At 40.0% G+C, this 60,948-nt stretch overlaps 2 protein-coding genes across 6 annotated transcripts; one reads left to right on the top strand and one right to left on the bottom strand.

Annotated features, from left to right (window-relative positions):
* The first annotated feature begins 938 nt into the window (after window positions 1-938).
* Window positions 939-38,129, top strand: ino80 (INO80 complex ATPase subunit). 5 transcript variants are annotated; one of them, XM_039693279.2, is made up of 37 exons: window positions 939-1,093; window positions 4,266-4,327; window positions 4,442-4,618; window positions 4,819-4,979; window positions 5,258-5,325; window positions 6,143-6,289; window positions 6,378-6,492; window positions 6,580-6,782; window positions 6,872-6,925; window positions 7,279-7,482; window positions 7,573-7,768; window positions 7,854-7,945; window positions 8,034-8,246; window positions 8,619-8,699; window positions 9,666-9,761; window positions 10,761-10,820; window positions 10,912-11,054; window positions 12,104-12,188; window positions 12,292-12,409; window positions 12,931-13,016; window positions 13,107-13,274; window positions 13,547-13,680; window positions 14,154-14,221; window positions 14,322-14,415; window positions 15,547-15,742; window positions 20,239-20,379; window positions 22,416-22,641; window positions 29,549-29,676; window positions 31,312-31,406; window positions 31,802-31,874; window positions 32,935-33,093; window positions 33,533-33,635; window positions 33,758-33,846; window positions 34,244-34,405; window positions 34,766-34,925; window positions 36,488-36,709; window positions 36,798-38,129. In XM_039693279.2, the coding sequence occupies exons 3-37, from the start codon at window positions 4,476-4,478 to the stop codon at window positions 36,998-37,000; spliced, it is 4,686 nt and encodes a 1,561-aa protein (XP_039549213.2). In that variant the 5' UTR covers window positions 939-1,093; window positions 4,266-4,327; window positions 4,442-4,475; the 3' UTR covers window positions 37,001-38,129. The 5 variants fall into 5 exon arrangements, with proteins under 5 accessions (XP_039549213.2, XP_039549217.2, XP_039549216.2 ...); XM_039693283.2 differs by having other exon boundaries at window positions 6,378-6,498; window positions 7,854-7,921; window positions 34,247-34,405; XM_039693282.2 differs by having other exon boundaries at window positions 6,378-6,498; window positions 7,854-7,921.
* A 2,890-nt stretch (window positions 38,130-41,019) lies between these two features.
* Window positions 41,020-43,019, bottom strand: chac1 (ChaC glutathione specific gamma-glutamylcyclotransferase 1). The gene is made up of 3 exons (XM_039693109.2): window positions 42,361-43,019; window positions 42,215-42,250; window positions 41,020-41,846 (listed from the first exon to the last, which is right to left on the bottom strand). Exons 1-3 carry the CDS (start codon window positions 42,529-42,531, stop codon window positions 41,436-41,438), a joined length of 618 nt encoding a protein of 205 aa, XP_039549043.1. The 5' UTR covers window positions 42,532-43,019; the 3' UTR covers window positions 41,020-41,435.
* Between the last annotated feature and the right edge of the window lie 17,929 nt (window positions 43,020-60,948).

Genomic DNA, 60,948 nt, shown 5'->3' with positions numbered 1-60,948 from the left:
ATTCCTAATAATCCTTTAGGTGTGTGTGTGTGTCTGTGTGTGTGTGTGTGTGTATATATATATATATATATATATATGAAGAGTTCAGATGCAAAAGCCTCTAAATGCCATTTGAAATTTTCTTCTAGAATGATGATTTTTATCAAGCTTGTATATTTAAGTTCAGTAATTTCACTTAAATGGCAATGATAATTACCTATTAATTGTTATTTAAGTGAAATTACTGAACTTAAATATACAAATTTGATAAAAATCATCATTAAAGAAGAAAATTTCAAATGGCATTTAGAGGCTTTTGCATCTGAACTCTTCATATGTTAAAGTGCATATCTATGAATCTATATTTTTATATAGACCACTTATATACAACACATCTCCCCTCTTAAAAATTAAAAAAAAATATTCCACACTCCAAAAATGACACTTTTGTGTGCTTTTTTACATGACATGGATAAAGATATTAGATCCTAACATTACTTTCACTTTAAAAGTTAGAAATTAGGGGGTTAATTTTTAATACCTTACATTTATGGATATAATATTTGTCAAGCAAAATGACTAAGTTGCATAGACATTACACATTCTATATTGCATTAGTGTTATGTATAACAAGACAGTGACAAATTCTACTTCAAGTCCCAATCACGCGATATTTTGAGACTACATTCGGAAAGTGTTACGTCATGAGACCTTCGGCAACGTTCGGTTTTTCTAGGCACAATCAGTAGAACTCCGATAGCCAATATACTCTCCTCCAATTACCTGCTTAATTTACAATGAGTCAGTTTCTCACATCTATGCTCTCTTAATCGAAACTACTCCTTTCTTTTTGCTACTACTACTTTATTATGATACCCTCCCTAAATGCTTATAAGATTGCAGCCGTCAGTCTATAATCGATTGGTTTGCCTGTTCCCCACTCTGTCCTCGCCATGGCGCCGTGTCCCTGTTCTCTCAGTTACTGAAAGTGGCCGCCTCTCTGCTGCTACCGACTCACGGTCTCTCTCCTCGCTCACAACCGCCATTTTGGAGACAGAGAGCTGCGAGTCGGCTGCAACAGAGACAGAGCAAAAACGGCGGACACGGGGACAAGGTGAGCTAGCGTTTATGAGGAACGTGGTGGGGGAGCAATGGGGGAAGATGGCCGGGAGGGAGAAAGAATTAGAATATGGGAATCGCAGATCTGCTGGCCTCCTCGACTCCCGCAGTGCATGTAGACACGAGACGGGGCAGATGGTCCATGACCTCACGTGGAACAAGGCCACAGAATATTACGAATCATTTAAAATCATATCCCTACATTTCATTTGACAAAGAGGTGGTGGCCTTAAAGAGACAGAACCAATTTCAATTATTCAAAATAATCAAGAACTTGCCATGATCCTAAATCGCGTTGCTAAAAAAAAGTCACCTCTACACGGCTATCATTAATTTCAAAGGCAGGCAGCTAAACTCCATAGCCGTCCTTAAAAAAACTCATTAATGCTATTTTTGGTGGTTGTGACTCAAGTTTACCTTCATAACGTTAATTGCAGCGTTGCTAACTAGCAACATGTAGCAGTAACTGATGTAGATTAACAAGCAACACTGGCTGCTGAAACGATTAGCGTTAGCTAAACCTAGCCAGCTTAATGTGCTAGCTAAGCTAAGTCAGATATGAATCATCAGGCTTTCGATTATATTGTGTACACTAACTTAATTTTACCCGTTTTGTATAATGTTTGTTGAGACACCTTGCACCGCTATACATGATTACCTCTTTGTATAAAGGATACGCTCGTATCGTCATCAGTGTGCGTTTGGATAATTGTTTGTCGCAAATGAAGAAACCAAAAATTGACGAGCATTTGGCTGTATTTACACATGAGTGTATTGATGGTGTAACAAATAGTTCCCCGGCCATCAAAGTGATATGAGTTGCCAAACTAAGAGATGAGAATAGTTTCACACATTGTAACTCGTCATGACCATTGCCACATTATATGTGTTATGGCATTCAGGAAATGGTTAAATGGGGGCACTAAAACACTAGTGGTGTCAGTTATTATGGTGCTATAGTTATGTTTACAGAACTCTCAAAATCTGCAAATACACCAGTATTATAAGAGGTTTAATATTGTGTATTGCACAAGATTTCCATTTGGATGAATTACTACTAGAGTTAAATGTGTAAAAATCCATTTCCAGTGGCGCTTTGCCAATAAAACAATGTAACAATTAAAAAAAAAAAAAAAAAAATAGAAATAATATTTGGGGTTTGGAGAAAGAGTTCAGTAGTCCTTAAAGTCAGCATAAAATCGAAATTCAATATATTTTCTAAATGCATGTTATTGATTTGATTAAACATGAACCATTAATCCATGTAAGTTTATTTTTTTTTAGTAACAATGAAATGGAAGAAGTAGAAAATCTTTTCTTTTGTTTTGTGACACATCTGCATGTAATGATTTATTGAAAAGTAAAAGAGGGACTTAGATCTATGCATTGGTTGTTGATTGCATTTTGAGATGTGGGCGTTGCACGTAAAAGTGAAGGCAGAGCTACACTGTCCCTAACAGCTTGTGTGAAAGTGGACTAATTCATTGGAAAAGTCCTGCATATATCACCAATGAGAAGTCTGTAATTTTCCCCAGAAAATCAAATTGACATTTTGATTGATCGCTGCCAAAAAATTAAATAAACACATGCCCGAATGAATTGCTCACAATAAGATCTATCATGCATTTGGAAAATAGGGTGAATTTCCAGATCATGCTGACTTTTTTTTTTTAAAGGGGTCATGAACTGGCTTTTTAAATTTTATTATATTGTTGTCTGAGGCCAACAATTATGATGTTGGCTTGGTTTTTGCATTCAAAAACATCAGAAGGAATAAGTAATAGGCTATTTTGTGCCCTAGTTTTGAGCCTAGCTGAAAAACGCTCAGTTTTATGGGCGTCTCGCACTGAAGACTTGGAAGTAAATGTGAGTGGATTACAGTTTTGCATATTATAATGATGCAGGGCTAAACCGGCCATGTTGTAGGCTTTGGATCTTCTTCTGTGGGGGTGGTGTTTCATCCTCTTTGACGTCGTAGTTCCCCACTTTGAAAAACGAGTCGTATGCTGAGGCTGGTCAAGGAAAATTTGATTTCTCAGTTCATCACACCTTTAACCAAATTGTCAACTTTGTCCTTTGTAATAACAGTTTTATTTTTGTTGATTTATGCTAGATTTTTCTAATCATTTAGTAAGCTTAAACCCTACCCTCTTTCTTACAGTCATCGGCAAATTTGCATTCAGTCAACAACCGATCGATAAAACCCTGCACTACATTTATTTTACAATGATCCATTTCACTCAGATGTGTGTCACAGTGGAGAAAAAAGATCTGTCGCAACATCTGCTACATCTAGGAAAGCAGGATGGGACTTATTGAAGTGCTGGTCCCATTTAAAAATGATTTTAGCTTACACCACAGCCACAAAACATGATGTGCTTGTTTGTCAGTCATTACAGTTGTTTTTTAGTGGACACTCAACATTCTCATTCTAGTGAGCATCTGATTGGAGAACAAACAAGCGAGATCACTCATCAATGTCCTTTGTCTATTTTCCTAAAGGACAAGACTATTTTAAACTGATTAATGTATCTGATAAAAGTTAATTTTGTCTACTTTTAGGAGTATACAAATTACGAATATAGATGGCCTCAAAGCGGATGCACAGGCATTAAAGTCTACATGGGTAGATACACACTACCATTCAAAAGTTTTTTTTGTTTTTTAATGATTTCCGAAGAAGAATGATATGTTAAGGACCATGTGACACTGAAGACAGTAATCGCTGCTGTAAACACATGCACTTCTGAAAAACCCGCAGTAAACAAAGCAGTTCACTAGATTGTGGTTAGCTGAACCTTAGAAGGCTCGTTGTTATCAGATTTGTTTTGGACACCTCTCCTGTCCTATAGAGGGCACGTCCTGCTGTGACAATGGAATGAATTTGCTGTTACATTTCAGTATGCTGTCAACCTATCTACTGTGTTCATCTCAATCCACTTCAGCCACTGCCAGTATCACATTCTGCAAATGCACGGTTTCTAAAATTTGTCAGTTGCTTGCTATGAATTAATGTTTGAATATTAGTATGCAGTCTTATTGTAAATGTGCAATAAATCTTACAGTGATCATGTCTATAGAAGAGCACAGCACATGTAAATGCTGTATATGCTGGTCATGTTAATCAGTAAATGCTGAAGTAAACATTACATACTTTTCTGTTTCAGATTTATCGTTTGTGAGACACTGAATGTTAAAATTGTGAAATATGAAGTCTCGCTTTCCAAAGGTACTGTACTGCTCTTTGCTCACAGTTATGTTTCCACCTTTTGAGCTTTCAAATCATTCAGGTGATCTTCAAAATCTCATTTAGAGTTAACCAACAAACTTTGTGTGTGTGCAGTGATCGCCATTTCAGGCTCTTTTAACCTCTGCCTATGGCCTCAGAGCAGGATGGAGTGGGAGATGCCACTTGCTCAAAGTTGGCCAAACCACTTCACCTGCAGTACCTTGAACGATCCCTCCGCCTAGACACCTTTCTAAGGCAGACTGCTGCTGTTTTTAACCAGAACATTTCCAGGTAATTCAGTCCTCTTTGAACTTCTGTAATGTTGAGTCACAGCATAACCTCTGTGACACTACCAAATCCTTAGAAACTATAATGTCACAATCCTGTTTGTGATTCTTGGCTAGTTTGTTGTCCGTTTTCCATAATTCCTAAAGCTAATAGCTAATAGTAAATTTTTATAGGAAATGCTGCACTGTGCTTCTCTGTTTAAGCGATGACAGCGATGACGGTTTGGGCGAGGGGTCTTCTCTGGCCTCGTCTAACCCACTGCTGGCAGTGAAAGAAGATCACATCAACCTTGAGGACGAGACCAAGGACTCCTGCAGAGATGGAGAGACGGACTGTGGCACTCTCAATGGAGCTGTGCTGCAAGGTACGATACGTAAAATAAATAAGTTATCTGTTGTATAACATAAGAATACATAACCTCCTCTTCAAAGTATTGTTCTGTATATATGGAAGTATTGGAGTGCATTTGATCTCATTATGTTGATGAAGTGAGTAGGATTTAGCTGGTCATGTGATCTCAAAAGGGTGGCTTCCATGAGGCATTCCAGTGTGTGTATGATTTTCAACGTGTTTTTTAAAAGTGCTCTTCACTTCTTTAGGGGTAAAAGTTTTTAATGAGTAACCCCAAACTGTCTTCCTCAGAGCACAAAAGTGACAAGGCGGGTCTGTATAACTTCTCGAAACTGAAGAAGAGCAGGAAATGGCTGAAGGTATGTATAGATCAAATATATAGCAAAGAAATAGAAAATAGTATGTATTTATATCCAAATCCAATCCTTGCTCAATGGAAGCTTGTTTCTGCCTCAGATTAAAAAAAAATAAAACTGGTAATCGTGATATAAAGTTTCAAATAGTAAAGAAAAGGCACTTTGCAAAATCAAATTTATATATATTTTTTTTTACAAAAAAATAGTCACAATTGCAGATTTAAATGTCGAAATTATGAGAAAGTGGCAGTACTAGTGAGATTAATATCACAGTTAAAATAAATAAACTTCTAACTATCTAAGGCTTCTTTACATGGCAGAGTTTAAGCTGCTCAGGTCTTGTGCAAAATTCTGCGTAAAGAAATAATTCTGAATAAAAGCCAGACCAAATTCTGCTTGAAAAACTTGTTCTCGCACAAAAACGTTTCTCTAGAGAAAGAGATTTTGTGAGTGAACAAAAAACTGGTGATTGAAATAATGCGGTAGAATGAACTGTATTTTTTTATGCTTCTGCGAGTGAACAGAACATTTCTCAGGGGAACACTATACTTTTGTGAACACAAAACGTTTGTGAGCAGATACAAAGTTTCTCTGGGGAACGCAAAAGTTGTGAACTTTGAGCATTTTTGTTCTCCAGTTTTTTTTTTCCACCGCAATCTCCATTTAGGGACTCCATAGTTGTTGCAATTCTGAAAAATAAATTTGCAGTAATAAGATATTAAATTATCTTTTTCTTTTTTGTTCAACTCACACGTTCATAATTAATTATGTCTCTTTTTTTATATCCATGTCTAAGCAGTCTGATGTTTGTAAATTGCAGGGCATCTTGCTGAGCGATGACACCACAGATTCAGATACTGATTCGGATGATTCTGACTTTACAATGACACGAGAAGAGCTCCAGGACATGCTGCGCCTGCACAAGTTCACCAAACTCCACCAGAGCAAGTTCCACTCTGACAGAGAGGTAAGCCGTGTTCGCTGAGTCTGGGACAGCTGCCCCCCGCATTGATAGCTTCATGGAAACTGTTGGTAATGCGTGTTTGTGTTCACAGCTGCAGCACTATCAACACTACAGCACAGGCCTCCTGTCCACTCACGATCCTTTCTACGAGCAGCAGCGCCACCTATTGGGCCTCAAGAAAAAGAAAATCAAGGAGGAGAAGAAATGTAAGGGTAAGCCAAGACTACAGGACAAAAGAGGATGACAGTAACTGTTTTCTGGTCATCTGAATACTGATCCATCTTCTTTTGTAGCCAAGCTAAAAAAGATGAAAAAGAAGAAGAAACGGGGAGAGGAATTCTCCATGGATGGACGGACGCACATTACTAAAATTTTTGCTAAGTTTTCACATGATGCACCTCTTCCCATGATCAAAAAGAAGCACCTAACCATCGAGCAGCTCAATGCTCGTAGACGAAAAGTCTGGCTCACGATTGCCAAAAAAGAAATCCCAAAGGTACAAACATTTTTCGTGGTCAATAATTTGCAATCGCCTCGTTTTCTTCTGTTCATGCATTAGTCTAAATTTTTATTGTCTCATTTCAGGCATTTAAACAGAAAGTCTCGGCAAGGAACTTTGTTTCAACCAATGCCAGAAAGGTAAGAGATGCTTCTATTTTACATACACTACCGTTTAGAAGTTTGAGATCTGTAAGTCTCTTATGCTCACCAAAGCTGCATTTATTTGATCCAAATTATTTAAAATGTTTGTTTTTTTTCTTGTGATGGCAAAGCTGAATTTTCTAATATGCTGTTTTGGTGCTCAATTGGTATCATTGGTATGGTCAAAACATCTGAGACCACATTACAAATCTGGAATTCAACATTTTATTTAAACCTGGAAATAAAAGTTTTAAAACTTAGTTAGAATTTTTTTATTGTTGCTAATGGTCTCAGAAGGTCTAATTTTGTGGACGTTTGTTAAGTCTTTATGCATCTACACACTTCTCTAGTTGGCCCACCAGTGTATGCGTGAGGTCCGGAGGGCTGCAATCCAAGCGCAGAAGAACTGCAAAGAGACTTTACCACGGGCCCGTCGGCTAACCAAAGAGATGCTGCTGTACTGGAAGAAGTACGAGAAGGTGGAGAAGGAGCACCGCAAGCGTGCTGAGAAAGAGGCTCTCGAGCAACGCAAACTGGATGAGGAGATGCGGGAGGTATTTATACATATACGCTCAAAATCACATTTCGCTGAGAATCTTTTCCGAAAGCATCATCATTACAGTTCCTCCTGTGTGTCCCATCAGGCCAAGCGTCAGCAGAGGAAGCTGAACTTCCTGATCACCCAGACAGAACTGTACGCTCACTTCATGGGGGGCAAGCAGAACGCTGGGGGAGACGGCACACAGGAGGAGATCCTGTGCAAGCTTGAGGACAACACCTCCCAACGGCAGATCGACATCGGTGGAGGGGTTATGGTCAATGTCGGCCAGGAAGACTATGGTAAGACTCTCTAAAGGACCTTTCTACGTGGAACTTATGGAAATGTATATCAGAATCATATGGTTTCCTTGTTTCCGTCTTGCAGATAGTGAATATTACAAGTCTCAGGCTCTTAAAAATGCAAAAGAGGCATATCAGATCCACCAGGCTAGAGTAAGTGCTAGTCGGAATTATATGGTATATATTTGCATTACATCATACATGTTTCCCTCATGAATTTTGGCTGGAAATGAATTATTACAATGTCACTCTTTTTGTTCTGTAGACCAGATTGTTTGACGAGGAAGCAAAGGACAGTCGCTGCGCCTCTCTGCATGTGGCTAGCTCTGGCTCTGGCTCTGGCTTCGGCGAGAGTTACAGCTTATCAAACCCATCTATTCAAGCAGGGGAAGACATTCCCCAGCCCACCATGTTCAATGGAAAGCTTAAGGGCTACCAACTCAAAGGCATGAACTGGCTGGCCAATCTTTATGAACAGGTGATTTTTTTGATGCTCTCTTATGCTTTTTTTCCATATACTGCTGTTCAAAAGTTATTTTTAATGAATTAAAATTAATACTTTTATTTAGCAAGGACACATTAAATTGGTCAAAAGTGACAGTAAAAACACATTTTAATGTTACATAAAATTTATATTTCAAATAAATGTTGTTCTTTTGGACTTTCTGTTCGTCAAAGAAATATTAAGCAGTATTTACAGTATAAATGTCAATCATTTATATATTTCATAATACTACAGTTGTGGTATTTCTAATCAAATAAATCTAGTCTTGAAAAACTTCTTTTAAAAAGGGTTTACCGACCCCAAATTTTGAGATGATTTATGTCTCTTTCTGTTTGTCTCCCATAGGGCATTAATGGCATTCTGGCTGATGAGATGGGGCTTGGAAAAACGGTCCAGAGCATTGCTTTACTGGCTCATCTGGCAGAGGTAAGGATTGACTTTCCAAGTTTTCTGATGTGATACAATAGCTTTGTGTGAACAGACTGAAAATTTAGTAGTTTCGCACGGGAAATCTTGATATTCGACTTGACTGAAGTCATTTTAAACATTATAGAAGTATTATTAATAAATATGAATTAGTTATTTTAAATAATATATATATTTTAAATACATGATTATATATATATATATATATGTGTGTGTGTGTGTGCGCGCGTAGCGTATTGTTGTATTTGTGATTTATAAATGTATTATGGACTTGATAATGATGTTTTCAAATGATTCTCAAAAGTATAACATTTACAAATCTTAAAAATTATACAAATGACTTTTTCATACCATTTTTGAGCAAATACATAAATATCAAGACCTTATATAATTTAATAGCAAGATATTTTGTTTCACTATATCACCCAGCCCTACCATTAGCACAACATAGCATGATAACAGGGCTTGCTAAACATTCTCCTTCTGTATTCTATCATCTTTTAGTCATCCAATTTCACTCGAAAGACTCTGTATTTCCTAATCGCTAGGCTCTCAGATCAAAAATCTGGAACAGGTTAATTTTTTGGGAATATGACACCAGCGTTATATAAAAAACACAACTCTCTTTTCTGCTTTCCTGTGCTATCATACGCATTTCTACCAAACAAGCCCGGCACCACAAATGAGTTTTTTGGCATCGATGTGAACCCTCCAGCTGTCTCCGCTGCCCTCTATGACCTCCAGGGTTTGCGAAATGAGGAGGATACAGAGTTTTAGGATTTGATATGAAAGCGTAGCGCTGTGGGCCCATAGGAAGCCATGTTAGCTTGTTACCTTGTTCTTCAGTTGTTTCCTGTTTTGACCCCCTCTCTCTTCTCTCATTCTTTCCCACCATCTCCGTCCCAACCCCCCTCTGCCGCCTGCACCTGTTGGGATTATTTTGTGTTGGTGTGCTCTTTCGGACAGAGGGAAAACATCTGGGGACCCTTCTTGATTATCTCCCCTGCCTCAACACTCAACAACTGGCATCAGGAGTTCTCTCGCTTTGTCGCCAAATTCAAGGTGAGTGTGGCAGCTGTGCAGGGAAACACCTGCAGCCGTTGAATCCTTTTTACCGCTCTGTCTCTCTGTCACTGTCACAAACCTTTTATAAACCCATTGAACTACGTCTATTTTCAGAACAATGGAAAATGTGTTTTTTCTTAGCCGTTGCATATTTTGCTGTAAGGAAGGGCATGTCAGATTATTGCATTTCTGGTTTGATTTTTGTAATCCTTAGGGGGCAGTGTTGTATCATTTATAGTGTGTTCTACTAATATCAGCAACCTAAATATTCATTTTCTGCCAGTCAGACCGAATCTCACAAATCATCTGTATCCGAAATCCCAGACAGAATAACTTGAAGAATATGAGAGGGCTGAAAAATAATGATTTCTTTTTGTTGGCCTGGTCAGGCCAGTAGTTCAGTTTTATCCTTGCCCTGCCAATATTTTCACTGACCCTGCCACAATTTTATTTTTAGCAATATATTTGCCAGAAGGAAATATGTTTTTCATTAAACATTAGTTTTTTTTTTTAATAAAAAACATTACAACAAATAATTTATACAATTTTTAATTTGTGTAATATCTGGAAATAATAGAGCTATAATGTAACTTCATGAAAGCTGTTAAAAAATGCCTACACTTTTACTTGCTCATTCTTGCCCGGATCAGTGGGTCCGTACTTATTTTTGAGCTCTGAATAATTTACTTTATACACTTTTTCCCCCCCAATTTAACACATCCTTGCTGTATAAAGGTATTAATTCTTTAAAAAAAAGAAAGAAAAAAATTAGTGACTCCAAACGGTAGTGTATATTGTTCCCAAAGATTTTAATTTTAAATAAAAGCTACTTTTAACTATTTAATCATCAAAGAATCCTGAAAAAAGTATCACAGGATATAAAAAAAACCTGTCTATCAAAAACATTATGAATAGTAATAAAGTTTCCAAACCTTTGACCGGTATTTAAATTAAAACGTAATACAATTTTCAACTTTGTCTCATTCTTTCTTGCAGGTGTTACCGTACTGGGGGAACCCTCATGATCGTAAAGTTATTCGAAAATTTTGGAGCCAGGTAAGAATTTCATAAGAACATTGCTCTACTATATCAGATTAATTTAAATCTACTACTTCAACCCTATTTTATCCATGTTTGCCCCCTGTAGAAAACTCTGTATACCCAGAATGCACCATTTCATGTGGTCATCACCAGTTATCAGCTGGTGGTACAGGATGTGAAGTATTTCCAGAGGGTGAAATGGCAGTATATGGTTCTGGATGAGGCCCAGGCACTGAAAAGCAGCACCAGGTAATTAGCACCCGATTAGCACATACACGCATACATGTACACTGCTGTTCACAAGTTTGGGATCGGTATATATATTTTTTTAATGTTTTTAAAATAAGTCTCTTATACTCACCAAGGCTGCATTTATTTGATAAAAACACAAACTGTAATTATTACAATTTAAAATAAATGTTTTCTATTTGAATATATTTTAAAATGTTTAAATGAATTAAAATGAATTTTCAGCATCATCACATCACCATCATGACAATACATTAAAAATAAATAAATAAAATAAAATCATAACATTAAAGGATAACTAAAAATAATAATAATTTTAATACAGTTCCAATACAGATAGAAGATTAACTAGCTATAAACTTTGTTTTACACAGTATTTATTTCAATGTTTTGGAACTGACACTGGCATTACCACTTCCACAAAGTGGTCAAACAGACTGGTTATCAACTCATGCTGATAATGAATGTATGAATCTTAAGTCTTAAAATGGCCAAATATATGCCAGTTTTCTTGCAAATATGGCTCCAAAATGTACAAAACTGGTTGTCTCAGTGCTACGCATCCTTGATTGTAGCTTTCAACAAGGGAAACTAGCATACAAAAAGCTCCAGATGCTACAGAGGGTCCCCAGTACTGGAGCAGATTTTCATATTCCCATCCTCATAGTCAGTGCGGTGACACTATGTCTGGACTGGAACCCCTCAGAGAAAGAGGGCCTCTCGAGCTCTGAGTGTGAGTTTGTGCCTCTCTGGAGATGACAGCACATGTGCCAGCATGTCCTTCTGTTGTGGTGGAACATGATTTATCACCCAATTGGATTCTTGACAGTGCATCAGAGCAGCTTTCTTGAGCTTTCTAGTCTCTAAAGTCCCCAAAATCAATGAAAGACTCAACCAAGTCTGAGAAGTGAGCTCTGAGGAGAATCCCTGTATTAGTATTCAGAGTTCAGCATTAAGCGTTGTTGTCATGCAGAGTTACATTCTTCATTAACCTCAGCTTGCTGCTTGTTTGGGAGGTCTTAGTTGCTGTGTCTGGTTCTTCTTGACAGCGTCCGATGGAAGATTCTCCTTCAGTTCCAGTGCAGGAACCGCCTCCTGCTAACAGGGACACCAATCCAGAACACAATGGCAGAGGTGAGTGCATTGATTCATGTGGGACGTTGTTTGAGAGTCCACGTGTGCGAGACTGCCTGTGCAGTATCACATAAAAACATGACACTTTTGTTCTTCCGTTTAGTTATGGGCCCTGCTTCACTTCATCATGCCGACTCTGTTCGACTCTCACGAGGAGTTCAACGAGTGGTTTTCCAAGGACATTGAGAGTCATGCTGAGAACAAATCTGCTATTGATGAAAGTCAGTCAACTCAATTATCTCAATTTTGTTCACGGTCCATTATATCTCCAGGGAGCTTCAAATATGTGTCAGGGTTGAAGAATTTAGTCAAAATAATTATGTAAAAAAGCCGATTTGATAAAGCTGGGATAGTAGTAGAAGTAGTTTAAAGGCCTTCCTCATCCAGTCTATTCAGTTTATCATCTGATCTATAGATTGCTTGGATTTTCTGGCTGGTTGCTTGCTTGTTTTAGCACATAGCTAGTATGTTTAGCAATTTGCTCACATGTTTAACATGTTGCTGTCATATTTTATAAGGCTTTGCTAGTATGTTTTATCATTTAGCTACGTTGTCCTAAGCAGCAAGCCAACATAATTGTTTAATTATTCAAAATGATTTGGGATTAAGGTGCAAAATAATAAGGTTTTAACATTTAATACTGCATTAATATTAAAACACTAGCGCTCATGTTAAACAGGCGATGGCTTCATGTGTTGCCCATGCTCCAACAGAGGTAATTTCCCATGGTTTACCCTTTCAGACCAGCTGTCCAGATTGCACATGATCCTAAAACCATTTATGCTGCGCAGAATAAAGAAGGATGTGGAGAATGAGCTCTCTGACAAGGTGATACAGTCCTACAGTATCTCAGAGAGAATTATGGTTTGTGGTTTCATCTCTAGTCTCTATATGTGATATAATTTTTTTTAATCTCAGATTGAAATCCTGACATACTGCCAGCTGACCAGCAGACAGCGGCTGCTCTACCAGGCTCTGAAGAACAAGATCTCCATCGAGGACCTGCTGCAGTCATCGATGGGCACGGCCCAGCAGGCCCACTCCACCACCAGCAGCCTCATGAACCTGGTCATGCAGTTTAGGAAGGTGAGGCTGGGTTTATCAGCTAGATATAGTTCACCCAAAAATGGAATACAAAAGAAGATCTTTTGAAAAATGTTGGTAATAGCTTTGATTCCCAACATTTTTTATGTTCCACCAAAGAAAGGAAGTCATACAGGTTTAAAACAACATTAGGATGAGTTTTCATTTTTGGGTGGACTATTACTTTAATTACCTTTTGTCCTTTCAGACTGTACATATAGTAATGAGCTGCAGTTTTTAAACAGTGGTTTTTTTTTTTTTTACAAATTTAATAGGTTTGTAACCACCCAGACCTGTTTGAGCGTCAGGAAATACGCTCGCCTTTCCACATGTCCCTGAAGCCCTTCATCATGTCCAAGTTCCTGTTCCGACATGCCATCCTCCGCACTTCTGACCTAGGAAAGATGAAGTGAGTTGATCTCCATGTAGCTTCCAAGTTTACTGTTCCTCCCTCAAGGCTTGTTCACACCAAGGACAATAACTATAAAGTAAATTGCCTTAATTCAAAGAGATTAGGGAAGTCCGTACCATAATTATAACAGTAACGACACAGAGGAACATTTATCATTGGAATCTCTTTCAGAGCATTTTTTTTTCCAGCCGATGAAGGATAAAAGCATTATTAGAATTTCGAGCTTGAACAGTTAAAGTGCCAGACACAGATAACTGCATAATGTAATTATAATAAACAAGAACGTTAATGTGGGCTAATATAGTTAACGTTATATTAATTGTTCTTGGTGTGAACGGACCATTAGGATTTGTGCTGCCAACTGTTCGGCATTGTTGATTCCATCTCCGATCAAAAGTTGTTATACATCACGTGTAATAGCTTTGAAAAGTTTTAAGTTGATTGATTTATTCATTCTCTTCACTCCTCAGGCTGAAGCAGACTCTAGTCTCTCCGTTCTCCACACAACACATTCAACAGTCCTTGTTTCACAGAAAAAGTGAGTCTCTTTATTAATTCCACAATTATATTTCAATTTTAATTTTGTCATTACAAAACTTACACACTCTTATTTCTGATCATCTGCATGATTGGTATAGCTGATGATGAAACCAGCAGCTTTTCCTTCCTGCGTTTCATCGATGTGTCTCCCGCTGAGATGTCAAACATCATGCTTCAGGGGACTCTAGTGAGGTCAGTTACAGTTTATTTTTTGCTCTCTACAACGTCTGACGCAAAATGGTAATTAATATGATTAGCCTTTGGCTTTACTGTGTATTAAACAGCTATTAATGTGTTGCTAATGTTACTCAAACCATGTTTCCGTTCCCCATCTCTGAGTCAGATAGCTGCCTTATAAAAAATCAGCATTCTTACAAACTCTTTGAACAACTCAGAACATCAGTGGAAAAAGACATAGTACATCAAAACATCATATACATAATTCACCCTCTTTATTGCTAAATGTACCTGATTTTTCATGTCAAAAGACAAATATACTAGGATAACCTGGCTTCTCTTAAGACTCCCATACTTCGCAGCATAGTAATGATGATATGCTAAAGCCCACCGGCACGTTGACGTGATTAAGTACAACATATTTGTGACGTAGAGAACTGGGACGATTTGTCTGATGAATTTGCACATGGTTTGTCTTAAAGCATATTAAAAACACCACACAGACATATAAATAACATTAAAAACTTGATTTTGAAGTGGTTACTATCTTTTTGAAATGATTTCTCAGAGATCTCTGATGCCAGAATTATTAGACTTTATTCACAAACAAATCCGAGCGCCTTATGCAAAACAGTCACTCCAGTTCAGTGGCTAGCTTCTCAATATATACCTTCATCTTTTCCACAAATGGTAATACATTCTATAGATATTTTAAAAATACCTTGTACCATGTGACATACTTAAATAGTACTCTCTGTTGTATCAGCATTGGGCCTTTTTGGCTTCCAAATGTCAAATCAAAGGACACACACAGGAACTAATAGTGTCCAAATATCTAGCTAAGTTACTTATTTTCTAAATAATAAAATCTTCAACAATTTTCACTACAGGGGGTCTTTCATGTTTGCTTTACTATCCATTTAACCAGTGGATATCTTGAATAAATTGCATTATTCAAGCACGTTCTCATGCGGTAGGATCCATTAGTCTAATAAGAACTGAATAAAGCAATAAGAATCAAATTTATTTCACACTTGGATTAGATCAAATTTAGCTGTGGGATTCAGGCCATTCATCGTTTCCTACGGCATTGATTCCTTAATAGCTGTTTAGATAATAAAATCTCCTCTTTTCCTCTTTTCTCAGGTGGCTAGCCCTATATCTGTCCTTTAAATCAGCATACCGGCTCCACCACAGTCGTCTGTGGGCTGTAGAGGAAGAGCAGGAGAATGAGGCTAAAGGGAGAGCCTGGTTACACAAGTCTCTTTCACGTAGAGATCTCATCCTGTGGATCAACAAGCCAACGTCTTTCCCAAACGTCCACAGCAGTCCTGTTCTACAGGTGAGCTCTGTCGTTCTTTTTTATCGTTCTTGCTTTGTCATATGACAGCACATGTACTAGTGGCCTTCATCACTATATGCCTAGTAGCTATCAACTTTTTTGGGCGATTACACTGTCAATTTTTGGGATTGACAACTGCATTTACTTACAGTTGTGAGTTTTGAAATGTCCTGTTCACATTTTCACTATTTACAGTAGTTTCTCGAATACAGTCTGAATGAACGTGCAACAGGAGTCAAGCCCATATTCTCTTACTGGTAACAATACCGGCATTGACCAAAGTAATATTAAAGTTGGCGACCTCCATAAAAGAGAAAGTCTTTTGACAAGAGTCCAATATTTTTCAACCTACAGCAGCTTTTCTATCTGGGTCGAGAGTTGAGCATTTGAGTCATGCGTAGAACACAAAACTGACTTGAATAACTTTAACTTGAATTTAAACCGTGAGATGCTACAAAGCGCTCGACGTAAACGTATCTCTCAATCATGTCCATTTAGTGCATGTTTACATTAAGCAGAGAAGTTAAATACAAAAGCACGTTGTGTGTGCCTTTTTTTTGGCATACATTCTAGATGTATGTCCAAAAATAATAAGTACTGGTTATTTCTCAGGCATGACTCAAAGACAAAGTGGAACAGTTCTGCTTTTGGATGTTTAGTTAACATGCTTGTACAAAACTGAATATCTTCCAAAGATTTGATTGCACAAACTTTGGCAAATTTCTTTGTTCACTGTTTTGGAGTTCTACGCCTGCCTTGGGTTACCCCACTAAACCAGATTAAATGACCCTCATCTTTCGTTAGTGCCAAGGGTTCGTATTTCGTTGTGGAAACCAATTTCCACTCACCCATGAGTCACTCCTATGTAGCTGTATATCATATGCTGATGGGAATATCAAAAGTCCAAACTGATTCCAGAGGAAAGGAAAGACGATAGAGGAAGTGATGCTGGATGTCCCTGTCCAGAAGTTACAGTGTCGTCCCCTGGAGGCCAAACAGCGGCAAGGGTTAACCTGTAGTTTGGCGCGCTGACGTGCGTTCAGGCTACGGTCAGGGGAAGCTGTGCTCAGAAGGTGCTGACTGAGGTGTAATATAATCCACTTCCCACTACAGCTTTTATACCACACAAGCGTCTCCTAGCTCCACTGGGGCATGGATGGGGAACACGACACCACAACAATCAGCTCCCCATGTGGAAATGTGGACCGGCCCATATCGAGCGCTCTGAAGCTTTACTTTAGACTTGTAATTTGCTGTAGAATCTTAAACCATGCTACTAGTTAGCACCTGTCTTTTTCTAAGGTTTTCTCCTCCAAACTCAATCTGGTTGCAGTTCAGTTTTCTCCAAATATTGCAACATACTGTGATTTTGAGAACTAAGATGCAAACTGCAAATTCAGCAAGACTGATTTCTAGTTTCTAAATGTACAACCCCAATTCCAGAACAGCTGCTGTGATTTTAATTATCTTTAACCTTTATTTTAAAATAAAATGTTTGTACAATATTTTGTGCTGACTAACTTAAATTGTATTTTGTAAATATTAACAAATTTTGTTTTTGATGGCTGCAGCACACTCCCAAAAAGTTGGGACAGAGGCATGTCACTGTACGTTCACACCGCCGCCGACTTGAGCTTCCAAAGCGGCCGGAAGTCATTAATTTTCAGTGGAAGCTGGCTTTTTTCCGCTGCAAGGAGCGTCAAATTCATCGTTTTGGGTGTTTTGAGCGTTAATCAGAAAGTTGAAAGAAGCTCAACTTTATGGTAATGAGCTGTGACGCGGTTCAGCGGCAAGCAGCGGCAAAACGCCAGCAACCAATCGGAATATAGACTTCCTTCACGCTGGCTGATTCCAGAGAAACATACAATGTAAACTTTCGTTCCTACCTGAACATTAGTTACGAGAAAATGGAAGAGAAGCTAATAATCACCGTTGCAGTGTTTCCTACTGGTTTCCTATAATTTATGACATGACGTTGTTTGCTTATAGGGACCGCAAGAGCGCAACTTTTATATGAAATTTTTACGAACGCTCGTTTTAAAGCAAATAATAATAATAATAGGGGGTGGTGATGGCACAGTGGATAAGACACATGCCTTTGGTGTGAGAGCCTCGGGTTCGAATCCACGGTGAGACACCAATGTGTCACTTGGGTTGCTCCAGAGGCGCGAGACCTCTGACATGTATAGCAATTGTAAGTCGCTTTGGATAAAAGTGTCAGCTAAATGAATAAATGTAAATATAATAATAATAATAATAATAGCTAACTATTTTTTTCCTGACCAAATGTGACCAAAAAAATGCTGTCATTATAAAAGGTTTTTTCAATGTATTGCTTGTTTTTTTCCTGTTTATTACATTTCATGTTGTGACGTTCAAAGCATCCAAAGGGTCAACAAGCTTCCCTGTGCTTTTTGACAAGCGTCCTTGACAGGGCGGCAAGTCGGTGGCGGTGTGAACATATCACCTTTCCTTATTACACTTTTTAAATGTTTTAGATTGGAATGAGGATATTGATTGTTGCAGTTTTGCATGTGGAATTTTTGCCCAATCTCACCTGATACAAGACAGCTGCTCAACAGTCCGTGGTCATCGTTTTCTGATTCTTCTTTTCATGATGGGCAATATATTTTCAACGGCAGACAGAAATTTTTGCAGGCCAGTCAAGCACATGGACTCTATGGTGTAAGAAACCACTCTGTTGTAGAATGAGGCCTGGCAAGATGTCATCTTGATGGCAGTATCTCTGTCCTGTATTCTTCAATGGTACCTTCACTCAAATACAAGTCACCCATAATGTTACCCCCATACTGTCACATGACCTGTTGCTGATGAAAGTGTGGATGTCCTTTCGTCTTTGGAACTGAGAACTCAATGCCTGTTTTTCCCAAAAACAAGCTAAAATGTGGATCTGACGACAGCACAGTCTTTATTTAGACCATCTGAGATGAACTCAGGCTCAGAGAATTCGGCGGCTTCTCTGCATTGAACAGATGTACCGGTATAGCTTTTTTCTTTTTCAAGTTGCATTTGTTGATGCAGCGGCAGACTGTGTTAAGTGACAAAGTTTTTCTCAAGAACTTCTGAGTCCAGTGGGATTGATGGTTTCGCATGCAATGTTGTCTGAGGGCTCAAAGATCACGCATATTCAACGAAGGTCTCCTGTCTTGCCCTACACATTTCTTTGGATTCCCTGAATCTTTCCACAGAATGATGTATAGCAGAAGGTGAAAGACCCTAAATACTTGTCAATCTTGCATTGCTAAATGTGATTTTTGAATCGTTTGATAATTATCTCATGAAATTTGGCATAACGTCATGAGCCATGACCCATTTTTTGCTGGCAAAGTTGGTGAATGCTTCTTTTATACCCAAACACAATCCCCTTATCTTTTACCAATTCACCTACTTATTGTGGACTTTTCAACAGTTAATCTTTACACGATTATTTTGCCTCTGTCCCAACTTTTTTGGAGTGTTGCAGCCATCAAAATCAAATTGTCTTTATATTTACTAAATGCAATTAATTTAGCCATTGAAAACATTGGACATTTTAGTCAATTAAAAAAAGTTTTATTTCGATTGTTGACTTTATTATATTATTTCAAAACGTCCCAACTTTTTTAAGCTGGCAGTCTATGGTCTTTGTAAGTAATCACGTATTGTTCAAGCTCAGTATTTAAAGTGAGCCCAGGGAACAACCTCTGTGCAGAAGTTGATGATCTGTGTGTGTTGTTGTATGGTAATTAGTGTCAGTCAGTGAGCAGCCGCAGGCAGCAGTGCTGTGAGAATCTGTGTTCGTACAGTCGCTGTCACTGACGTCTCCAGCCGGTGCTTTATGAAACAAGACACGAGCACTCCTGCTGAGGCTGCCACACAGCACCACTTTCTTTCTTTCTTTCTTTCTTTCTTTCTTTCTTTCTTTCTTTCTTTCTTTCTTTCTTTCTTTCTTTCTTTCTTTCTTTCTTTCTTTCTTTCTTTCTTTCTTTCTTTCTTTCTCTCTCTCTCTCTCATCACATGTCTTTCACACCTCATCCATCATTAGCTCACAGTCTCGTCTAAATGAAGTCTGACTGGTCTGTTTATTCTTGTCACTTTGTGGATGCAGACAGGAAACAGGCAAATATATAGGCTGGTCTTCATGATTCATGTGGGTCATTAGAGCCGTAGTTCTGACTGTGACCCCGTCTGGACATCTGTTAGCACTGTGGGCTCATTTAGGGTATCACTTCTGCTCAGTGTGACCTCTTGACAAATGGGTCTGATGAGATGGGAGTTGGGTTTACATTAGATTAGGAGTAACTCATTGTAGAGAGTAAAGTGATCACTAGGAGGCGCTGCAGGCCCATACACTCCTATTTGACAAATTCAAGCATTGTGCGGGAAAAGCAGCAATTCTCTCACACTCAGTCATTCGTGTTGACATTTTGTCGGTATGTGTTTTAGTAAGGGTGTTCTATGCTATACTGATTTTTTTTTTCTTTCTTTTCCTGTAGGATTTAGTGTTCACGTCCACAGGGTCTTCGCCGATCTGTCACACCGATGTGGTGATCCACAGCAGACGCTCATCAACTAAAACGTTCAGACCGTGCCGGCCTACCCAACCTCCCAAGTTTTTACTCACCGTCACACCCAGGGTGAGAAACACACAACCTTTCTCTCAGAAAACAGCCTCGTGGAGCATATTAACTGCCAGAACTTTCACTCAGTTTAGCGGTTTGAAATAAATCCAGGATTCTATATGCATCTCTCTGTTTTCTTTATCCAGTAACTGTTTGGTAAGAGTCAGAAACTCATCTGCGTGAATTTCTACTGAGGGTGGTCAGCTGCTGACAGGGATCTCCCGCTGTCTCAGAAACAAACTTCTGATCAAAAATGAAAGCCATGTTCTCTGTGTGGCCTTCACAACAGGCCTAGTTTATTTATCCTCTTTGACCCCATGACAGATCTTCTGCTCAGCTGATCATGACCCCGGTGGAGAGTAACCAAACAACACAAGCCCACCAGTGAGAAATTGGAGGTCTTGGTTAAGGGCTGCTTCTCTGGCTGTGAATACAAAGCCCATCAAAAACCACACCGCCATTTGGGATAGGCTCCAAATTTTGGGATTGTCTGAAGATACTGTGAAGTGTCTTTGGTACTGCAGGGAATGTGGTAGTCAAGACCTACAACATTGTTTGCTGGTTCCTATCAACATTCCTATCAAACAATCCTTGCCAAATGTATAATTATTATCAGTTTTAAATCTTGAAATAACCTAACTTTAACCAGTAAATACATTTTATTAATCATAATAATAGTGATCAAATTATTTGGATTAATTAGTCAATCTTAATGGTAATTTATTGTAAGAATTTTATTTTTTATAATAATGTTATTATTCATAGGTGTAATTATTTTATAATTATTATTTTATATAATTAATAATGCAATTTATTTTATAATTGTTTTATTTATAACTTTAATTGATTACTTTAAATTGTTTACTTATTAATTTATTTTATTATTATAATTAATTATTTAATTATTTAATAATTTGTATAATTGATAATGTTATAATTCTTCTATATTCTTATTCTTTTTTCTGTTTAAATTTTTTGTTAATTTGTGTTCATTTTCTTCCATGTTTTCCCAATTGAACCATTGCTCTTGACTTCTCCTATGCCTTACCTTAACCATAATCCACACTTCAAACCAGAGAAGATGATTTTATGATAAGTCAAAAGCATGTTCAAGTACTGAAGCCTAACCCTAAACCTAATCTAATCTGGTAGATAGGAATGCTGTTCCCGAACCAGCAAAAAATGTTGACCCAGTAAAACGCCCTATCTTTTATAAGTGAGCGTGTTGTACTGAAACGTATCTGTGACGTTATTGGTTAAGTCACGTATGAGGGACTGTTTTCTTTTTCCTCCAACATCTGCTGTTAACTTGGCTAATATGAGGCTATCTCTGTGTTATCCCAGCCCTGAGAGTCGGGATTGTGTCTGGCCTCATGGCCGCATTGTGAGAATTGGCACTGCGTTGGCAAAGGCCCCTAGGCACCAGGGGCATATGGGCACTGTGGGAAAGTGATAAGATAGATTAGTTGCCTTTTTTCTCTTTATTCATGAGGGACTCTTGACCCTTTGACTTTTTATGGCCACATCTGCGTGTTCGCGCTCCCATTGGTCAGCTGTTCGCTACAAAACTGGAAGCCTGGCCAAAGCTGAGCTGTTTTTCATCAGAGATAAGGAATGAAAGGAAGATAATATCATCCGCTTGTCAGCACGCCATAAAATTCTCCATAAAGCTGAAAGAGGGATAAAGCGAGAAGGAGAGGGAGAGAAAAGAAATGGCCAGTGGAAGGGATTGTGAGCGGTGTGAATCACTACAGGAAATGGTCATCTGTTACTCAAAGGCCTGTTAGCGCTGTTAGCACCGCTGACCTCTGCCACGCTTTCCTGCCAGAGCGGCGGGGTTCGGACAAAATGTCAGAAAGACAGGGTTATGCGTGCCTGTGTATGTGTGTTCACATTCGACAACTGGAAATGATTCTTCTCCCCCCTTAAGGCCCAATTTGTTTGGTGTTTCTTAGTGATAAAAAGACTGAATGGGGAAATAGATGACAATTATCTGCATTAGTGTAAACAGCCTTGGAGGTGTTGACTAAGGAGTTTTCTTCATTCCCCAGGTGACTTCAGTTCCCATGGAACGCTACTGTGCGGATCGCAGTGCGGAGTATGAATGGAGGTTAATACGCGATGGAGGGAGTCTCATTGCTAAGCAGTGCTTCCTTTACGGATCCCCCGAGCTGGCTTGCGCCTGGGCTCAGCGCTCTCAGGCCTTCCTCCCACAGAGCCCAGGGGGCATCATGGCCCTGCAGCAAAGACATGGCTGGTCCTTCATAAGGATTCCAGGTAGGTGAGATCCTGGGTGGGAGTTAGCATGCTAGTTTGTTTATGTTTGCCCGTGTGTAACAGAGGATGAAAGGCACTTTGCTGTGAGATTTTGCAGGCAAAAAGGTCTAATGTTTATTGGGAATAGTGTAGCAATTTATGAAGCACAGCTCACACAGCAGTCAAACCAAAGCAGCTTTTGTTGGTGAACGTAGAGAATTTGCGTGACCAACATGAGCACAAATAAAATCTGTGAAGGGAATTTTTTTGCACCCGCACAAACCTCCTGATTGCATGGATTCCTTTCGAAATGACTGGATTCGGCCCACAAAATTTTGCAGAGGAACTGTAAATGTGGCCGCAGCTTTAGACTGAACACAAACCAGAGAACTGCATCCCAGCTCCTAATGGCAAGACTTTAGGCCCTGGGGGACCCCATGGTACTGCTGTGCTCTGGGTTCAAAGTGCATTTCAATCAAAGAAAACTCACATTGTGGTTAAAAAACGAGATGGAGGCCCATGGGAGAGGGCTGGGGGTCACGAAAGAGGCCACGTCTCAGGGTCGGTGCACCTCTTTGTCATTGTCACTGTTTTGGCACCAATGCGCGGCCATTTGTCACATGTTTAGCGCCGCAGTGCGATGGGACTAGCGCCAGGCGATGCTTAAGACTTATTTTGCAGATAAGACAAATTTTTGCATGAGCCTGTAGCGTGAATTGTGCGCAGGCCTGTGTTTGTGTGTGCGTTCCAGTGTAATTGCTGGAAACAGACTGGGGAAGAGAAAGAGGTCTGGGAGCGCTTGTGAAGTTGGGAGGGGGGACAAAGCAAGGAAGTTGGACTATTGGACATTGTTTCTGCACAGCGTTAGGTAAGCGCTTTGAATGTGTGTGTGTGTATCACTCTGAATGTTCATTCACAGGCTTAAGGTGTTTCAGAGCGCACTTCTCCCATTTTCTCAGAGTCATACTGTACCCAGGGAAGGAAATGACACAAGACTGGGTAAGAGTCATTGATGTTTACAGGCGCTCCCACCACTGGCTAATGGAACTAAAGGCCTACATCTCCATATAAAGGCTGGTGGAGTGTTTATTAGCAATAATGCGATACTATGTTGATCAATTTCTAATTATAGGACAACTAGTTTGAATAGTCTTGAATAATCTAATCTTTAATATGCAACTCAAAATATAACTGTTTTTGTAAATCTGTAATTTAAGTTGCAAATTAAAAAACTATGTAGAAAGAAGTTAAATAGATCAGGGCAGGGGTTTTTCAACCAGGGGCCTTAGCAAACTGCCAAGTGGACTCAAGATGACTATAGATTCACACATATTCAAGACAAAACAAGTGTTAAAAAAAAAAAAAACGCTGAGAATCAAGATGTTTCTTGTTCTAATTCAACCCCTTGACATAAACTAGCCTTGCTCTATCCTGTGAGGCGCGTTTGTAACGTCACGTAATACGTAATTACGTTCAAAAGGTCACGGGCGACATAGCCAGAAGTACAGAGTCAGAGAACAACCGAGGTGTTTACAAGTTGAACGTTGAAGGTTGAACGTGCAAACTAACTCAAACGCCGTTTACAAAAAAGGAATTAAAAGGTAAAACAACGATGTCGGACGATTTTGATTCTGTACTTCCAGCTACGTCGCCCGTGACCTTTTGAACGTAATTACGTATTGCGTGACGTTGCAAACGCGCCTCACAGAATAGAGCAAGGCTAGCATTTGTCCTTAGAAAAGTTACATTTTTGGAATAAGTTTTGAAATAACCGATCGTTTCGCATGATAAGACCCTTATTCATCGTCTGGTGTCGTTTAAAGACATTTGAAGCTGCATCTGAAACTGTTATTAACTGTCGTTTGGACCTTGGACCGTCTGGTTCCCATGTAAGTCCATTATATGGAGAAAAATCCTGGAATGTTTTCATCAAAAACCGTAATTTCTTTTCGACTGAGGAAAGAAAGACATGGACATCTTGGATGACATGGGGGTGAGTAAATTATCAGCAAAAGTTTTTTCAAAAGTGAACTAATCCTTTAAAATAAATGGGTAACTATCACTATCATAAATGAGTGTTGTTGCTGTACCTTTGGTGTCACAGTAATTGTGGGCAGGCCACAGAAGGAGAGGCTCTCTCTTGCAATAGCTCCGCACATTGTTGTAATGCGACTGCTGCTTTGAGCTGTTGTTTTGAGGGAGCAAGAGTGAGAATGCTGCAGAGCTCAGCTCACAGACAGCCTGTGGGAAACTCTGCCTTCCCTTCCTGTTCTTTCAAAGAATCTCTGCACTCCAGCAAAATGGCCGGAAATATTCCTGGCCTTTTTGATTTGGGGCCCAAACAACAGTGACTGCATAATTGTTTGTGATCTGCTCCCTCGCCCCGCCTTTCTGGCTGAGTGACCAAGGTGTTTGGGAAGCTTATCCTTCAGCTTATCCTATTTTATCATGTTTTCTTGTCAATTATTATTTTTTATTTATTTGTTTTTAACTCCTTAGTTTGTACCCAAAAATAAGAGTATAATCACACTAATATATCACATATCTAAACTCAGAACAGTATGGTGAGGGGGGAACAGTATGGAAACATGGCCAGGGATAGACTCGAACCCTGATTTCCCGTGAGCTCCACTACTCAATGTGTCAGGCCACCATGTATTTTATTTTTACAAGTCAAAGGCTGCAAATGTCATAATGTCTACCTTACATGAAACAAGTTGCTTCACTGATGCAGTTCTCCCTCTGCAGTTCTCCTCTGGCCTACAGAGGGAGCATTTTGCTCGGTTTTAGCCTGCTTTGCCTCTCCATTTTGTGTGAAATTGAAAATGTGGTCACATATTTCATCCCCTGTGCTTTTTTGTTTGGGTTGGTGCATAGATCCCAGGTGGGATCTGGTGTGTACAATCCATATATGACAGCTTAATGACAGTCTCCCTCATTTGCTCGTTTTACCTCCCACCTCAGAAAGATCTGTCATCGCTTAACTACCGGTACTGAAAGACCCCACAAACAAGTGTGTGGCAGCAGATGTGTCGCATTTTATACAATCCTTACCTGTAGACTACAAAAAGACTTTAGATATGAACATTTCTTTACCTGCTGGTCTGTAGGTTTTATGTCTTAAATGTTTTATTCAGCACTTTCTATGAAGTTTCAAGGGATATTTTACCTAATGTTTTTTTTCTGGACCCCATTTCCTTCCATTTTATGGACAAAAAGAGTTGAAACATTGTTCAAAATATCATCTTTTGTGTTCTACAGCATGAAAGTCAAACATGTTTTAAACAACTTGAGGGTGAGTAAATGATGACAGAATGTGAATTATCTCTTAATTTGGAAGTATATGAATACGTCATTTGTTTTTGCAACTCTGCCCTGTTTTTAAGGTGCAGTAATCACTGTCACTTAAGCAAAGTTTCGTGAAGTGTCATAGAGTGGAAAAACAAGTATTGTTTGTGTTGAGCATCAACTTTACCCCTTGGCCCCGTGCCCATGTTTAGGTGTTGGCCAGTGGTTGTACAGGGTGTCAGTAAACACTAAAGATAATCTTATAGCATAGAGGTCATAAGAGTCTAGTGCTTGTGCTTTCACCTACTGTCCCTTTGCCAGAAGAAATGTCCCTAAAGCTCAGATTGCTTTAATGAAATTAGCATTCAGCGGAAGGGCAATTAAGTATGCAGCGGGGTTAATGAGCTCGTCCAGGGCTCTGTGGCAGATTTTTAAACTGGATCACCCTCGGGTCAGACCTGAGTTCTGGACGGGAGGGATTGGATTAGAGCCGAGGCTCCTGGAAGAGCCACTTTTAAGGGGTTGCCACCAGCAGGTGGGTTGGATTGATAGTGGTAACCATGGTAACATCAGATGGTACAATGCTTGGTAACATTGAGTTCCCTTTTGCAGTTGAGTTGGAAATCATCCCGAAAGTACATGAAACGTCCTCTATGAACTTTAATGCCAGTACAATCCGTTATTTTGAAATCTAAATAATGTTGTCTCCCTTGTTAGTTTCCTCTGAAAATATTTTTTTTGTATGAGATTAGCTTTGTTTGATAAGCATGGAGGACTCACCAAATGTTTTCGATGAAGTAGCAGCATGTAAAGTCTAACTGAAAAAAGTGAGTAATTGCAGAGTCGTCAGGCTTGTGAAATAGGACGTGGGGGGATTTGATAAGAAGGGAATGGAAACACCAGAGGAGACTCTGTGGTGCCGGTTTCATTGAGTTGTGGGTACCAACGGCTCACATCATCCCCTTAGATCACCATCTTCATCCCACAGTCATTCAGGGGCTTCATAAAGGGGGATCTGGCAGCTTGTTGCCTTATTCCGCTGACGCCAGACCCATTAGATTAGAGCTTTATGGGGAAGAGCGTATGGGAGTCTCTTCTCTTCATGAAACCGTCCTTTTCTGTCAGGAACCTGAAACCTCTACTTTTTGCTAAAGAAACAATTGCTGCTAGCATTGTGGGGTATGGTTGTTAAACATGTATTTCAGCAGGCAATGAAATATGATCACTCAAGCAGTCTTTAGTGGTCTAAAAGTAGTATAGTATATAATCATTATGTTGTGTAGTGTATAACTATTATAGTGTGTAATAAGTTTTATTAGATCTTTATTAGTTTAAATGTGCATGCTCAGCTGCAAGTCACTGTAAATCTAAATCTAAATTATGTAAATTTGGGGTAAAATAAAAAAAAGAATACTTCAGTATTAAGTACCAATATTCGGCAAGGGTGCCTTATCAAAAATAAAAATCTAATAAATGCTTTTTTCTGTTAACTTTTTCTATTTAGCAAAGAATCATGTTTCAAACTAAAAAACTTTTATAGTGGTTTCCACAAAAATATTTAGCTCAACAATCATTTTCAACTGTGAAAAGAAAAATAAATGCTTTTTGAGCAGCAAATCAGCTGTACAATCACAGGAATAAATTACATTTTAAAATTTGTAATATTTTGGAAATCAGTTGTTTTTAAATTAAATTAATATTTAACCATTTTTTAAATGAAAAGTTACTTCTTTTAAAAATATCTTAGCATCCCCAAACTTTTGAACGTTAGTTATATAGCCCAATTAAATTATTTAAATATTTAACTAATCCATTATAATAAATTAGAATATTGTAGATATTTAGAATATAATTTCTTTACATTAAATAATAATAATTTAATGTTTATTGAATTATATGTAATACAGCAGCAAGTGAAATCCTTTATTTAATTTTCAATTCACATCTTCAGAAAAGCTAATCAAGAAATGAATAAACTTAAGATGACCCATTTTAACCCTTAATGTTTTGAACATTTCCATGAGAATTTTAATGTCTGCTCTTTCTGAAACTGATGAGAATGAGAATGTCATTACTTTTTCTTTATTATTACCGTCCTCTCTGCAAACAAATTGGTTAGATTAAGTTTTGGTATTTGGTTATTATTTGGTTATTATTGGTTACTAGTTTTCTGATCTATGTAGTTCAGTGTAGCTGTATGAAACCCAACTATTTTGATGAATATAAGCATGCAGGCTTGTTAGTTAGTTTTGAGTAGCACTTGAGGGGTCAATTATAAAGTATCTCTCAGGCTGAATGATGTTTGAGACCCCCTGCCTTAAGAGTAAATGTTCATCTTGCTTGGAGTAAATTAGATCCATGTGGTCATTTTCTTGTTAATCATCAGCACGGTGAGTATGAGATTCTTGAGTATATGAGCTAATTTGAGCCATTCTCCTCCACTCATTAGAGGTTACACACGTAACCCTTTCAGGGTCATGGGTGGTGTTTAGTCAGGGTTCAGCTATGGTTCACATTAGCATGGACATGATGTGGTAATAGCAACGTGGTCATGCTGACCGTGTGTTTGACATGCTTTTTGTACTGTCTAAGGCTCAGCCAGCAGGCCTCAAACTCTCTCTGGGGATCTCTAGATTGCTCTGGCAGCCGGCTCACTTTGTGTGTATAATCACTTTCTGAGTGCCCATAACCAGCAGGGTCATTTAACTTACCCCCCATGAGCTGACCTTAGGGTCAAGGGTTGCACCAGTCAACAATGGGAAGCCTGAGCTTCCTCTTTTATAAGCACTGTTGGGGTGAGAGCATTGACATCCCATTGCCACTAGATTTTCTGGTCCGAGAACGTCAGTCACATGTGTAACATAACTGGTGTAAATTTGATTATTTGAAATCTGAAATGTGGATTCATAAATGTAGGATGATGTGAATTACAGACAATCAGTTCAACTTGAATGAGGAAAAAAAGCATTAGACATATAACCAATATTAGCTGACTAGTTGACATCAATAAGCCAATGGTTATTTTCATGTTATGGCCAATATTGAAATTCTGTACAATTTACAACATTATAATGTACGGTATGAAAAATAGAGATTTGCTAAAGATTATATTTAACAGTGTAGTAAATTAGTAGTTTTTTTAAAGATAAAAAAACAACTCTATTGGCCTGTAACCAATGTGGTAACAATATGTCATGCATCACTAATGTTTACTGCAGAATAAGGCAGTATTTTATTTTTTAAATATGAGAAAGTTCATTCTGATAACTTTATCCTGAGCGTAGTTAATATGTTTTGTTCTTGGGTGTCCAAGATATTATTAATCAAACCTATTTAAAGAACTTCACAGTGGATCGGTAACCGGGTACAAATTTTGCTACTGAGAGTAGGATTTCTGTCATCGGTAAGTGAGGAGCAGGAAATGGAAAACCCGGAGTGGAGCTGACGTGGAGTGATTATAGAAGCTTTGAGCGAGGAGGGGAAATTGCTGTCACTCCACAAGCTTATTCATTATATTCCTTTGATTTGTCTAATCAGCTCCATTCCGACAGTGTGGGATACAGTTTGGATCTTGTGAGATGACACATTATTAACCGTTTCTCAGTGTTTTTGAAATGTTATTCTCTGCTTTGTTCTTCAGACAAAGAGTCTCTGATCACAGACAGCGGAAAGCTTCACACTCTAGACCTGCTGCTGACTCGACTGAAGTCTCAGGGCCACAGAGTTCTCATTTACTCTCAGATGACCCGCATGATAGACCTTTTAGAGGTGAGTACTTCCAGGACCTTCTCACAGTCGGTGACTGACTGCTCTGTGGCCTGTGCACACTATTTAACTACGTCATGTCATGGTCTGTCCTTCATGTCCACAGAAATCTGTCTACTGAACCGATTATAGATTTCTGAGGTCATACTGTACTTGCTTTTTGTTTACCTGTTCAATGTTTTTTTAAGTGTTAATCTCACAATAGAAGAGATGACGAATTTTGATCAAGCATTGTGAAAGGAGTGTTTGCTGTTAAATGGTTCCATATTGTTGTAGCTGGACAAAGGCGGTTGAGAGAAGATAACTGGAGGAAACAATCACTTGTTCCAAAGGCACAGTTGTTTGCCACATGTTCAGCAGCAAGCCAAACATGGAGCTAAATGTAGAAGCCTCCAATAGCATTGTCAACACAGGCCGTTTATAGTCCTACACAACAGCTCTCGTAGTCTAGAAACACCTCAAGTCAAAAGGAATATCCTTCCAATTCGGGTTTTGGCTTAAGCATTTTCCATGGCAGTCTCACTAAAGTCCGATTACGTAGACTTCCTTTATTTGTGAATTAGATTGTCTATAGAAAAAGTTAAGCATGGAAAAACATAGGCTCTTATTTGTCTAATAGTTTTGGCATTGCATGCAAAGCTACACTTTATATTTTATCGGTGCTATCGGTGCGCATAATTCGAAAGAAAAAAAATGTTTGGCATCATAAATAATCTTCAATACAAATGGAATAACTAATCCTGCCTCTGAAATAATTTTTTTTAGCTGACGTGAAAAATTCTTCTTGTATTTTAACCATCTCTTTGTGCGGAGAATATTTGTTCCTAACGTTATCATTAAATAATGGGGTAACACTTTACAATAAGATTTTGATAAAATGTTTTAAAACATTACATTAAACATTTAATTTATATCTGGACTTAAAATGTCAACTTTGACAGCCCTAAGTAAGCATTTTGTAAAATCTTTTTTTTTCTGTGGACCACCGAGCACCCCCTTGCAGGTCGCTGAATCCCATTTTGAAATGCCTTATTCTATAGCAATACGTGTCTTACCAAGCAGACCCCTTGAGTGTTTTGGTCAAGTTTCCTCATTTGTTATGTGTTTAACAGCTCGGGTCCCACTTGAGGTCTGTTCAAGTGTATTCCGGGCATTGTTCCTAAGTCTCAAGCTAAATCACGTTATGTTTGACACTGCTAACCTAGAGTTATGTTCTCAGCGGGATAATGCAGTTTAAGATGGTCCCATTTGTTACTTACAGCTGCAGAGAAGCTTAGTGTTTGTGATCTAATGTTACTTCAAGCTGGAACAAAGTCCTAATCAAAGACGTTTAATGTCAAGGAGAGTGCTAATGCTGGCTTCATACAGTCCAGATGTGCTTTTGGGAGGCCGTCCAGTGGAGTCGTAGGCCCGATGGAATTGAGACTTCACTCTGGGTGGCGTAGGAGAGTGGGAGGTCATCTGAGAAAAGTCACTGAAAAGAGTCTGCCCAATGTTAATGAGGGTCTGTGGCAGCGTGTTAAGGGGAACGTTATTAAAAACCAGAGGATTAAAGTGAAATAGACACACCAGTTTCATATCATCGCCCGAATGATTTCTTCATTTTCCTGCTTGAAATGTTTCTCAACTGTCCTGCAGGAGTACATGGTGTACCGCAAGCATACTTACATGAGACTGGATGGTTCATCCAAGATTTCGGAGCGGCGGGACATGGTGGCTGACTTCCAGAGCCGGTGAGTTTTCAGCTAGTTTTCAGATGCCTGACAGCCAGGATTGAAAAGGAGGCGCACACGTCTGTAAGCGCCCCGTCTCTCCTTAAACCTAATTGGGGCTTGTTTTTTCTAAATGTCACCAAGCGTAAATTCCTCACCCATGGCGGTGCTGTCAGACGCAGAGGGTTTTGCACTCTTTTCTCTCTCCCCGCCCTTCCTCACAGGCTCTGGTTTGCATTAGCTCAGCTCTCTGTGGGTGCAGTGGGCTCTGGTTTTCATTTTGCCGAGGAGTGTGCTGTATATTGAAACGTCTCTCTGTGTAAATCCTGGGTGGTTGGGCCGGCCCCTTAAAGAGCACGATCTGCCGCCGCTTTATTTTCTTTCTCTCACTGTTCTGGTCTCCCCTCCCTTTGCAGGACGGATATTTTTGTCTTCCTCCTCAGTACCAGAGCCGGAGGCCTGGGGATCAACCTGACAGCTGCAGACACGGTGAGGCCGTAGCCCATCAGCACATCATGATTACCAGATCACCTTCCCCCACTAGAAGCTATGAGAACGGCCCCTAATAGTATGAACCTGAAGACATTTAGCGCTGCACTCATTGACCTTAATATGAACACTTTGAAGCTTTGACTAAAGAGTCAGCATGGAAAGCGACCAACCACTGTTTGTTTTGTTTAGGGGTGGGAAATTGTGGAAACTGCAATTATAGCAAGGAATTAAAGAAACATAAATAATAATGCAGCAGTTTCTATTTATATTGTCACTTTACTGAAATGAAAGAATATTATTATAACATCAAATGGGAAATATTTACTTTTATTTATTTTTTTTAAAACCCATGCATACATTTTTAATGTTTTGAAAGTTATTGCATGAAACATAATTCGTTTATTAAATTAAATGACAGAATTAATGATAAAAACTCATTAAACTAAAGCTCTTTGATGGTACAAGGTAGTACATTCATGTTTCTGTTAAATGTTGACAATATTTAAATTAATAGATAAAATGTTTTAATATTTGGTCTAATTTTACACTCCTGGTCAACTATTTTTGTTTGCTAAAATCCGATGCCGTTTTAGTCAAGAGTAAAATGAATAGGGTGTGACTATTTTGGAGTCAAAAGCTATTGCTTAAACATAAAACTAAATAAAAAAAAACGTATTTGATGTCCCTATCCTGTCATACTTTGGCAAATCCTGTGATTATTTCATCCTCCCTTGATGAAATAATCACTGGATTTGCCAAACATTTTTTTTTTGAAAAAAGTTTTTCAAGCAGACTGCTGAAAAAAACCCCTGTGTGCTCTTACTCCTGAAGTTGCGTTGGCCAATCAGATTAGAGCTTGCCAGATCCAGAAAGTGCTTTTCAGTTTTTTTTATAATATGCAGCGAGAAAGACAACGAATGAACTGTGAAGATGTGATATCTGAGGCTTTTAAACCAAAATGACTTTTGTGTGCAAGAACAAAAAATGCCATCTGTGGATTAGACATGACAGTTAATATGGGGAGATCATTTAACGTGACGATTTCCTCTCTTTCCAGGTGATCTTCTACGACAGTGACTGGAACCCAACTGTTGACCAGCAGGCCATGGATCGAGCCCACAGACTAGGACAAACCAAGCAAGTCACAGTCTATCGGCTTATTTGCAAAGGGACAATAGAGGAACGCATCCTACAGAGAGCCAAAGAAAAGAGTGAGGTTAGTACACAGTATCAACTCCCTTCCTTGGGCCAGAAGGTTACAGAACATATAATGTAACACATTTTCCTTTTAATTCACCTAATTCCACAATGGATAGACAAATTACCCCCCTTTTCCCCTGACAGCTTACATTTGTCAGTTCAAGTTACAAAAACGATATTTAACTAAATGTCAAACCTCAGAAGAGTCTTTGCAGTGACAAGGGGGTTAAAGTATTATTTAACCCATGGGTTCAACTGCAATTACCACTAATTATACTGTAATTACAAATGTGCTCTAAACAGTCACATGTAGTCCAGGACGTCTGTATCAACACATCATTATCGTCAGTATATGTTTCCAAGAGTCGTGTCTTCTCCCCTTACTGCTCTTAGTTCTTTGATTTATTTATTCTCTGTCTCAATAATTACTTTCTGCTGTGGGATCTCCTCTTCAGATTCAGAGGATGGTAATATCAGGAGGAAATTTTAAACCTGACACTCTGAAGCCCAAAGAGGTGGTCAGTTTGCTGCTGGATGACGAGGAGCTTGAGAAAAAGTGTGAGTTACTGCTCTGTTATGATCATAAAAGAATATGTAGAATCTAAATAATGTAATAATAAATGAATCGATTGGCTATTTGCTCTCCTCTGATTGGATGGTGCGGTTGTGTTTCTGGGCAGTACGCTTTCGGCAGGAAGAGAAACGGCAGCTGGAGGAGTGCAGTAAGGTGAAAGAGCGGAAGAGGAAGAGGGATAAGTATGCAGAAAGGGTAAGTTTCCTTATAGATGCACATTTATAGAATAACATTTTTTGCTAATAAGTTTATATTTCAATAAATTTTCTTGTGATAGAGAATATAGTTGTGCCACATATCAGTGTTATTATTAACTAATTTTTTTAACTATTACAAAACTAAAATGATCAAAATCTTGTTCAGTATTTGAAATAAATGTAAATTTTAGATATTATAATATTAGAAAACTTGCCTTAGCAACTAACTGAAATAAGTTTAAGTTGAAGTTCTAAAAAATAATACAAAGGAAATAATACTATACTATAATAGTATATACTGTAAATAATGGAGAGAAAAAAACACAAGCAAACATCAGAAAATGCCCTAACCACTGTCCAACTGTCCTGTCTCCCTGCATCCCTCTTATTTTAAGAAGAGAAAGGAGGATGACCCTGACACTAAAAGGAAGAAGGAGGGTGTGAATGTGGTCATCCCTTATGTCCCCTCGGCAGACAACTCCAATCTGTCTGCGGATGGAGAAGACTCGTTCATCAGCGTTGACATGGACTCTGCCATGCCCAGCCCCTTCAGTGAGGTAAGAACCAATGAGGCTCGACCCATGTGCACTTCCTGGACTCGATTTAAAATAACTCTGTGATCTTGATAATGCGTGTTGAATTGCAGAGGTTATGATCATGTCAGGAAGAATTATTGTACAAGAATCCTGTAATGACATTCTTTAGGTGATGATGAGTCCACAAAACAATCATGTGAGAACTTTCCCAAAGAATAGATGATTTCTATAGAGCTATTATGCCATTGTCAACACACATCCTCTCATTTACTTGCTGCATTGATCTCTTCCTCCTCCTCATCCATCTTCTGGTCCTGCTGTCTCCTCCGTGGTGCTGTCCCTCTGTCCCTGTCTCACTCCCAGAACTATGTGTCTCTGCAGATCTCATTGAGCAGTGAGCTCCAGCCCAGCTCCATCCCTGCAGACGAGAGTAGCAGCGACATGCTGGTAATTGTGGATGAACCCATGTCTTCTGCTCCTCAGTCCCGTGCCACCAACTCTCCCGTCTCCATCGCCGGCTCTGTGTCCGACACCATGAATGGTGGGTACCCTCGGCTTACTCAATTTTCAATTGGTCTCATGTATATCACAGCAAGCCATGTCATATTATACTTACAATTTCATACATTGTCGGAAGTTGGAAAAGGGCAGGGAATCCACACTGATGTCTAATAGTAACAGGTTAAAAAAATAAACCAGCAGTTGGAGGTCAGTGCGGGATGGATTTTTTTTAGTCCACTCCCCCAAGATTCTGTCCCTTTTCTGTTCCCGTTAGGCCTGCATTCCGTTGTCCTACTTTCACCTGCACAAACCCACAGTCCCGTTCCTGTTAGATTCCGACTCGGTGTTATAGACTACTTTTTTAGATTTCCACATACACAACAGTTCAGACCCACAGCCGTTTTGTATTCGTCTCAGTAGGCAAAAAGAAGGTGCTTTCTCTCTTTGGTTCACTGCATTTTTAAAGTGAAAATACTCAGCAATGGTGTTGACTTGTGGATTTGCACATGGTTTGTCTGAAAGCATATTAAAAACACCACAGACATGAAACAACACTCAAAACATGTTTATAAGGATTTTTGCATAGGCGTGGTTTTAGTTGTTCCTACACATTTTAGAATGACCGTTATTGAGAAAGCATTTTTGTTTGTGAAAATGTTTGAATGCGGATTTCAAGCACAAATTTGTGCGTTGGCAATTTGGCATGCTTAGTAAATGAGAATGAGAAACCAGAATCTATTCTGTTTTAACTACGTTTGTTACAACTTTTCACTTTACTGGTCTCATACATGTTTGTAGGGGCTTGTTGCTTTACTACTCAAATCCCTGGATCTCCTATATTTAGCACACATTTGGCTGCCTTCCTGTCAAACGAGCAGTGCTGCAGTCTAGGCTAAAGGTTTGTGGGATTGAGCTTGCCGGTGAAATGCGAGCAGAACTGTGGCTGTAAAGGAGACAGGGTTTGTGTTAGTCTAGGCTGCAGTGGCTCTGCATTCAACCTCATAATAAACTGAGGATTAGTGGATGATGAAAAACTCCAACAATTCAGAAGAAACATTATGATTTTGTTTGGCTGGCACATAATCCGTTAAATTGTCATGGATCTATGAAATCAAAGTTTGAGCATACTCTACTTTTCAAAAGTTTGGGGTCAATATGATTTTTTATGTTTTTTAAAAAAAGTCACTTATTTGATAAAAAAAAAATACAGCAAAAAAAGTAATATTATTACAATTTGAAACTCCTGTTTTCCATTTTTATTTCTTTTTTTAAAGTTAATTTATGTAATTCATTGAGCTTTCAGCATCATTTCTCCAGTGTTCAGTCAGTGTCACATGATCCTTGCTGCTCAATAAACATTTCTTCTTATTATATCTTCTTATTTACAATGTTGAAAATGCTTAATATTTTTTTGTGAAAACTGATATGTTTATTTCTGGATTATTTGATGATTAGAAAGCTCAAAACAACATTGCTTTATTTGAAATAGTTTTTTTTTTTTGTAACATTATAAAAATGCCTTTACTGCCATCTTACTGACCTCATGCTTTTGAACAGTAGTTCAACAATAAGCTAATTTCTTCATACATGACACTCTCTCAGGTGTCTCCTCGCAAGATATCTCCAGTCCAGGCAGGGGAAGGTCCGGTCGGAGTCGAGGACGACCCAAAGGCTCTGGAGGATCAGGCAAGTGTTCTGTGAGGAAGGGAAGAGGCCGGAAGTCCAGCGCGGGCAGTGCTGCAGCCATGGCAGGAGCGATGGCAGGGGCGGCAGCGGCCTCAGCGGCGGCCTATGCTGCGTACGGCTACAGTGTACAGTCCAAAGGTAGCACATTTGACTTTGACTAACAGAACCGCTGGTGAAAACTAAGGCCTATAATAGTTCATCCATTGTTATTCAACTTCTCTTCCAGGTATTCCAGCAACTGGCTCTGTGCAACCGACTCTCATTCGGTCTTCAACCACACCTGGCTTTGTTCCAGCTGGCACCTCCTCCCCCCAGGCTAAAGGAAGCGCTGTGACCACCAACTCACAGACTTCAGCGCATGGCAGTTCACAAAGCCAACACAACCCCACTAAAAGAAGCAAACTACCAAGCAACCACAGTGGGCGGTAGCTGCTTGTGAACCCTTGCTTTTTGATTGTAGCATGGCCAGTACATTTTCAGTCCCAGGTTGACGATTCTCACGCTTATGATGTTGAGCCGCTATAACACCACAAGCCCTACTGTCACTGTGAAACCCAATCCCATGCCCACACCCAACTGAGCATCTATTTCAGTGGCTGGTGAGCAATATGGGAGGTTGTGCACTAGAAGCAAAAAGAGTCATCGAGAATTGTATCTTCAGTATATGAGGTTTAGCTCATTTATCCATTTATCCCAGAAAATGACCAAGGGTTTGTTATTCCAGCAATGGCTCTTTTTCGTTTTCATATGACCATGTTAGCACATGGCAGCATGGCTGAATGAAGGAGTTTTCTTCGTCTTCTGGCACGTCATGAGATGTTCTGCGTCATTATCAGCAGAGAGGAGTTGAAATGGGAACAGGGAGGGATGTTGTTATTAAACACCGCCTTGAACAAAGTCTTTACCTGAACTCATATGAACAGATGAGACTGCTTTTGTAAGATTGCTGTTATTTTTGTAGGACAGACTTGTTGACATTTGTTCAGTTTAAATACCGAATGGCCTTCTCTTTCTGTGTTTATTTGCTGCAAATTCAAAGATTTTGGCTTAAATACTAATATATTTTCTCTTGGGAAGAATAAAAGAAATCAATGTTTTTTGTAGTAAATGCAATGAAAAAACATCTGAAGTGAGTGCTGCTCGAAAAACAAAGTCACTGCTCAGATCGTGACTTAAAAATACTTGTGAAATGTAACATAGCTTAAGTTAAAAGTTTGTAATTTATGATGATCTGTGCTAGTTGTAAATTGTATTGAATCTGTTTTATTTTTAAATAACATGATGAAATGTCCATCATTTTGTTGCATTCGTGACAAATGGCTTGTTCGTTTTGAGAATGGCCATTTCTGGGTTTATTTTGTCTTTAAATTGTGATGATAAATGTTCTATGTATGTAAATAATTTAAGGGTATCATCCCTTTCAAAGTTCTCCATTTGCCCCCAGTTGCTTGTCTATTTTTATAGGTCAGTGTAAATACCTAAAGAAAAAAACCCAAATGGTCCTTTTACTAACTTGAAGAAAAACTAAATAAACATTGATTCAATGATTTGAAATTTTCCCAGTGGGATTTGATGCTTGATAAATCTTTTCCCCTATACAGGTTACCAATTTACTGCTGAATCTTACAAAACTATTCGTTTTTAAAATACAAGTCTACTTGAGCTATAAGTAGAGCAAAAACACTTATGCCATTGAGCTCTCAGGTTCAAACCTCATTCTTACATATTTAACTGTCATGATTCTGCCATCATGTCTTTGATTTTTCTAGTCTTGTGGCAGGATCATGGCAGACCCATGTTTTGTGTACAAGCACTTGGCCTTTTGCTCGGGCCATGTGCTTCTGTTGTCTCGTTACGTAACCCCACCCCCTTGTTATCCTCGTCTTGTCATTATTGTCTAGTCAGTTTCACCTGTTCTTGTCATTAGTGTCTCCCTTTATTATCCCCTTTTGTTTGCTGTCCTGTGTCGGTTCATCGTCAAAACTGCGTGTTTCTCTTTGTGAGTATCTTGTTTAAGAAGAAAGTCTTGTTTTGTTCTCTATCTTGTATTTACTGCCAGTCTAGTCTTGTCAAGTGTTTTCTAGTTTAGTCATTTCTGTTCCAGTTCTTTTTTGCCCCCTCGTGGGTTTTGTTTTCCCTGTTTTTGTCAATTAATCCTCCGATGATCTTCCTTTTATGAGGCATGTCCTGGGCCTTCCTCAACTCATACTTCATCGCAGGTCTCAATGGTCATCTTCCTTTGTCTGAACGGGAGGGGCTGATCCGCCGTCCGTTTCAGGAGGTGGTGGACTGTTTGTCTCAGAAGGAGTCAAAGGCAGCATCCACAGGGTCTTCACCTTCTGCCTGGCTGCCAGCTATTCCTGAGGGTCGAATGATGGGCGTCGCAACGCTTGCGGACCAGGCTGGTTCCCCCACGACTCCTGGCATTGAGATTCTGAGGTTCTCCTTGTGAGTACCTTGTCTAAGAAAAAGTCTTGTATTGTTCTCTATCTTGTATTTACTGCCAGTCTTGTCAAGTGTTTTCTAGTTTAGTCATTCCTGTTCCAGTTCTGTTTTGCCCCCTCGTGGGTTTTGTTTTCCCTGTTTTTGTCAATTAACCCTCTGATGGTCTTCCTTTTATGAGTCACGTCCTGGGCCTTACTCAACTCATACTTCATCGCGGGTCTCAATGGTCCTCTTCCTTTGTCTGAACGAGAGGGGCTGATCCGCCGTCCATTTCAGGAGGTGGTGGACTGTTTGTCTCGGGAAGAGTCAAAGGCGGCGTCCACGGGGTCTTCACCTTCTGCCTGGCTGCCAGCTATTCCTGAGGGTCGAATGATGGGTGACGCTTTTGGAAAAGGCTGGTTCCCCCACGACTCCTGGCACTGAGATTCTGAGGTTCTACTTGTGAGTACCTTGTTTAAGAAGAAAGTCTTGTATTGTTCTCTATCTTGTATTTACTGCCAGTCTAGTCTTGTCAAGTGTTTTCTGGTTTAGTCATTCCTGTTCCAGTTCTGTTTTGCCCCCTCATGGGTTTTCCCTGTTTTTGTCAATTAACCCTCTGATGGTCTTCCTTTTATGAGTCATGTCCTGGGCCTTCAGAAGTGACTGGAGGCCTAAAAATAAAACATCTTCCATCCCAGTAAAACCAATGCAATTTATTTTTCATGTATACTATTTATTCTTAAGTTTTGTACTTTCAGAATTGGATTGAATATATTAATATGTATACAATATTTATGGTCTATTTGCTCAATGGAAGTATATATTTTTTTAAACATTATTAATGCAGTATTTTTGTTTAATATAGAGTCTAGGTAGCGTAGAATCATGGTGTAACTACTATATGGCATGTACAGCTCTCTATGGAGAGGCATGTGAATTCCCCAGCTGTTTATGAACAATTTATTTATTTATTTTTTTTGGTGGATTTGAATATATAATTGAAACAATCTCAAATTATTTCTTATTAAAAAAAATTAGAATTTTTGTGTTTTTGTTAATTTCCCATTCATTTGCTATGGGGGTCATTTTTGACCAAAGACCAAAATCGTGACTAATTTTTTTTACGACATTTCGATGAAGCTGTGATTTTTTAAAAACTCAAAAAAAATGTTTGTAGTATGAATTTATTGGTTTGTATAAAACTGGGTGTAAATTTTTTGCACTCTTGATATTGTAGAGTGTCACCCCTTTACTGCGGTGTACTTCTTTTAAGAATCGTGGCTGATTTGTAGATTCAGAGAATAGGGGATTCTCATGCTTCCGGGTTTCATGGGTGGGATTTGTCAACTTTGTGCATGTCCAGTTCTGACGCAGTTCAACAATGCCAGACAAATGCTATTTATGTCACTACTCTGTTCCACTTTGTAAATCTAGCCAACAACACCAACCCTACTTAGGTTTTCATGGATTCCCGACTGAATTGAGTATAAGGAAGAAATGGATTAATTTTAAAATAAAACAAGATAGCATGTTTGTTTGCAGCCGGCACTTTAGGGAATCAGACTAATTTACCAGGGGTGCTGTATAAAGATCACAGAATCCGGAAGTACTACGTATCAGCGTGATGGTCCCCTATTTTATTTTATTTTTTTTGTAAATTTCCCATTCATTTCCTCTTGGTCAGTCATTTCTGACCTTAAGTCCACGAGTGTGACTTTTTTTTTTTTTTTTTACGACCATTTAGCATGCTTGGATCATGACCTCAATTTTTTTTTTTTTGTATTCACATAAGAAATGCCAAAAGTCACTAAGTATCATAACCTTCCGAAGCTTCCCAACCTTCTGAAGGCGTGATTATTAATAATTCAAAAGAGAAAATTATTTGACCAGAAGTGACCAAGGACTATCAGAGGGTTATTAAACGTTGTCACTGCATCCTGTCTGCGCCTGACTTCTCCTTCCATATTCATGACATGACAAACATACCGACTTCATTTCACAACAGACACACTTGACAACAAGGATACAGGTTCGTTGAATGTTTAATGTGCAAAAGGACAACAATTATAATGGCATTACAGCATTCTACTTCAGTGCAAATTAAAATGTTTTGAGGTGTCATGCCCACATATTTGAAATAAAATGCTAACGGCTTTAGAACTTGACAAACTTTGGCAATACATTGTCACAAGCATGTGTTTGTACTACAGCACCACATACTTCAAGAGCACATGACGAAAACTGACAGTATACATCTCGCACCATAGAATCAAAATAAGAACAACCAAAAATACCATGCTCCCTTAATGCAGTACCTTTACTGTAAATGTTTGAACACAGCCACTAAAATCACAATTATACCCCAAGGATGGCAATGCTAACTTTGTCAGGAGGACCTTAATGGTGTTTGGCTAAGATGCTGATAGCTTCAGTGACATGTTTAGTGTTTATTAGAAGATACAGGTTTCTGAGATGCTAACAATATGGGTCTAATGGTGGCAAGAACAGCTGCCTCAATAGAGAACAGGTGAGGGTCATCGACATCAGGGCAGCTGACTCTCATGAACTCCGCAAGGCGAAGCAGGTACTCGATGTTGTGGCCTGACTTCCCCTTGCACACAGCGATCTGAGCGGCTATTTCCTCTGTACTTGCAGGACCCAGGTAAATGGGGTTGTCAGCTGTGGCGATGTACACCAGAGCCTGGACAGGTGACTGATTCATGCCCTGCGGAAAGAAATCTAAGGCCTGGGTCAGGTAGCCTCCTCTCACCGACTCCCTCACGTTCAGGTACTTGAGAGACTCTTCGACCTGAGAACCAGTCACCTCGAAGGCAACACCCCAGGTACATGCCTGTGTACAAAAATGCAAGGTTAGTCACATATAGTGAGGAAAACAAACATTTAAAAGGGACAGTTCACCCAAAAAAATGATTATTTAAAAAAAAATCAGTTCACAACGTGTTGTTCCAAACCAAAAACGGTTTGAAAAATTAAAAGTTTTTAGGGTATAATGACAGCCTCAGTCAATTATTTTCATTACATGTTTTCTCTATACAACGAAAGTGAATGGAGACTGACACGGTCATTGAATTTAATATCTTTCGTGTTTTGCGGAAATCAGTCATGGGTAAATGGAAAAATCATGCCCACAAAATGTGACGTTTCTCTGAGGTCTACATTCATAGCATTGTTCCTATAAAAAGGGGAAGTTGCACTTACGTCATCCTCCTCGATGAGCGTCACCACTCTTCCGGGCTGTTATGGAAACACGAAAATGTCAATGAGTTGCAATGGGAGACCTGTTCAGCTATTTATTGTGCGTTCTTCTTAGCAAAATAAAATGTATATTTAAATGGAAAACTTACCATTTCATCATCTCCACGATGAAAATTATCTCCGTGCCAGAAGCGTCTCTTGTACCCCTTTATATAACCGACCTTGCTCCTCTTGTACTTGAAGTCTGGTTTCCAAACCAACGAGCCGTAACCGAAGATCCACAAGCTGGATTTTACAGCGACGACGTCTTGGGGTTTCATCTTAATATGGTATGAGAATAGGACGGGTATAATTTGTAACGTTACGGTTTGATGTAACAGCAAACGTTAGGAGAATGGGCCCACAGGCTAACTAGCTAACGTTAGCTTCCTCCTGTCAAGTAGGAGAGGTATCGGTTGGCTCACGGCTATACCACGGACGGTATTAGAGCCCAACTGCTCGGCAGTTGTGATGGTGCAGTCCCGCAAATCGCTTTTCTGTGCCTGGTGCATGCCGATGCCGTGCAGTTACCGCATCATTGCCTTAAAAATCCATCTCGGCCTCTTCGGCTCTTTTCAATTCGAATAAAACACAAAAGCTGTTGCTAGCTCACCAGCCAGCCTCCTATTTACTAACAAACCGCTAACCAGCCAGTCACACGACTCATTATATTCAGAAGAAATAGCCCTTTGATGGTTGTTTTCGGGAACCCAAGGTTGCCGTGCTGCTTTTCCTCTTCAGCGGATGATGAACCGTGGACTGCTTTGAAGAACGCTTTATGCGAGATGTCTATGGGCGTATCTGACCTTGCTCAAAATTCGGACCAATCATTAGCGTAGATAGGGCGGGGCGTCCTGCCTTCTATCCAACCAATTCGCCTCGCTTTGACTCTTTAAGCGCATAACTGTCTGATTGGCTCACGAACCCGGAACAAACTTGTTTAATTGACTCATTTCATAGGCGTGCTAGCAGTCAGTCACAGAAAACTCTGCACGCTCATTCGCCAGCAGTTCTGTCGCTCAAAGTCTGCTCGGCTGATGCAACTTGAAACAAGCGTTTCAAGCCGCATGCGATAGTACAGGCACAGTACGTACTGAGACTTTTGAGGAGAGTATTGCATCAGTCCTCCCAAGAATGTTTTTTTTAGACCGAGTCAGGCCTCATACAAGGTATCAGATTATAAGAAGTCTTCATTGGAAAATTATATAATAATTTATATTATTTTAGTATGAAAATGAAGTGTAACTCAGCGTGTCGGGCAAACTAATAATATAATATGAAGAGAAAATAAGATAGTTTTGCACAGACCATATCCACCAATTCCTTTTTTTTTTTTTTTGCTTTAAATGCAATTGTCTAGTCAAATTGCCATATGAAACGGCAACATCCTTGAAACATCCATTCAGTTGTATCCTATCATGACTGCTGAGGCAGATTAGTTTCTTCCTGAAGATCTTTTAAGCTATGGCATCGGCTTGTATTTTAGATCTCATTTGTCTGTAATCTCCATGACATATTTCTCCATGACATATGCATTTCTAATATTTCTACAAATCCGTGGCATCCAATGCTATACCTGTTGGTTTCCACTGTGACAACCACACATGTTCATCTCTAGTTGTTTACATCTCATGTTCTCTTTATTTACAAATTATGATAAAGTTAAGGTTATCTGTACCTTAAACTCGGAAAGAACCCAGTACATGTTGTTTGTCCTTTGAGTTGCATCATGTTCTCTGCAAAACAAATATTTATGTACTGGTTTTTTTTTTGTCTTTATGATTCAGTGTTATTGCATTAATATATTTGCATAATACTGAGTCAATCAAAGGTATTTGACCAGGCTGAGAAAAACAACATGTCAGCATCATAATTAAGACTTGTGATCAGACTTGTGAGCTCAGTAACGTCACAGTTCCTTTGTCAGCCCTGCTTGGGAATTGCGTTTTTAGGTTGACACCTTTTATCAGCCAAGTTCCGAAGCCATTAGACACACTGACTCAACTCCTTGACAATGAGGATAGTTACAGGGGTTGGACAATGAAACTGAAACACCTGGTTTTACAACACAATAATTTGTTAGAATGGTGAGGGCCTCATTTTGCATCCAAATACAGCACCAATTGACAGATAGAAGTCCTTCACAGTGACCAGAGGGATTATGAGCCATTCCTCTTCCAGAACAGTGTCCAGGTCACTATATGATGCTGGTGGACTCGCTCCTCCAAAACACCTCAATAATATTCAGATCTGGTGACTGTGCAGACCATGGGAGATGTTCAATGTCACTTTCATCTTCATCAAAACCTTCTGTCACAAGTCTTGCTGTGTGTGTTGGTGCATGATCATGCGGTTTGAGCATCAGGTGCTCATGATCCTCCAGAAGGGTTTGGTAGTCCTCGGCAGTGTCGTGTCCATCAAATACTATCAGGATTGTCATGATATTGGAGCTCAAACCATCACTGATCCACCCGTGCTTCACTCTGAAGATTGGCCGCCAGGCATATAGATGTGAAACCTCCAACATTGGCCAGTGTTTCAGTTTCACTGTCCAACCCCTGTATTTTTCTAATTTTATTATATTGCAAACTAACATTTTCAATTAAACATTGAACGTCACAAGAATTGGATGAATGAAAATATTATTTGTCATTTTTGCTGCTATTTTCTTGTTCAGTTCAGTTTCAGTTGATAAACAAAACCCCCCTCGGCCCCCTGCCACTCCCGGACATTTCCTGTAGTAGCCTATAGCTTAGGCTTTTATTTGGTTAAAATAGGATTATCTATAAATAGAGGTATTAGCTGGCATCATAAGATACAAGCACATGTAAGCTCCTTAAAAGTCTGCATGATGCACAAGCCTTTCTATAGCTCAAGCAGACGGGGGAGCTCCTGTGACCAGACCTTTCATGAGACAGCCTGTTTACTTTCTCTAGCGCAGAGACCTTAGACTTGGACACACTAGCCCCCGCTGACCTTATGTGAGTGACAAATACAGAATGGAAAGAGGGTCATGTGAATTGCACACTTGCCTTTTGTTTATGGCCATTAATAACAAATTTCTTAAAGCTTACCGTTGCTCAAATTCCTGAAACAATTTAACAGCATAATTGATTGAGTGTGTGTCTTAATTACCATAATTGTGCTGTAACTGATATGTGATTTGAAAAAGCAAATTATTTTAAAAGTGAATGACAATTGGATGTTCATGCTGCTTACTGGTTGTCGTGTAAGTTTGAAATTCTGTTGATGACCAGATGATAGTTTCAGTCTAAAACATACCAATACTATGTCCTGCAGGGAATTTGCACCAAAGAAAAACAACCAGAGCCAGAAAATCTAAGAAAGGACACATTCCATATGCTTAACCCATTCAGACCCTGTGTCTATTACAATGAATCCAGAGTTTTGAGAAGATTGGGGAAACTTAATTTTTCGCCCCCCCACAAAAAACGTAAGGGGTACCACTGTCGTTTTTTTTTCGGGTTGAAATTTTGAGTTTCGATATCTCAGCTCTGGAAGGGTCTAGAGGCTCCATTTTTGCACTCGGGACTAAGTCTCATTGCCCTCTATCAGAATCTAGAGTTTTGAGAAGATTGGGGATACTTAATTTTTGGCCCCCCCAAAAAAAACGTAAGGGGTACCACTGTCGTTTTTTTTTCTGGTAGAAATTTCGAGTTTCGATATCTCAGCTCTGGAAGGGTCTAGAGCCTCCATTTTTGCGCTCAGGTCTAAGTCTTATTGCCCTCTATCAGAATCCAGAGTTTTGAGAAGACTGGGGAAACTTAATTTTTCGCCCCCCCAAAAAAAACGTAAGGGGTACCACTGTCGTTTTTTTTCGGGTTGAAATTTTGAGTTTCGATATCTCAGCTCTGGAAGGGTCTAGAGCCTCCATTTTTGCACTCAGGACTAAGTCTCATGGCCCTCTATCAGAATCCAGAGTTTTGAGAAGATTGGGGAAACTTAATTTTTGGCCCCCCCAAAAAAAACGTAAGGGGTATCACTGTCGTTTTTTTTTTCAGGTCGAAATTTTGAGTTTCGATATCTCAGCTCTGGAAGGGGCTAGAGCCTCCATTTTTGCACTCAGGACTAAGTCTCATGGCCCTCTATCAGAATCCAGAGTTTTTAAAAGATTGGGGAAACTTAATTTTTCGCCCCCCCCCCCAAAAAAAAACGTAAGGGGTACCACTGTCGTTTTTTTTTCGGGTTGAAATTTTAAGTTTCGATATCTCAGCTCTGGAAGGGTCTAGAGCCTCCATTTTTGCACTCAGGACTAAGTCTCATGGCCCTCTATCAGAATCCAGAGTTTTGAGAAGATTGGGGATACTTAATTTTTCGCCCGAAAAAAAAAAACCGTAAGGGGTACCACTGTCTGTTTTTTTTCGGGTTGAAATTTTGAGTTTCGATATCTCAGCTCTGGAAGGGTCTAGAGCCTCCATTTTTGCACTCAGGACTAAGTCTCATGGCCCTCTATCAGAATCCAGAGTTTTGAGAAGATTGGGGAAACTTAATTTTTCGCCCCCCCAAAAAAAACGTAAGGGGTACCACTGTCGTTTTTTTTTCGGGTTGAAATTTTGAGTTTCGATATCTCAGCTCTGGAAGGGTCTAGAGCCTCCATTTTTGCACTCAGGACTAAGTCTCATGGCCCTCTATCAGAATCCAGAGTTTTGAGAAGATTGGGGAAACTTAATTTTTGGCCCCCCCCAAAAAAACGTAAGGGGTACGTACCACTGTCGTTTTTTTTTTCAGGTCGAAATTTTGAGTTTCGATATCTCAGCTCTGGAAGGGTCTAGAGCCTTCATTTTTGCACTCAGGACTAAGTCTCATGGCCCTCTATCAGAATCCAGAGTTTTGAGAAGATTGGGGAAACTTAATTTTTGGCCACCCCAAAAAAAACGTAAGGGGAACCACTGTCGTTTTTTTTTCGGGTCAAAATTTTGAGTTTCGATATCTCAGCTCTGGAAGGGTCTAGAGGCTCCATTTTTGCACTCGGGACTAAGTCTCATTGCCCTCTATCAGAATCTAGAGTTTTGAGAAGATTGGGGATACTTAATTTTTCGCCCAAAAAAAAAAAACGTAAGGGGTACCACTGTCGTTTTTTTTTCTGGTAGAAATTTCGAGTTTCGATATCTCAGCTCTGGAAGGGTCTAGAGCCTCCATTTTTGCACTCAGGTCTAAGTCTTATTGCCCTCTATCAGAATCCAGAGTTTTGAGAAGACTGGGGAAACTTAATTTTTCGCCCCCCCCCCCAAAAAAAAGTAAGGGGTACCACTGTCGTTTTTTTTCGGGTTGAAATTTTGAGTTTCGATATCTCAGCTCTGGAAGGGTCTAGAGCCTCCATTTTTGCACTCAGGACTAAGTCTCATGGCCCTCTATCAGAATCCAGAGTTTTGAGAAGATTGGGGAAACTTAATTTTTTGGCCCCCCCCAAAAAAAACGTAAGGGGTACCACTGTCGTTTTTTTTTTCAGGTCGAAATTTTGAGTTTCGATATCTCAGCTCTGGAAGGGTCTAGAGCCTCCATTTTTGCACTCAGGACTAAGTCTCATGGCCCTCTACCAGAGTCCAGAGTTTTGAGAAGATTGGGGATACTTAATTTTTCGCCCGAAAAAAAAAACGTAAGGGGTACCACTGTCGTTTTTTTTTCGGGTCGAAATTTTGAGTTTCGATATCTCAGCTCTGGAAGGGTCTAGAGCCTCCATTTTTGCACTCAGGACTAAGTCTCATGGCCCTCTATCAGAATCCAGAGTTTTGAGAAGATTGGGGAAACTTAATTTTTCGCCCCCCCAAAAAAAACGTAAGGGGTACCACTGTCGTTTTTTTTTCGGGTCGAAATTTTGAGTTTCGATATCTCAGCTCTGGAAGGGGCTAGAGCCTCCATTTTTGCACTCAGGTCTAAGTCTCATGGCCCTCTATCAGAATCCAGAGTTTTGAGAAGATTGGAGAAACTTAATTTTTCACCCAAAAAAAAAAAAAAACGTAAGGGGTACCACTGTCGTTTTTTTTTTTGGGCCAAATTTTTGAGTTTCGATATCTCAGCTCTGGAAGGGGCTAGAGCCTCCATTTTTGCACTCAGGTCTAAGTCTCATGGCCCTCTATCAGAATCCAGAGTTTTGGGAAGATTGGAGAAACTTAATTTTTCGCCCAAGAAAAAAAAACCTAAGGGGTACCACTGTCGTTTTTTTTTTTCGGAACAAATTTTTGAGTTTCGATATCTCAGCTCTGGAAGGGGCGAAAGCCTCCATTTTTGCACTCAGGTCTAAGTCTCATGGCCCTCTATCAGAATCCAGAGTTTTGGGAAGATTGGAGAAACTTAATTTTTCGCCCCCCCAAAAAAAAACGTAAGGGGTACCACTGTCGTTTTTTTTTCGGGCCAAATTTTTGAGTTTCGATATCTCAGCTCTGGAAGGGGCTAGAGCCTCCATTTTTGCACTCAGATCTAAGTCTCATGGCCCTCTATCAGAATCCAGAGTTTTGGGAAGATTGGAGAAACTTAATTTTTCGCCCAAAAAAAAAAAACGTAAGGGGTACCACTGTCGTTTTTTTTTTTCGGGCCGAATTTTTGAGTTTCGATATCTCAGCTCTGGAAGGGGCTAGAGCCTCCATTTTTGCACTCAGGTCTAAGTCTCATGGCCCTCTATCAGAATCCAGAGTTTTGGGAAGATTGGAGAAACTTAATTTTTCGCCCAAAAAAAAAAAACGTAAGGGGTACCACTGTCGTTTTTTTTTTCGGGCCGAATTTTTGAGTTTCGATATCTCAGCTCTGGAAGGGGCTAGAGCCTCCATTTTTGCACTCAGGTCTAAGTCTCATGGCCCTCTATCAGAATCCAGAGTTTTGGGAAGATTGGAGAAACTTAATTTTTTGCCCAAAAAAAAAAACGTAAGGGGTACCACTGTCGTTTTTTTTTTTCGGGCCGAATTTTTGAGTTTCGATATCTCAGCTCTGGAAGGGCCTAGAGCCTCCATTTTTGCACTCAGGTCTAAGTCTCATGGCCCTCTATCAGAATCCAGAGTTTTGGGAAGATTGGAGAAACTTAATTTTTCGCCCCAAAAAAAAAAAAACGTAAGGGGTACCACTGTGTTTTTTTTTTCGGGCCAAATTTTTGAGTTTCGATATCTCAGCTCTGGAAGGGGCTAGAGCCTCCATTTTTGCACTCAGGTCTAAGTCTCATGGCCCTCTATCAGAATCCAGAGTTTTGGGAAGATTGGAGAAACTTAATTTTTTGCCCCAAAAAAAAAAACGTAAGGGGTACCAGTGTCGTTTTTTTTTTCGGGCCGAATTTTTGAGTTTCGATATCTCAGCTCTGGAAGGGGCTAGAGCCTCCATTTTTGCACTCAGGTCTAAGTCTCATGGCCCTCTATCAGAATCCAGAGTTTTGGGAAGATTGGAGAAACTTAATTTTTCGCCCAAAAAAAAAAAAACCTAAGGGGTACCACTGTCGTTTTTTTTTCGGGCCGAATTTTTGAGTTTCGATCTCTCAGCTCTGGAAGGGGCTAGAGCCTCCATTTTTGCACTCAGGTCTAAGTCTCATGGCCCTCTATCAGAATCCAGAGTTTTGGGAAGATTGGAGAAACTTAATTTTTTGCCCAAAAAAAAAAACGTAAGGGGTACCACTGTCGTTTTTTTTTTCGGACCGAATTTTTGAGTTTCGATATCTCAGCTCTGGAAGGGGCTAGAGCCTCCATTTTTGCACTCAGGTCTAAGTCTCATGTCCCTCTATCAGAATCCAGAGTTTTGGGAAGATTGGAGAAACTTAATTTTTCGCCCCAAAAAAAAAACGTAAGGGGTAACACTGTCGTTTTTTTTTCGGGCCGAATTTTTGAGTTTCGATCTCTCAGCTCTGGAAGGGGCTAGAGCCTCCATTTTTGCACTCAGGTCTAAGTCTCATGGCCCTCTATCAGAATCCAGAGTTTGGGGAAGATTGGAGAAACTTAATTTTTCGCCCAAAAAAAAAAAAAACGTAAGGGGTACCACTGTGTTTTTTTTTTTCGGGCCAAATTTTTGAGTTTCGATATCTCAGCTCTGGAAGGGGCTAGAGCCTCCATTTTTGCACTCAGGTCTAAGTCTCATGGCCCTCTATCAGAATCCAGAGTTTTGGGAAGATTGGAGAAACTTAATTTTTTGCCCCAAAAAAAAAAACGTAAGGGGTACCACTAACGTTTTTTTTTTCGGGCCGAATTTTTGAGTTTCGATATCTCAGCTCTGGAAGGGGCTAGAGCCTCCATTTTTGCACTCAGGTCTAAGTCTCATGGCCCTCTATCAGAATCCAGAGTTTTGGGAAGATTGGAGAAACTTAATTTTTTGCCCAAAAAAAAAAAACGTGAGGGGTACCACTGTCGTTTTTTTTTTTCGGGCCGAATTTTTGAGTTTCGATATCTCAGCTCTGGAAGGGCCTAGAGCCTCCATTTTTGCACTCAGGTCTAAGTCTCATGGCCCTCTATCAGAATCCAGAGTTTTGGGAAGATTGGAGAAACTTAATTTTTCGCCCAAAAAAAAAAAACGTAAGGGGTACCACTGTGTTTTTTTTTTCGGGCCAAATTTTTGAGTTTCGATATCTCAGCTCTGGAAGGGGCTAGAGCCTCCATTTTTGCACTCAGGTCTAAGTCTCATGGCCCTCTATCAGAATCCAGAGTTTTGGGAAGATTGGAGAAACTTAATTTTTTGCCCCAAAAAAAAAACGTAAGGGGTACCACTGTCGGTTTTTTTTTCGGGCCAAATTTTTGAGTTTCGATATCTCAGCTCTGGAAGGGGCTAGAGCCTCCATTTTTGCACTCAGGTCTAAGTCTCATGGCCCTCTATCAGAATCCAGAGTTTTGGGAAGATTGGAGAAACTTAATTTTTTGCCCCAAAAAAAAAAACGTAAGGGGTACCACTGTCGTTTTTTTTTTCGGGCCGAATTTTTGAGTTTCGATATCTCAGCTCTGGAAGGGGCTAGAGCCTCCATTTTTGCACTCAGGTCTAAGTCTCATGGCCCTCTATCAGAATCCAGAGTTTTGGGAAGATTGGAGAAACTTAATTTTTCGCCCAAAAAAAAAAAACGTAAGGGGTACCACTGTCGTTTTTTTTTCGGGCCGAATTTTTGAGTTTCGATCTCTCAGCTCTGGAAGGGGCTAGAGCCTCCATTTTTGCACTCAGGTCTAAGTCTCATGGCCCTCTATCAGAATCCAGAGTTTTGGGAAGATTGGAGAAACTTAATTTTTTGCCCAAAAAAAAAAACGTAAGGGGTACCACTGTCGTTTTTTTTTTCGGACCGAATTTTTGAGTTTCGATATCTCAGCTCTGGAAGGGGCTAGAGCCTCCATTTTTGCACTCAGGTCTAAGTCTCATGGCCCTCTATCAGAATCCAGAGTTTTGGGAAGATTGGAGAAACTTAATTTTTCGCCCCAAAAAAAAAACGTAAGGGGTACCACTGTCGTTTTTTTTTCGGGCCGAATTTTTGAGTTTCGATCTCTCAGCTCTGGAAGGGGCTAGAGCCTCCATTTTTGCACTCAGGTCTAAGTCTCATGGCCCTCTATCAGAATCCAGAGTTTGGGGAAGATTGGAGAAACTTAAGTTTTCGCCCAAAAAAAAAAACGTAAGGGGTACCACTGTCGTTTTTTTTTTTCGGGCCAAATTTTTGAGTTTCGATATCTCAGCTCTGGAAGGGGCTAGAGCCTCCATTTTTGCACTCAGGTCTAAGTCTCATTGCCCTCTATCAGAATCCAGAGTTTTAGGAAGATTGGAGAAACTTAATTTTTCGCCCCAAAAAAAAAACGTAAGGGGTACCACTGTCGTTTTTTTTTCGGGCCGAATTTTTGAGTTTCGATATCTCAGCTCTGGAAGGGGCTAGAGCCTCCATTTTTGCACTCAGGTCTAAGTCTCATGGCCCTCTATCAGAATCCAGAGTTTGGGGAAGATTGGAGAAACTTAATTTTTCGCCCAAAAAAAAAAACCGTAAGGGGTACCACTGTCGTTTTTTTTTCGGGCCAAATTTTTGAGTTTCGATATCTCAGCTCTGGAAGGGGCTAGAGCCTCCATTTTTGCACTCAGGTCTAAGTGTCATGGCCCTCTATCAGAATCCAGAGTTTTGGGAAGATTGGAGAAACTTAATTTTTTGCCCAAAAAAAACACGTAAGGGGTACCACTGTCGTTTTTTTTTCGGGCCGAATTTTTGAGTTTCGATATCTCAGCTCTGGAAGGGGCTAGAGCCTCCATTTTTGCACTCAGGTCTAAGTCTCATGGCCCTCTATCAGAATCCAGAGTTTTGGGAAGATTGGAGAAACTTAATTTTTCGCCAAAAAAAAAAAAACCTAAGGGGTACCACTGTCGTTTTTTTTTTCGGGCCAAATTTTTGAGTTTCGATATCTCAGCTCTGGAAGGGGCGAAAGCCTCCATTTTTGCACTCAGGTCTAAGTCTCATGGCCCTCTATCAGAATCCAGAGTTTTGGGAAGATTGGAGAAACTTAATTTTTCGCCCAAAAAAAACAAACGTAAGGGGTACCACTGTCGTTTTTTTTTTGGGCCGAATTTTTGAGTTTCGATATCTCAGCTCTGGAAGGGGCTAGAGCCTCCATTTTTGCACTCAGGTCTAAGTGTCATGGCCCTCTATCAGAATCCAGAGTTTGGGGAAGATTGGAGAAACTTAATTTTTCGCCCAAAAAAAAAAAACGTAAGGGGTACCACTGTCGTTTTTTTTTCGGACCAAATTTTTGAGTTTCGATATCTCAGCTCTGGAAGGGGCTAGAGCCTCCATTTTTGCACTCAGGTCTAAGTGTCATGGCCCTCTATCAGAATCCAGAGTTTTGGGAAGATTGGAGAAACTTAATTTTTCGCCCAAAAAAAAAAACGTAAGGGGTACCACTGTCGTTTTTTTTTCGGGCCGAATTTTTGAGTTTCGATATCTCAGCTCTGGAAGGGGCTAGAGCCTCCATTTTTGCACTCAGGTCTAAGTCTCATGGCCCTCTATCAGAATCCAGAGTTTTGAGAAGATTGGAGAAACTTAATTTTTCACCCAAAAAAAAAAAACGTAAGGGGTACCACTGTCGTTTTTTTTTTTGGGCCAAATTTTTGAGTTTCGATATCTCAGCTCTGGAAGGGGCTAGAGCCTCCATTTTTGCACTCAGGTCTAAGTCTCATGGCCCTCTATCAGAATCCAGAGTTTTGGGAAGATTGGAGAAACTTAATTTTTCGCCCAAGAAAAAAAACCTAAGGGGTACCACTGTCGTTTTTTTTTTCGGAACAAATTTTTGAGTTTCGATATCTCAGCTCTGGAAGGGGCGAAAGCCTCCATTTTTGCACTCAGGTCTAAGTCTCATGGCCCTCTATCAGAATCCAGAGTTTTGGGAAGATTGGAGAAACTTAATTTTTCGCCCCCCCAAAAAAAACGTAAGGGGTACCACTGTCGTTTTTTTTTCGGGCCAAATTTTTGAGTTTCGATATCTCAGCTCTGGAAGGGGCTAGAGCCTCCATTTTTGCACTCAGGTCTAAGTCTCATGGCCCTCTATCAGAATCCAGAGTTTTGGGAAGATTGGAGAAACTTAATTTTTCGCCCAAAAAAAAAAACGTAAGGGGTACCACTGTCGTTTTTTTTTTTCGGGCCGAATTTTTGAGTTTCGATATCTCAGCTCTGGAAGGGGCTAGAGCCTCCATTTTTGCACTCAGGTCTAAGTCTCATGGCCCTCTATCAGAATCCAGAGTTTGGGGAAGATTGGAGAAACTTAATTTTTCGGCCCACAAAAAAAACGTAAGGGGTACCACTGTCGTTTTTTTTTCGGGCCAAATTTTTGAGTTTCGATATCTCAGCTCTGGAAGGGGCTAGAGCCTCCATTTTTGCACTCAGGTCTAAGTGTCATGGCCCTCTATCAGAATCCAGAGTTTGGGGAAGATTGGAGAAACTTAATTTTTCGCCCAAAAAAAAAAACGTAAGGGGTACCACTGTCGTTTTTTTTTCGGGCCAAATTTTTGAGTTTCGATATCTCAGCTCTGGAAGGGGCTAGAGCCTCCATTTTTGCACTCAGGTCTAAGTGTCATGGCCCTCTATCAGAATCCAGAGTTTTGGGAAGATTGGAGAAACTTAATTTTTCGCCCAAAAAAAAAAACGTAAGGGGTACCACTGTCGTTTTTTTTTCGGGCCGAATTTTTGAGTTTCGATATCTCAGCTCTGGAAGGGGCTAGAGCCTCCATTTTTGCACTCAGGTCTAAGTCTCATGGCCCTCTATCAGAATCCAGAGTTTTGAGAAGATTGGAGAAACTTAATTTTTCACCCAAAAAAAAAAAAACGTAAGGGGTACCACTGTCGTTTTTTTTTTGGGCCAAATTTTTGAGTTTCGATATCTCAGCTCTGGAAGGGGCTAGAGCCTCCATTTTTGCACTCAGGTCTAAGTCTCATGGCCCTCTATCAGAATCCAGAGTTTTGGGAAGATTGGAGAAACTTAATTTTTCGCCCAAGAAAAAAAAACCTAAGGGGTACCACTGTCGTTTTTTTTTTCGGAACAAATTTTTGAGTTTCGATATCTCAGCTCTGGAAGGGGCGAAAGCCTCCATTTTTGCACTCAGGTCTAAGTCTCATGGCCCTCTATCAGAATCCAGAGTTTTGGGAAGATTGGAGAAACTTAATTTTTCGCCCCAAAAAAAAAAAACGTAAGGGGTACCACTGTCGTTTTTTTTTCGGGCCAAATTTTTGAGTTTCGATATCTCAGCTCTGGAAGGGGCTAGAGCCTCCATTTTTGCACTCAGGTCTAAGTCTCATGGCCCTCTATCAGAATCCAGAGTTTTGGGAAGATTGGAGAAACTTAATTTTTCGCCCAAAAAAAAAAAACGTAAGGGGTACCACTGTCGTTTTTTTTTTCGGGCCGAATTTTTGAGTTTCGATATCTCAGCTCTGGAAGGGGCTAGAGCCTCCATTTTTGCACTCAGGTCTAAGTCTCATGGCCCTCTATCAGAATCCAGAGTTTGGGGAAGATTGGAGAAACTTAATTTTTCGCCCAAAAAAAAAAAACGTAAGGGGTACCACTGTCATTTTTTTTTCGGGCCAAATTTTTGAGTTTCGATATCTCAGCTCTGGAAGGGGCTAGAGCCTCCATTTTTGCACTCAGGTCTAAGTCTCATGGCCCTCTTTCAGAATCCAGAGTTTTGGGAAGATTGGAGAAACTTAATTTTTCGCCCAAAAAAAAAAAAACGTAAGGGGTACCACTGTCGTTTTTTTTTCGGGCCGAATTTTTGAGTTTCGATCTCTCAGCTCTGGAAGGGGCTAGAGCCTCCATTTTTGCACTCAGGTCTAAGTGTCATGGCCCTCTATCAGAATCCAGAGTTTGGGGAAGATTGGAGAAACTTAATTTTTCGCCCAAAAAAAAAAACGTAAGGGGTACCACTGTCGTTTTTTTTTCGGGCCAAATTTTTGAGTTTCGATATCTCAGCTCTGGAAGGGGCTAGAGCCTCCATTTTTGCACTCAGGTCTAAGTCTCATGGCCCTCTATCAGAATCCAGAGTTTTGGGAAGATTGGAGAAACTTAATTTTTCGCCCAAAAAAAAAAACGTAAGGGGTACCACTGTCGTTTTTTTTTCGGGCCGAATTTTTGAGTTTCGATCTCTCAGCTCTGGAAGGGGCTAGAGCCTCCATTTTTGCACTCAGGTCTAAGTCTCATGGCCCTCTATCAGAATCCAGAGTTTTGGGAAGATTGGAGAAACTTAATTTTTTGCCCAAAAAAAAAAACGTAAGGGGTACCACTGTCGTTTTTTTTTTCGGACCGAATTTTTGAGTTTCGATATCTCAGCTCTGGAAGGGGCTAGAGCCTCCATTTTTGCACTCAGGTCTAAGTCTCATGGCCCTCTATCAGAATCCAGAGTTTTGGGAAGAATGGAGAAACTTAATTTTTCGCCCCAAAAAAAAAACGTAAGGGGTACCACTGTCGTTTTTTTTTCGGGCCGAATTTTTGAGTTTCGATCTCTCAGCTCTGGAAGGGGCTAGAGCCTCCATTTTTGCACTCAGGTCTAAGTCTCATGGCCCTCTATCAGAATCCAGAGTTTTGGGAAGATTGGAGAAACTTAATTTTTTGCCCAAAAAAAAAAAACGTAAGGGGTACCACTGTCGTTTTTTTTTTTCGGGCCGAATTTTTGAGTTTCGATATCTCAGCTCTGGAAGGGCCTAGAGCCTCAATTTTTGCACTCAGGTCTAAGTCTCATGGCCCTCTATCAGAATCCAGAGTTTTGGGAAGATTGGAGAAACTTAATTTTTCGCCCAAAAAAAAAAAACGTAAGGGGTACCACTGTGTTTTTTTTTTTCGGGCCAAATTTTTGAGTTTCGATATCTCAGCTCTGGAAGGGGCTAGAGCCTCCATTTTTGCACTCAGGTCTAAGTCTCATGGCCCTCTATCAGAATCCAGAGTTTTGGGAAGATTGGAGAAACTTAATTTTTTGCCCCAAAAAAAAAAAACGTAAGGGGTACCACTGTCGTTTTTTTTTCGGGCCAAATTTTTGAGTTTCGATATCTCAGCTCTGGAAGGGGCTAGAGCCTCCATTTTTGCACTCAGGTCTAAGTCTCATGGCCCTCTATCAGAATCCAGAGTTTTGGGAAGATTGGAGAAACTTAATTTTTCGCCCAAAAAAAAAAACGTAAGGGGTACCACTGTCGTTTTTTTTTCGGGCCGAATTTTTGAGTTTCGATCTCTCAGCTCTGGAAGGGGCTAGAGCCTCCATTTTTGCACTCAGGTCTAAGTCTCATGGCCCTCTATCAGAATCCAGAGTTTTGGGAAGATTGGAGAAACTTAATTTTTTGCCCAAAAAAAAAAACGTAAGGGGTACCACTGTCGTTTTTTTTTTCGGACCGAATTTTTGAGTTTCGATATCTCAGCTCTGGAAGGGGCTAGAGCCTCCATTTTTGCACTCAGGTCTAAGTCTCATGGCCCTCTATCAGAATCCAGAGTTTTGGGAAGAATGGAGAAACTTAATTTTTCGCCCCAAAAAAAAAACGTAAGGGGTACCACTGTCGTTTTTTTTTCGGGCCGAATTTTTGAGTTTCGATCTCTCAGCTCTGGAAGGGGCTAGAGCCTCCATTTTTGCACTCAGGTCTAAGTCTCATGGCCCTCTATCAGAATCCAGAGTTTTGGGAAGATTGGAGAAACTTAATTTTTTGCCCAAAAAAAAAAAACGTAAGGGGTACCACTGTCGTTTTTTTTTTTCGGGCCGAATTTTTGAGTTTCGATATCTCAGCTCTGGAAGGGCCTAGAGCCTCAATTTTTGCACTCAGGTCTAAGTCTCATGGCCCTCTATCAGAATCCAGAGTTTTGGGAAGATTGGAGAAACTTAATTTTTCGCCCAAAAAAAAAAAACGTAAGGGGTACCACTGTGTTTTTTTTTTCGGGCCAAATTTTTGAGTTTCGATATCTCAGCTCTGGAAGGGGCTAGAGCCTCCATTTTTGCACTCAGGTCTAAGTCTCATGGCCCTCTATCAGAATCCAGAGTTTTGGGAAGATTGGAGAAACTTAATTTTTTGCCCCAAAAAAAAAAAACGTAAGGGGTACGTACCACTGTCGTTTTTTTTTTCGGGCCGAATTTTTGAGTTTCGATATCTCAGCTCTGGAAGGGGCTAGAGCCTCCATTTTTGCACTCAGGTCTAAGTCTCATGGCCCTCTATCAGAATCCAGAGTTTTGGGAAGATTGGAGAAACTTAATTTTTCGCCCAAAAAAAAAAAACGTAAGGGGTACCACTGTCGTTTTTTTTTCGGGCCGAATTTTTGAGTTTCGATCTCTCAGCTCTGGAAGGGGCTAGAGCCTCCATTTTTGCACTCAGGTCTAAGTCTCATGGCCCTCTATCAGAATCCAGAGTTTTGGGAAGATTGGAGAAACTTAATTTTTTGCCCAAAAAAAAAAACGTAAGGGGTACCACTGTCGTTTTTTTTTTTCGGACCGAATTTTTGAGTTTCGATATCTCAGCTCTGGAAGGGGCTAGAGCCTCCATTTTTGCACTCAGGTCTAAGTCTCATGGCCCTCTATCAGAATCCAGAGTTTTGGGAAGATTGGAGAAACTTAATTTTTCGCCCCAAAAAAAAAACGTAAGGGGTACCACTGTCGTTTTTTTTTCGGGCCAAATTTTTGAGTTTCGATATCTCAGCTCTGGAAGGGGCTAGAGCCTCCATTTTTGCACTCAGGTCTAAGTGTCATGGCCCTCTATCAGAATCCAGAGTTTTGGGAAGATTGGAGAAACTTAATTTTTCGCCCAAAAAAAAAAAACGTAAGGGGTACCACTGTCGTTTTTTTTCGGGCCGAATTTTTGAGTTTCGATCTCTCAGCTCTGGAAGGGGCTAGAGCCTCCATTTTTGCACTCAGGTCTAAGTCTCATGGCCCTCTATCAGAATCCAGAGTTTGGGGAAGATTGGAGAAACTTAATTTTTCGCCCAAAAAAAAAACCGTAAGGGGTACCACTGTCGTTTTTTTTTCGGGCCAAATTTTTGAGTTTCGATATCTCAGCTCTGGAAGGGGCTAGAGCCTCCATTTTTGCACTCAGGTCTAAGCGTCATGGCCCTCTATCAGAATCCAGAGTTTTGGGAAGATTGGAGAAACTTAATTTTTTGCCCAAAAAAAAAAACGTAAGGGGTACCACTGTCGTTTTTTTTTCGGGCCGAATTTTTGAGTTTCGATATCTCAGCTCTGGAAGGGGCTAGAGCCTCCATTTTTGCACTCAGGTCTAAGTCTCATGGCCCTCTATCAGAATCCAGAGTTTTGGGAAGATTGGAGAAACTTAATTTTTCACCCAAAAAAAAAAACGTAAGGGGTACCACTGTCGGTTTTTTTTTTCGGGCCAAATTTTTGAGTTTCGATATCTCAGCTCTGGAAGGGGCTAGAGCCTCTATTTTTGCACTCAGGTCTAAGTCTTATGGCCCTCTATCAGAATCCAGAGTTTGGGGAAGATTGGAGAAACTTAATTTTTCGCCCCAAAAAAAAAACGTAAGGGGTACCACTGTCGTTTTTTTTTCGGGCCGAATTTTTGAGTTTCGATATCTCAGCTCTGGAAGGGGCTAGAGCCTCCATTTTTGCACTCAGGTCTAAGTCTCATGGCCCTCTATCAGAATCCAGAGTTTGGGGAAGATCGGAGAAACTTAATTTTTCGCCCCAAAAAAAAACCGTAAGGGGTACCACTGTCGTTTTTTTTTCGGGCCAAATTTTTGAGTTTCGATATCTCAGCTCTGGAAGGGGCTAGAGCCTCCATTTTTGCACTCAGGTCTAAGCGTCATGGCCCTCTATCAGAATCCAGAGTTTTGGGAAGATTGGAGAAACTTAATTTTTTGCCCAAAAAAAAAAACGTAAGGGGTACCACTGTCGTTTTTTTTTTCGGGCCGAATTTTTGAGTTTCGATATCTCAGCTCTGGAAGGGGCTAGAGCCTCCATTTTTGCACTCAGGTCTAAGTCTCATGGCCCTCTATCAGAATCCAGAGTTTTGGGAAGATTGGAGAAACTTAATTTTTCACCCAAAAAAAAAAACGTAAGGGGTACCACTGTCGGTTTTTTTTTTCGGGCCAAATTTTTGAGTTTCGATATCTCAGCTCTGGAAGGGGCTAGAGCCTCTATTTTTGCACTCAGGTCTAAGTCTTATGGCCCTCTATCAGAATCCAGAGTTTGGGGAAGATTGGAGAAACTTAATTTTTCGCCCCAAAAAAAAAACGTAAGGGGTACCACTGTCGTTTTTTTTTCGGGCCGAATTTTTGAGTTTCGATATCTCAGCTCTGGAAGGGGCTAGAGCCTCCATTTTTGCACTCAGGTCTAAGTCTCATGGCCCTCTATCAGAATCCAGAGTTTGGGGAAGATTGGAGAAACTTAATTTTTCGCCCCAAAAAAAAAACGTAAGGGGTACCACTGTCGTTTTTTTTTTCGGGCCAAATTTTTGAGTTTCGATATCTCAGCTCTGGAAGGGGCTAGAGCCTCCATTTTTGCACTCAGGTCTAAGTCTCATGGCCCTCTATCAGAATCCAGAGTTTGGGGAAGATTGGAGAAACTTAATTTTTCGCCCAAAAAAAAAAAACGTAAGGGGTACCACTGTCGTTTTTTTTTCGGGCCAAATTTTTGAGTTTCGATATCTCAGCTCTGGAAGGGGCTAGAGCCTCCATTTTTGCACTCAGGTCTTAGTCTCATGGCCCTCTATCAGAATCCAGAGTTTTGGGAAGATTGGAGAAACTTAATTTTTTGCCCCAAAAAAAAAAAACGTAAGGGGTACCACTGTCGTTTTTTTTTTCGGGCCGAATTTTTGAGTTTCGATATCTCAGCTCTGGAAGGGGCTAGAGCCTCCATTTTTGCACTCAGGTCTAAGTCTCATGGCCCTCTATCAGAATCCAGAGTTTTGGGAAGATTGGAGAAACTTAATTTTTCGCCCAAAAAAAAAAAACGTAAGGGGTACCACTGTCGTTTTTTTTTCGGGCCGAATTTTTGAGTTTCGATCTCTCAGCTCTGGAAGGGGCTAGAGCCTCCATTTTTGCACTCAGGTCTAAGTCTCATGGCCCTCTATCAGAATCCAGAGTTTTGGGAAGATTGGAGAAACTTAATTTTTTGCCCAAAAAAAAAAACGTAAGGGGTACCACTGTCGTTTTTTTTTTTCGGACCGAATTTTTGAGTTTCGATATCTCAGCTCTGGAAGGGGCTAGAGCCTCCATTTTTGCACTCAGGTCTAAGTCTCATGGCCCTCTATCAGAATCCAGAGTTTTGGGAAGATTGGAGAAACTTAATTTTTCGCC

This window comes from Pimephales promelas, chromosome 13 (genome assembly GCF_988280905.1).
Source record: "Pimephales promelas chromosome 13, fPimPro1.hap1.1, whole genome shotgun sequence".
In the NCBI taxonomy this organism is placed as follows: Eukaryota; Metazoa; Chordata; class Actinopteri; order Cypriniformes; family Leuciscidae; genus Pimephales; species Pimephales promelas.
This window is presented reverse-complemented; position numbering and strand designations above follow the sequence as displayed.

Coding starts and splice junctions, on each gene's coding strand:
- ino80 (XM_039693277.2), top strand. CDS start 4,476: ATGGCCTCAGAGCAGGATGGAGTGGGAGATGCCACTTGCTCAAAGTTG. Junction 7,946..8,033: donor GTGCTAGTCGGAATTATATG/GTATATATTTGC, acceptor TTTGTTCTGTAG/ACCAGATTGTTTGACGAGGA. Junction 8,700..9,665: donor TACTGGCTCATCTGGCAGAG/GTAAGGATTGAC, acceptor TCTTTCGGACAG/AGGGAAAACATCTGGGGACC.
- chac1 (XM_039693109.2), bottom strand. CDS start 42,531: ATGAAACCCCAAGACGTCGTCGCTGTAAAATCCAGCTTGTGGATCTTC. Junction 42,251..42,360: donor ATCGTGGAGATGATGAAATG/GTAAGTTTTCCA, acceptor TTTCCATAACAG/CCCGGAAGAGTGGTGACGCT. Junction 41,847..42,214: donor CGCTCATCGAGGAGGATGAC/GTAAGTGCAACT, acceptor TTTTGTACACAG/GCATGTACCTGGGGTGTTGC.